Source organism: Chionomys nivalis, chromosome 19 (assembly GCF_950005125.1).
Source record: "Chionomys nivalis chromosome 19, mChiNiv1.1, whole genome shotgun sequence".
Lineage (NCBI taxonomy): Eukaryota > Metazoa > Chordata > Mammalia > Rodentia > Cricetidae > Chionomys > Chionomys nivalis.
Genome location: NC_080104.1, coordinates 16,948,543 through 17,020,631, shown reverse-complemented (window position 1 = coordinate 17,020,631; position 72,089 = coordinate 16,948,543). Strand labels below are relative to the sequence as shown.

The window sequence follows — 72,089 nt, the reverse complement described above, 5'->3', positions numbered from 1 at the left end:
GACACCAGATCAAGCACAAAAGATAAATCCTAGTTCTACTTTCTAGTCGCCCACAAACCACCCAAGGCTCATGACTGTTCTCCACATTCAATGGGCTCCTGGACAGGCCCCCAGAAGCTTGGTCCAGTGTTCCCCTGTAGATCTCGCTTCCATCAGTTGTTGGATAAAGGCTCCAGAATGACAATTAGGTACTTATCAGAATGATTGCAGGAGAAGGCCAGCATAGGCATCCTCTGTGCTGTTGCTTTGAGTGTTAGCTGGGGTCACCCTTGTAGATTCCTGAAAATTTCCCTAGTGCCATGTTTCTTGCTAGCTCCTTAATGGCTCCCTCAATCAAGATATCTCTTTCCTTTCTCTCCCCCATTGTCCTTCCCCATTCTTGAATATCCTGTTCCCTCATGTTCTCCTCCTCTCAAGCCTTTACCCCTCCCCTTCCACCCTCCCTCATCCCCTCCACCCCTAATTTTCTCAGGAGATCTTGACTGTTTCACCTTCCCTGGGGCATCTAAGTATGCCTTTCTTAGGGTTCTCTGTGTTACCTATACTTCTCTGAAATCATGAATTATAGGCTTATTATCCTTTCCTTTATGTCTCATATCCACTTATGAGTGAGTACATACCATGTTTGTCTCTCTGATCCTGGATTACCTCGCTCAGAATGGCTTTTTCCAGTTCCATCCATTTGCATGCAGATTTCAAGATGTCATTTTTTTTTTACCACTGAGTAGTATTCCATTGTGTAAATGTACAACATTTTCTTTATCCATTCTTCACTTGAAGGGCACCTAGATTGTTTCTAGGTTCTGGCTATTATGAATGATGTTGCTATGAACACAGTTGAGCAAATGTCCTTGTGGTATGAGTGTGCATATTTTCTTATTGAAGAAAAAAAGTGAAAATTTATTCCAGTATTAGAAAAATTGATATAACTTTCAATTGCCTTTCCCAAACACCACTTCTAAGGGGTTTGTGCATTTATGTCTAAATAAACAACCATGTCACCCAGACTCATTTCCAGCAAAGATGAAAGCTATAAACAGGGAATAGCAAAATAAGAGATGGTACACATTAAAAAAAAATGGAACTGAGTCTATTTTTTTTCCAGTTCCTTCTTGCTGAAACTTCAGAGAAAATATATAATTACACTGCGTTTATGTACATGTGCTTAAGGCATTACTCTTACCCACAGGCCACCTATTGTTGAAGAAAAGCAACCTTAGATCTTGTTCCAACAATGCACAAGCATCTTTCTACCCCTGCACTTGATCCCCACATATACACATCTACAAGATAAAGTGTCAATTTGAACAAGTGTTTATTATAGCTCAACAGTTGCATTTCTATAAATATTTTTTAAAAAAGAACCTGAGAAATCATCACTTCACTAGATTGATTTGGGGATATATGGTTCTAATTTGTGAAATACTTATGGCAGAGTACTGAGTGGGATGCCTGCTCTTGCACTGAGCCAGATCTTCTCTAACTGCAGATGACAAGGGGTCCGTGTTCCCTTTGTTCCATAGGATGAGTCATGAGCTCATAGTCTCTCCCCCATTTTACTTCATGAAATGGGGAGACCTTATGCTTCTTATTATAAAACTTGCTATAATAAATTATAATAAAATATAATAAAAATATTATCTCTACCTCAGGCTCTGACTCAGTAAAACACAACATATCTACTGATCACAAGATAAATGTCAGGATGGGCTTGTACAAAATTAACTGCCAAGGTGAAGGAAATACCATAGAGGCTTTGGAAAGGACTCTTTGTGCCTCTCATCAAGAACAAATATTGTTTGAAGTTCTGGCCAATGCAAATCGTGACATGATATACCTGACTACAGTCTTGACGACCTTGAGAAAATATTGTGCTCATAAGTATCAAGTGGAGTCAGTATACGTCAGTAGCAGTACACATAGGCTTAGTCAACCCAACAAGACTATATCTAATTCTATCCTTTGTAGGAATTCTTGAACTTAGTAATGAGTGAGTTGGTTTCCCATTAAATTTAACTAGGATCCTCATGGTGTTCTACCTGCTGTGCTTATCCTTAGGATCTCTTTCAAGTCTTAAATCCACTTTAGATAACCACCCAAACACAGAAGAATGGAGACTGTAAATAAGCACAACAAACTAGTCTTTCTTCCTTCCAGTCAAATGATATAAATGGCCAGAGTCAGCAAAGAATTGGTATCATCCAGCAGTGGAATAAGCAGGCAGTTAGTAGTTAACATCACTTCATAATTTTCTTCTCTGAGGACATGAGCTATGTCAATTTTCTTACATGAATATATACCATTACCTGTTCCAATATAAATTCTCTGTTGTTAAAAACTAAAGTCCATTTTAAGTAAAATTCCAGGCCACTGAGTCTATTTCTCATTGTTGAGATTTTGTCTTTAATTTCTTTTAATTGTTATCTAATAGGTAAAAGACTATATATATATATATATATATATATATATATATATATATAGTCTCATATATATATGAGAGAGAGAGAGAGAGAGAGAGAGAGAGAGAGAATGCTGTCTAATTTGTAATATCTTGCCTGCCTGGAAACTAGTTTGTTAGCTAAGCTTGAAATAAAATACATGTGTATGCCAGAGGATAGCCATGATTCGACTTAAGACTGCACTTATTTGGGCCAATGAAAGCAATTTGGCTTGGGAATTTGTTGCTAAACAATTAATTCTGATATTGTAGAAACAAAACATGTGTCTATCTCTTTGTTTGGGATAATATATAAATAAAAAGAGGTGGTTCTTCTTAACTTACAGTCCAGAAGCAAATTTTTCTGAGAAATTCAAAATAGACACACACAGTTGATTGATTTACAAATCTACCAGATATATCTTAATGAAGTCAATTTTTAATTAAGATTATCATATTAAATATTTTAACAAAGAAGCATAATATATACCTAATATTTAATAGAAGGAAGAAAAGTAATGGAAACACAAGAGAAAGCTGAATGATAAGCTTATTGAGTGGGGGCAAATAAAAATAGTATCATCTTTTATTTTTTAAACGAATTTATTCTTCTCTCATGTAATACATTCTGACTGTAGCCTTCTCTCCATGCACTATTCCCACCCAACCCCCAACTTCCCTTCTGCTGCAGATCCATTTCTCCTGCTTTTCACTTTAGGAAAGAGTAGCCCTCTCAAGGATATCAATGAACATGACTTTAAAAATGCAATAAGGCTAGGCACAAACCTTTATATCAAGGATGTAGAGCAAAAAATCAGGACCACGAGGGATGCACCCACCCACTGTGACAGTGGAACTGAGTTATTGGGAGCCCACCAAGGCCAGCTGGTCTGGGACTGAATAAGCATGGGTTGATTCCGGACTCTCTGAGCATGGCGGTCAATGAAGACTGATGAGAAGCCAAGGACAATGGCACTAGGTTTCGATCCTAATACATGAACTGGCTTTGTGGGAGCTTAGCCTGTTTGGACGCTCACCTTTCTGGACGTAGATAGAAGGACCTTGGTCTTCCCGCAGGGCAGGGAATTTGGACTGCTCTTCAGTATCGAGAGGGAGGGGGAATGGAGTGGGGGGAGGAGAAGAGGAGTGGGGATAGGGGGAGGGAAGTGGGGGGAGGGCAATATTTGGGAGGAGGGGAGGGAAATGGGAAATGGGGAGCAGGTGGAAATTTTAATTAAAAAAGAATAAAAATAAACAAATAAGTAAAAAAAAATGAAAATGATTCCTAATGATATTCTGCTGTACTCATAGATTGGTGCCTAGTCCAAAAGTCATTAGAGAGGCTTCACGAAGCAGCTGAAGAAAACAGGTGCAGAGACCTACAGTCGACATTAGGTTGAGATTAGGGACTCCAGTGCAGGAGGAGGAAGAAGAATTGTAGGAGGCAGAGAGGTCAAGGACACCACAAAAAAACTCACAGAATCAACTAACCTGGGTTCATTGGGGCTCACTGAGCCTGAACTACCAGCCAGGGAGCCTGCATGGGACTGACCCTTATAAGCTCTCTGCACTTATATTACAATTATGTATCTTGATCTTGTGGGACTCCTAACAGTAGAAGCAGGAGCTCGCTCTGATTCTTGCCTGCTTTTCCAACCGTTTTCCTCCTATTGGATCATGTCATCCATCCTTAATACAAAGGGACATATCTAGTATTACTGCAATTTGATATGCCGTGTTTGGGTGAAATCTATGAGATACCTTCCCTTTTCTAGAGAGAAATAGAGGACTTATTGATGTGAGCTCAGAAGGGAGGTGGGGGGAAGGACTGGGAAGAAAGGAGGAAGTGGAAACTGTGATTGGATGTTAAAAAAATAATAAAAAAATAGGAAAAGAAGAATCCCTGCCAAACTTCATCTACAAAACTGGTATTACCTAAAACAGAAACCAGGTGAAGAAACAATAGCAAGATGAAGAAGGGTGAGAAGGGGAAGTAGGAGAAAGAAGAGGCGGAAGAGAAGTAGGAGCAGAGATGGGGAGGAAGAAGGTGAAAGTAAAGGAGAATACTTGCTCTTAACTGCCTTTATATCTGAGATGAAGATCATGGTAGATGACCTTTTTATATGTTCTTGGATATGGTTTGTTACTATTTTATTGAGTACTTTTATATCTATATTCTTAAGGGAAATTGGTTGATAATTCTCCTTGCTGAATCTTTGTATGGTTTAGGTATCAGGTGACGATGTCCTTATGAAATAAAATTTTCAGTGTTCCTTCTGCTTCTATTTTGTAGAATAATTTGAAGATTGTTGGTATTAACTCTTCTTTGGAAATTTAGTGGAAGTCTTTACTAAAATCATCTGATTCTGTGCTTTTCTTTCTTTGGTTCAGAGACTTAAAATGATTGCCTCTTTTTCCTTAGGAGTTATAGGTTTATTTATGTTGTTTATCTGATTTGATTTAGCTTTGGTTGGTGATATATATAGATAATATTATTCCTTTTTAGACTTCTCCAACTCTTTGGAATATAGGTTATAAGCATGGCATGATGATTCTTTGGATTTCTTTAGTGTGTATTATTATGTCCCACTTTGTTTTTCTGATTTTGTTAATTCCAATGTTCATTCCCAATCTTTTAGTTAGTTTGGATAAGACTTAATTAATCTTGTTGAATTGCCAAAAAAAAAAAAAAACCAACTTCTTGTTTTCTTCTTTGTGCTCTCTTTGTTTCTATTGTATTGATTTTAGTCCTCAATTGACTTATTTTCTGCTGTCTCCTCCTCTTGGATGATGGATGTGCTTGCATCTTTTCTCTTTTCTCTAGAGCTTTCATGTATGAAGTTATTAGTTTATTATCCCCCAAATTTTTGTAGGCGCTAGTGATATAAATTTTCCTCTTAGCACTGCCGTCATTGTGGTCCATCAGTTTGGATACATTTACATTCATTTTCATTAAATCATAGGAATCATTTTTCTTTCTTATATTTATCCTGACCTAATAGTAATTTAGTAGAGAGTTCTTCGGTTTACTTTGGTCTGTAGCCTTTCTGCTGTTCTTGAAATCAAGCTTTAATTCATTGTGTTCTGATAGGATACCGGAGGTTATTTCAGTTTTCTTATTTCTGCTAAGACTTGGATTTTGACTGACTAGGTAGTCCATGTTTGAGAAAGTTCCTTAAGGTGCTCAGAAGAAGTTATATTTCCTTCGTACTTGGATGTAACAATATGCAGATATCTACTAGGTCCATTTGGTGTGTAATATCTGTGACCTCCATTATTTCTCTATGTGGTGTTGATAGGGATGCCTGTCTATTGATTGGAGGTGGTTGCTGAGGTCTCCTTACATATGTGTGAGTTCATTGTATTATCTAAGTTTTAGTAAATGGGTTTTTTGTGTTTGGGTATAGGTGTTAAGAATTGAAAAGTCAGACTGAAGAGATTACTCAGCCATTAAAGACTAGGCTCACAACCAAAAACATAAGAATTGAAAAGTCAATTGGGTGGAATTTTCCATTGATGACTATGAAGTGTTCTTACCTTTTTCCTTGGATTAGTTTGTGTTTGAAGTCTATTTTGTTATATTCTAAAATGACTACACCAGTTTGCCTTTTAGGTCAATTTGCTTGGAAAATATTTTTCAAAACCTTTACTATGAGGTAACTTCTATTTTTGATGTAGAAGTATATTTCTTTTATGCAAAAGTGTGATGGATTCTGCTTTTGTATACCTTCTGTTAGTCTTTATAGTGTTCTGTGTAATTGAGTCAATTTATATTGAGAGATATAGTGAAAGAAATTGATAATTCCTCTTACTTTATTGTTATTACTTTTGTTGGTGGTAGTGGTGGTGGTTTGTGTGTCCCTTTCTTTTGATTTTCACTATCTTAAATTATTTATTTCAGTGTTTTGTGGGTCTTGTTAACCTCCCTGTATTAGATAGTTCCTTCTAGTATTTTCTGTAGAAGCAGATTTGTATAGAAATATTGTTTAAATTTGACATTGTCATAAAATACCATGTTTTCTACATCTATGGTGATTGAAAGTTTTCCTGGATGTTATAGTCTAGGCTGGTACCTGTGGTCTCTTAGAGTTTTAAAACAGTTATCCAGGCTGTTCGGTCTTTAGAGTGTCCATTGTGAAATTCCGTGTAATGATATGTTTGATTTTATTAGTGTGACCTGTGGTTGAGCAGAGGTTTTCAAGCAGAAGTTGGGAACTGGACTTCTGATGGTTGGTGTGGTCTCTGGTCAAGCAGGGCATCTCCTCTAGAGTTTGGGGTTGGGACATAGTGATAAAGAAAAGTGTGGGAGGGGAGGCGGCTGGTGATAGGATGGGAGGCCTGAACTGCGAGAGTAAGGGTTATCCCCTGACAGGAGGCCTACCTGGCGTTCTAGAATCCAGAATGTGTTGCAGGCTTTCCTGAACTACCAGCCCCCAAATCATGACATGAAGACTTACAAAGAATTATAAATGCTTGGCCTTAGTTTAGGCTTATTTCTAGATAGCTTTTTAAACTTATTTTAACCTGTTTCACTTCAATGTTTTGCCTCGAGATTTTTTACTTATCTTTCATTTTGTATATCTGACTTTATAGCTTCTTCTGTGCCTAGTTGAACTGAACTTCAGCTGGCTAACCTTAGCATGCTAACCCCCTTTCCTTTCTGCCTGCCAGTGCTGCCTATCCCTCCTCTGTCTAACTATTGGCAGTTCTGCTTATTATTAGACCAATCCGGTACCTTAGGCAGGAAAGATAAAATAAAAACACAACTTTACATACTAAAACAGATGCAACATAAACAAAATCAACCTACATTTGCTTAACTATTCAAATGCAGCATAAACAAAAGCAATACATTTTTACATAGTTAAGTAATATTCTGCAACACAAATAAATGTGAGACATCTTGACATAGTTAACAAATATTCTATTCCAAAACAAGTGTGGCCTATATCTTAGAGAAGGGTCTCTGACTGACTGTGGGCTGGGATAAGGCAATGAAGAAGGTAAGAAAGAATGGTAGTAGGGTGGGCAAACACTGAGAGTCTGGGAGTGGTCCCTGAGGCTGGGCCACCTACCTGGAGTTCTGGTAGCCTGTTTGACCTCTGGTGCAGCCAGGTTCTTCCACATGAGTTGAGGACCAGGGTGTGGCAAAAAGAAGGTAAGGAGAAACTGAGGTAGGACAGCAGAGCAGCTTGATGGAAGGTGTTATGCTAGTATAAGCTAAAGCCATAGGAGACTTATTCAGTGGGAAAAACACAAAATTTCCCTCTTCTTGCAAAAAATGTATATGCCAAAGTAAAGGAGACATTTGGAACACCAACCAAATATAATCAGTAATGATGTGGGATTCCCTTCTGTATGCTATGAATATATTTATTACCATTGGTTATTAAAGAAGCTGTGTCAGTCAATGGCTTAGTAGAGTAAACCTAGGTGGAAAATCTGAACAGAGATACAGAGAGAAAGTAGGTGGAATTAGGGAGATGCCATATAGCTGCCAAAGAAGAACCACTGGGAAAATTTCTTGTAAACCACAGTCCCGTGATGATACACAGATGAACAGAAATGGGTTAATTTAATATATAAGAGTTATCCAGGAATATTCCCAAGCTACTGGTCAAGCAGTGTTATAATTAATATAGTTTCTGTGTGGTTATTCAGATCTGAGAGTTGGGAAAGAAAACTCTGCCAACACAGTAACATACCTACCCAAGGTACATTACAGTTAAAATCCCAAGAGAACTGAAGGAACAGAGACTATTGACCAGTTCAAGCTACCTTTACTTATAAAGCAAACCAATCAGAATGACAGCAGATATCTGAATAGAAAGTCAGAGTCAGAAGACCATTGAATGAAGCAATACTAATCAATATTACCATAACTTGGGAAGTGATCTTTCTGAATTAAAGAAGAAATGGAAAAGTTATCAAGTTAAAAATAAATTCAGTGATTTCAGGATCAGTTATTCAGCATCTAAAAACAATTTAGGAATCCTCAGAAAGAAAAAGAAACATAACAAAACCTGTGGTGTGATGCCAAGGACCAGCCTCAGCAGAGAAATGCACCTGTCCTGAATCTGGGATGTCTGGAAGGCGATGTGAGTACACGAACACAGGATTCTGATGCAAGTTGACAGGCTATCAGCTGCAAGGCAGGTTCTTCTCTCTCTTTATCTTTCTCCCTTCCTTTCTGACCTGAGCTTCAAACCTCAGTCTTTTATTGTGAATTTTAGACAAGGGAAATGATTCTTTCTTCTTGCTACAGGTTAATCATTACCTGGGTAAAGCAGTTCACAAAAAGTACAAGGACTCTTTGAAATCAGAACATCATCGTTCATCATCACATTTCCCCAGTTCCCAAGCCCCATGCCAGCCACTATATTCTTAATTCTTGCCTGAGTTAATCATAAAACAACTTCTGAGGTTTTCGCCACAGAAACTAACTACCTGTGGTTTCAAGAAGCACAGTTCAGTGGGTTTTACTCCATTATTATACCTTCCCCATTGTTTGTCCCCACAATTCCAATACATATCATTTTGATTTACAAGGTCATAGGCAGTCAGCCCTAAAGCCCTAGGTTCTTCAGAAACTTTATTTATCATAGCCAGGTTCCTTTCTTTTTCAGTATAATTCTTTTGCCAAGTTTCATAATCAGGCAAAAAACAAACTCTGCGTTTTTCCCAAATTTCCTCAATTCTTTCATTAGTCAACTTTTTCCCCATGACCTGCTTTCCAGCTTTAATGCCTGCCCACTCTATCAGATTGGGAAGACTCATATTATTGTACAGCACATCCATATTTTCATAAGTCACTGGTGTGGAAGGAGAAAAGAACATGAAGAACAAGTACACTAGAAGAATTGCTATAAACACAATCATTGCCAAATGCGTATGCAGGTGCCAGAGAAGCGGCCCTCAGGGCATGTAGGTGTTTTCTCCTTTGCCCTCAAGTAACACACTCATTTAGCTGCCACTGGCTTGCCTGGAGGGAGTTGCTTCTTGCATTTTAGGTACCGTGCTTGGAGGGGCCTATGTTTTGCTATCTCTGGTAGAATATAAATAAATGAAAGTCGGGAAAAAACTCATTTTGATATCAAGATGGAGTCTTGATATCATGATATCATGGAGCCCCCAACATCCCAATACTTGGCAGATGGAATTAAGATGAAGAGAAATTCAAGGAATGACTTAGCTGCAACATGAGTTGAAAACTGTGCTGACCAACAAGAGACCCCGCTTTAATTCCTGGTTATAAGAAGTGCCATTCACTGGAACACAAAGAGAAAGTGAAGACATTATATTCTAAGCAACTAGAAGGGAGACGCAAGAAAAAACAACTGTACTGAAAACCAGTAGAGCAATGTCAAAGGTCATTATATATTAAAAGAAAGAACAATACATTAAGAGAAAGGATGAGAGCAAAGAGGTATGCAATGAATGTTGGTGCAAAGAATTCCACAGAACAACAATATTACATGTGAACACCACCACACATATACAATTAATCATATAAATAACTTAGTGTTGACAATAAAAATTATCACATGTGTTTCAAACTGAAGCTGCATTATACGTCAAATGTCCTCACCAGGTAAGTACAGAGAGAATATTCCACCCAGAAACAGCAGGTTACATCTATCAGAAACTCAGAACATTATCCCAAATGAAATATGTTTTAGATGGAAAAAGATTTTAAAAATGGCAGGGGATGAAACTAGAAATTAACAACTGAAAATTTTCAGAACATATAAGAACATGTAGAGATAAAACACTGCAAGTCACTGAAGACATCAAAGAGGCAGTAAGTATGGTACACACATTCAATGGAATTATACTCTGCTATTATGACTATTTAAATGGTGATATTTACAGGTAAGTATAAGGAACTGGAAAACATACTGAGTGGGGGTAATCCAGACCCAGGAATAGCAATATCAGCATATTCATTCCTATTTGTAGATACTAATTTCAAATCTTTAGATTTCAGTATACAAGTTGGTGTGAATGAAGAAACTAGGAAAGAAGAAAGGGACCCGTGAGGACAAGAAGGGAGAAAGAGCTCTAGGGAATATAAGGTGATAGAATGATTTGGATGCTACAAAAATAATAAGAGAAAATGGGGATTTTAGCTGGGAGGGATAAAAGGGTAAAAATGTGAGGAGGAAGGGAAGACGGATAAATGACAGTAAGGATATGTATCCTTTACTCTTCCACCTTTTGATAAAGTGCCACAATCAAAGCAACTTAGAGGAAAGGGATTTATTAGGGTTTGTCATTCCAAAATCACAAGAATCCATGATGGCAAAACAGAGGCAAAAGACCTGGAGGATAAACTCAAACAGTAAGAAGGAAAAAAATCACTGGGAATGATGCAAATCTTTGCAACCTCAATTCTTGATCCAGTAACTTATTTATTCCATCAATGGTTCATCTTCCTAGACTTCCTCAATCAGTACCATAAACTGGGAATAGAGCTTTGGAAGAAATTATGAATAGAACCACCACAAGGTGTAAATAAATAATACACATAATATATGTATAGATACTTATGTGATTATATATATTTATTGGAGTTACATTATGTGATTTCATGGTACTCTTACCAAGGATCATGAACTATCTAATGCCAGTGTCAGCCATGGGAATCCTTCACTCCAGTTATTGAATGAAGGAATGTAGTTGTCTTCAAAAACAATATGGGCTCTTGTCATTGCACGGGTTACTTTCAGATGTTGGAAAAAGACTGGTATTTCTGAAGACATTATGTGATTTGTACATGGACTTGAAGGAATTGATTTAGAACTCAAACTGGTAGCCTCCTCTCTGAGGAATATTTCTCATTGTGTAGGAAGATGTTATGTAAGTTGCCAAGTGGAGAAAACAGATTCTACACAGCTGGGTAACTCATAAACCGCAGTAACAATTGGTTCAGCAAGAACTACTCAACAATTCAATAGTGACGTTTTTATCTTGGGATAAAACAACACCTGTCTAATTGAGAGAAATCACAGTCTATGGAATGAAATTCACACCCGTTAGTTATGACATAGCCAACTTTTCATGGTTATAGAGGTCATAGAACCTAGAAGAGAAATAGAACTCCCAATTTGCTAACAATATAGTATTCTAAAAATCTTTAAAGTCACTGATGAGCTTAATATCAAAGAAGCATCATACTGCAACAGATGGAAACTTTTACAGATATTTACAACTTACTTGAATCCAGAAAATTAACCATGAGGTGTCTACCCCAATTGATACATCTTTAACATGTCACCAAACTAAATCAAAGCTTCAGGCGATATCCCAGAAAGGGACCAGAAACACTCTGAGGGGCAGAGATTAAGAACGACTTGAGCTTCTAGACATGACAGAAGAACTGCAGCACAAAGCTCAACAAGAAGATTTCCTGAATACGGCTTACATAATGACACCACTAATTGACATGCTGACACAGATTGGACAATTCCCACGGGGTCCAACCTTGTGGAATAGGTTGAAAACTAATGAAATGAAAAGCTGCAGTAGGTCAGTGGCTGCTGGGAAAGAAGCCGTGTCCTCCAGAGAGGAGCTTCTGCGTGGGTTATTCACTTTCGACTGGCCAACCCTGGACACATATTCATGGAACCAATGCTAAATGGACTCAGTAAGTAGTATATCCATTGAGGAAGGGAGGGGTATGAATTGGGAAAGAGGAGGAGGAAAATAAGGGGTTATGTAAATACATGCCTGATGTGTGAAGTTCTCAAAATGTATTTTAGAGCAACAACAGAAAAACCCGTGTAATGCAGTTGACTGACATAGTGAGTTGTAGAATATTATTTCAATGCTGTGCAACATTTGTTTAGTGATGTAAAAATATATTGTTTTGTTTATGTTGTATTTGTTTATCTGTGAAGCTGTGATTTTTTTTTACCTGTCTAAAACACTTAATGGTTCAATAAAGAGCTGAATAGCCAACAAGGAGGCAGGAGAAAGGATAGGGAGGACTAGCAGACAGAAGAAGAATAAATAGAAGAAGAAGTCTAGGAGAGAGGAGAAGGAACAAGAAAAGGAGAGGGAACTTTAGTGGCCAACTACCCAGCCACACAGCCAGTCACAGAATAAGAATCAAAGTAAGATATGAAGAAGTAAGAAAAGGAAAACATCCAGAGGCAAAAGTAGATGCGATTATTTAAATTAAAAGCTGATTAGAAACAAGTGAAGACCAGGCGTTTTGTTAGTAAGAATAAGCCTCCGAGTGAGTGATTTATTCGGAAGCTGGGTGACAGTCTCCCAAAAGACTAAGTAGAAAAAACAAACACAAAAACAAATAACTAACTACATTTTGGTGTACTGAAGTGAGACTCGAATTTTCATGTAGAGCCTGAGAAAGCTAGAGAGAGAGAGAGCTCCTTTAAGAAACCCTGCTGTACAGCACAGTATTTAAAGAGCATTTTTCATGTTAAATAGAAACAAAAAACTAAGTAAAAAGCTCCTGCCATATGCAAGCATACCATCAGCTTTATAGAGTTATGGGGTTTGAATGCAGTTCCTAGTCACACACCTCCAACAGGGCTACAAGCTTTGGGCTTTGCTTTTAGGATACTAGAGTGGGTAGAGCCAGCCTACAGAGCTGGATCCAGGTGTAGCTTAACAGTCTAAAGTTTGCTCCTGTGGTCAAAAAAGACTAAAAGGTATGCAGTACAATTGCACCCAGACACAGAAACATGCACAATGCACAAACACACACACATACATAATTTCACATAACACACACATAAATAAACAATACTAAAATGTAATAAAAAGTTGAAAACAAAATACAAAGATAACAATCAAAAAGGCATCCAAGGACAAGAAAGCAAAATCAGTAACAATGATCTATAAACATTAGCTCTAAAGAAAAGAGAAGACTTCACCATTCATCAGGAAATCTTCTCTTTGCACAGCGTCCACTATAGAAAACCAGAGTCTACCAAACACCTGATTGTGAAGGCCAGTTCCACACCTAAGGCTCAGAGAATAGTGCTCAGATAAAATGCCATAGGGAACTAAAAATTTTAAAAATGAAATTGCATCCTTATTGAAAAAAAAAAAAACAAACTCCAAAGTATTGCCCCCCTGTGTTTGAAGGACTTAATACAATAGGAAAGCTAATTCGTTTACAATGTTCTTGCAAAATATAAGCCATTTAGGAATACATTTTGGCAATCTCTAATAAAACCTATCAATATAGTCTTAACATATGATCCAGTAGACATAACTTTTGGAATACATGCAAGGAATTTTAGTATCATCTACACTCTAAATGATCTGTATGGATAATAGTAATGCATTTACTCTAACTGACAAGAATTGAAAGTTGTCTGGATGTCTTTTAATGACATCTGTCTGGATGTCTTTTAATGAACTGTTGTTGTTCAATGCTAAACCAAATTGAATGCTCAAGCTTTGAAAATGCAAGTGACAAATACATTCATATTATTAGATGGAAGATTCTAGTCTGCAGAGGTGACACACTGCATGACATTCTTGATAGGAGAAAGCTGTGTAAATGGTCAAAAGAATCAGGGTGGTGGGAAGTGGGGAAAGTAAAGATAAAAAGGCAGAACTTGCAGGATCTCGAATGTAATAAAAATATATTTTATACTGCTTGAGTAGTGGATACAATTAACACACATGCCAAAAACCATAGACTGAATTCTAATACATATTTCAAGTATTTTACGTGACAATAGGGAATATAGGCTGATTGATCACACCAATTTTAAAATTTTGTGAAGGATATTGATGAAGAAATGGGAGAATATATTGGTCGGTAGAAACACACAGAAGGCTTACATTATATATATTTCACATGCACCTAAAATACTCTAATAATAAAATATGCTTAATTGCAATTTTAAAGAAGAAGACAGGGAGGAATGCTTAGACGTGCATTTCAGGCTCTCCTCTGATTTCCATACATGTGCTAGGGATCATGGCATCACACCCAAACACAAGAACCTGCACACACACAATAGCACCTCCTGATGGAGGAAGGTCATTGGTTAATTAATAAAAAATACTGCTTGGCCCTCATAGGTTAGAACATAGGTGGGTGGAGTAAACAGAAGAGAATGCTGGGAGGAAGAGGAAGTGAGCTCAGACTCGATAGCTCTGCTCTTGAGGGCAGATGCGATGAAGCTCTGACCCAGGATGGACGTAGGCTAGAATCTTCCCGGTAAGCGCACCTTGGGGTGCTACACAGATTATTAGAAATGGGCTAGTCCATTGCGGGGTTGGTGAAGATCTTCTCCCAGTCAGTGGGTTGCCTTTCTGTCTTAGTTACAGTGTCCTTTGCTTTACAGAAGCTTCTCAGTCTCAGGAGGTCCCATTTATTCAATGATGTCCTTAGTGTTTGTGCTGCTGGGGTTATATGTAGGAAGTGTTCTCCTGTGCCCATGTGTTGTAGAGTACTTCCCACTTTCTCTTCTATCAGGTTCAGTGTGTTTGGACTGATATTGAGGTCTTTAATCCATTTGGACTTGAGTTTTGTGCATGGTGATAGATATGGATCTATTTTCATTCTTCTACAGATTGACTTCCAGTTTTGCCAGCACAATTTGTTGAAGATGCTCTCTTTTTTCCATTGTATACTTTTAGCTCCTTTATCGAAAATCAGGTGTTCATAGGTTTGTGGGCTAAAGTCAGGGTCTTCTATTCTATTCCATTGGTCGACTGGGAGAAGATCTTCACCAACCCCGCAACTGACAAAGGTCTGATATCCAAAATATACAAAGAACTCAAGAAATTAGACCGTAAAAGGTTAATCAATCCAATTATAAAATGGGGCACTGAGCTGAACAGAGACTTTTCAACAGAAGAAGTTCAAATGGCCAAAAGACACTTAAGATCGTGCTCAACTTCCTTAGCGATCAGGGAAATGCAAATCAAGACAACATTAAGATACCATCTTACACCGGTCAGAATGGCTAAAATCAAAAACACCAATGATAGCCTCTGCTGGAGAGGTTGTGGAGAAAGGGGCACTCTCATCCATTGCTGGTGGGAATGCAAACTTGTGCAACCACTTTGGAAAGCAGTGTGGCGGTTTCTCAGGAAAGTCGGGTTCAACCTACCTCTCTACCCAGCAATACCACTATTGGGAATATACCCAAGAGATGCCCTAACATACAACAAAAGTATATGCTCAACTATGTTCATAGCAGCATTGTTTGTAATAGCCAGAACCTGGAAACAACCTAGATGTCCTTCAATGGAAGAATGGATGAAGAAAGTATGGAATATGTACATATTAGAGTACTACTCAGCAGTAAAAAACAATGACTTCTTGAATTTTGCATACAAATGGACGGAAATTGAAAACACTATCCTGAGTGAGGTAAGCCAGACCCAAAAAGAGGAACATGGGATGTACTCACTCATATTTGGTTTCTAGCCATAAATAAAGGACATTGAGACTATAATTCGTGATTCTAGAGAAGCTAAATAAGAAGGTGAACCCAAAGAAAAACATATAAGCATCCCCCTGAATATTAACCTTCATTAGGCGATGAAAGAAGACAGAGACAGAGACCAACATTGGAGCACTGGACTGAAGTCTCATGATCCAAAGGAGGAACAGAAGGAGAGTGAGCACGAGCAAGGAACTCAGGACTGCGAGGGGTGCACCCACACACTGAGGCAATGGGGATGTTCTATCGGGAACTCACCAAGGCCAGCTGGCCGGGGACTGAAAAAGCATGGGACAATACCGGTCTCGCTGAACATAATGGACAATGAGGACTACTGAGAACTGAAGAACAATGGCAATGGGTTCTTGATCCTATTGCACGTAATGGCTTTGTGGGAGCCCAGGTAGTTTGGATGCTCACCTTAATAGACCTGGATGGAGGTGGGTGGTCCTTGGACCTCCCACAGGGCAGAGAAACCTGCTTGCTCTTTGGGCTGAGGAGGAAGGAAGACTTGATTGGGGGAGGGGGAGGGAATGGGAGGTGGTGGCGGGGAAGAGGCAGAAATCTTTAATAATTAAATAAATTAATTAATAAAAAAAAAGAATTTCAATCCCCCCCCCAAAAAAAAAGAAATGGGCTAGTGCGAGAGTTAGCCGAGAAGAGGCTAGATACAATGGGCCAAGCAGTGTTTAAAAGAATACAGTTTGTGTGTTGTTATTTCGGGGCATAAGCTAGCCAGGCGACCAGGAGCTGGGGTGGCAGGAAAACAGCCTGCAGCTCCCACTACAACCTCCGATCTCCCAGTGCACACACAGGGACCCTTTAGAAAGTATTGTTCATCACAAACATTTGAAAAAAATGACATATTAAAAGTTAAATGAAAATATCTATTAACTAAATGTGTCACATAAGGAATTGTAATGTCACAAGCATAAAACCCTTTGGAATTTTCACTGGAGATTAGAAAGGAAGTGCAGGGATTTACAGAATTTGTCCAAAAACAACAGACAAGTTGACTGACATTTGAGAAACATAGTCAGACAGAGAAGTACAGATGAATCCACACTTGCCCTTTTGGCTCCCTAGAGAAATGTTTCACAGGGAAGAAAGGACCACTTCAGTGGATGTCCCGGGCTCTGTGGAAGAACTTGCCAATCCAAACATATTCTGCTCATATCAAAGCAATGATCCCTCCCAGCTTGTCACCTGCTAAGCAGGTGGTTCTCACACTCTGTCTGATATTTCAGTGTTCCTGTATTCCTAGTTTTAACATGAATTCTTGAAGATTTCCATTTGGCTCACCACATTATCTGGAATATTCTTTACAAAATAGGAAATTATGCAAAAGTAAAAATAATGGAAAGAAAGGGTCTGTATTTTTATTTAATAACCCTTCATTTTCTCATGTTGTATAAATAATTACTTTAATATGGGTAATTTTGTTACATATGTGTAGAAAATAAATTATCATATTCTAATAGAAGCAAAAATTGAGTTAAATGGTAACAGAACAAAACCACCCCTCACACTAAAAGTAATGTTGCCTTCTTGTGGCTACATGTTAATTTCCACTTTTAAATTCTTTCCTTTGACTGCTAAAAAAATTAAATATTTTAAATGCATCTATAATTTAAAAATTAATACAATTATGCAAGCCATTATACATAAATCTACATATAAGCATATCAGACAATATTAATGTATTCACAAATATCTCTTCTAAATAAACACTGAATTATGATTGTTATTTTTTAATCGTATATAGTTGTGATGTAATGCCTTGGCAAGTTAACTTTAAATCTAATAAAAATCTTAAGGGATAATGATTTTTGAAATGAACCAATAATAAGAAAATCTTAGTTCAAAGAGAATATTCCATTTATTTTCTTCAAAACATTTTTAATTATGTCTCAGAAATTTTCCATATTCTCCAAATTTCTCAATTGAATTACTGTTTCATTTTATATATTTTCCCATGGACACTTCATATTATGAAAATGAACTGTCAAATATGAATCATGTTTCTGTGAAGTATCTGGATCTCTAATAATGTCAAGAATGAATATTTCTTTCAAAAAATTTGTTGGTAAAGATGGTAGAATAGAAGCAAGCAATTTACTAAAACATCACAAATATGAAAAAACATAAAAACCATGTAATCAAAAATATGAAAAGCATTGAAGGCAAGGTAGCATTGGACTAAATAGCAGAATAAGAAAGAAGTCAAGGAAAAATATTCTTGGTTAATACAATTATAGTAGGAAAAGCAACCTCTGACTCAAAGTGACTTATAAAAAGGGTGGAGAAGAAAGAGAAAATCCTCTCCGCATGCCTTGTTTTAAAAAGGAGTAATAGAAAATCCTCTGGAGCAACGACAGCAAAAATAAGAGCGGATAACAGACCCACCAAGCAGATGCTGGGAAATTACTCAGGGCTATTGTTTGAAATATTCTGATAAGCGAGAAACAGAAGCCAGGCAAAACTCTGCAATCAAACCACTCTGCTGGAAAGAACAGACGTGGCAGCACAGCCATGTCTGGCCTCAAAATTCTGTAGACCCGCCCTCTACCCAATGAAAAGACAAGATGCAGAGAACCACAGATGCACAGGAGCCTGCAAGAGGAAATGACCTGAACTGAACATCTCTGGAACAAAGACTCTGAGCTAAGACTGTAGAGGGTAAAAGCATATCAAGTTTAAGACTGCAGGGGCCAGCAACAGATCACTTCTTACGTCTTTGAGCTATATGGGGAACTGGAGGGACTGCCCAGCAATCTTGGAAAATGAAACTGGTGAGAGGAGAAGTAATAAAGAGTAACATGCCAAGCTGATGACTTGAAAAATCAGTTCTAATGCATTTCCTCACCTCACCATGATTAGAAGAGTATGGACACACTTTACTTAAAATTTAGGCTCTGAAGTAAGCATCACAGGGAGCAAAGCACTACTTGCAATCCGTACGTTAGTGATCTACCTCGAACAAGAATAAAGGCTGTTAGTCTGGAAGATATTGGTATTGAGTATATGAAAAAACATGTTGGCCTAGAATTTTTTCTAGATCTTTGGTAGTTATTACTATCAATGAGGGAAGACCATGAAAAAAAGAGATTACAGATCTCTGTGGAAGTTGTTTTGACTCAAACATTAGTCATAAATTGCAGTGTAAAAACAGGCAGTGAATTTGACAGAGAGAATTATGGAATAAATGGGAGGATTTGAAGGGAGGAAAGGGAATAAGAAATGGTAAAAGAAAGCATATAAAGTGTGCTAGATCTTTGCTGATAATGGTTCTCCACTGACAGTAGGTCAGAGAACTATCTGAAGGAAATTACATACTTAAAACATGATTTTGAGGATTTTGAATGTGCACAGAGTGTTCAAAATGAGATACCACACCTTTAACATACAAGGTAAACCATTTATGAGTTCAGAAGAAAGTTGAGTACATCCCCATTAAGTGGTCTTTAACAACATATAGTGGATGTAGGACTTGGTGACTCATTGAGAAGGTACATTTTGTGCAAAGAGTGGAGTGTGTTTAAAACTGAATAAAGATATGAAATAATCCATCTAAAAATGATGGATTGAGTGAGTTTAAATAGCCTTGATGTGTAGTTCATTGATTGTTTGTATTTTCTTATTGAAGGAAGAAGGCAAACAATTAAGTATATTTAAAAGTATAAAATTTTAAATGGCTCTTCATAAAATGCCACTTCTAAGGTAATTTTATACTTGCATCTGCATAATCACAACCCTGACTCATGTCCAGTGTTGATGAAAGCTATAATCAGGGATTATCAAAATAAGAGAAAACAATGAAAAGAAACTTTCATAAAACATGAAATGGGATCTGATTTTTCCACATTTCCATTTTGAAGACAGAGGTATAGAACTCTGCGGAAAGAAACTAGAAATTCTCTACACTTTGTAAGAACACATCAGGGACATCAGTCACTTTCTTTCGTTTATATATCATCCATATTAGAGGAAATGTATGCACAATAAAAGTACAGCGACCCCACATAGCAATGCTTCCCGTATATTGTTAATGAATTTGTCAGCTATGGTTGCTTTGGCATAACATCTATCAATGTATCAGTTACCCTCTGTGTCCTGTGGGCTGCTTAATTTAACCAGGACACTTTTCCTTTGCCTAGTTTCAGCCATGGCTTCTTTTCCCAGTGATGTTTCTCACAACTCTGCTGCTGCCATCTATGCTCACAGGGGGAAGAGTAAGTTTAAAATGCTAATCATCTCAGATCTGAGAACTTGGTGAGACAGTACAGTCCTTGAGAGCACAGGAATCCAGAGGGTCTGATAGATGATTCCTATTCTCATGAGGCCTAGGATCACTTAACAGTGTTTTGGAGATGAGAGAGTGAGTTTTCACTCTCCACCACTGACTGTTAAGAGTACACGCCAGTGACAAGTGGGTACTGGACATCACAAATGCAGGATACTTACCATGCATCAAAGATGCACATTAAGATGATTTAGATACACGTCTGTCAGTAAAGCATTAAAAATTGTGTTTAGATATAAAGTTCTTTTTTCCATTGCTGTGCTACCACTGTGAAATGTGAGGCAGGAAGAGAAGAATCCAGCAGCCAATAAAGGACCTTCTCTCAAATAAATTTTATGCTGAGGACCAACAGAAAACATGATCTATTTTAAATTTTACATACTAGCTTCAGTTTCTCCTCCTTCCCCTTCCCTGCTCCCACCACCTCTCCCTATCCCACTCTGCCTTCCACTACCCAGGGGAGGTAAGGCCTCCCTTGGAGAGTCAACAAAGTCTGTCATACCAAGTTGAAGAAGGATCAAGACACATACCCTGTATCAGTGCTGAGCAAGGTATATCCCACTACAGGGAATGGACTCCAAAAAGTCAGTTCATGTATTCAGGATAACACCTGCCAGCCCACACACCTGACAGATCATAACTGTCAACCACATTCAGTGGGCTTAATTCAGTCCCATGCAGGATCCACAGCTGTCAGTCCAGAGTGCATAAGCTCCCACTACCTCCAGTCAGCTGTCTCTGTGGTTTTACCAGTCATGATTTTTACTCCCCCTTTGCTCATATGATCCCACCTCCCTCTCTTCAACTAAGCTCCAGGAGCTCAGCCCAGTGCTTGGCTGTGGATCACTGCATCTGCTTCTATCAATTACTAGATGTAGGCTCTATGAAGACAATTAGGGTAGTCACAAATCTGATTAAAGGGAAAGACCAGTTCAGGCACCCTCTCCACTATTGCTAGGAGTCTTAGCTGGGATCATCCTTATGAATTAATGGGAATTTCCCTAGCACCTGGTTTCTTCCCAATTCGTTGCTCACCCTCCCCAAACTCAGCCATCTCAAGCCCTCATGTTCCCATACCCCATTGCTTTCCTTCTACTTCACTTCCCAGTTTACCCGGATCATAAACATTTGTCTTTCCTGGAGGTCTTAATGCATGTCTCTCTTATGTTCCTCCGTTTTAGCTAGCTTCTCTGGGTTTGTGGATTGTAGCTTTAGTAAGTTTCTTTTAAAAATGTAGGTGCCCTTGTATTTGGGTAATTGATGTTCAGAATTGATACTTCATCTTGATGTATCTTTCCTGTGATGAATATGTAATATTCTTCTCCATCTCTTTTGACAAAATTTAGTTTGTAGTCTATTTTTTAGATATTAGGATAGCTATACTAGCTCGTTTCTTAAGTTCATTTGATTGGAAAATCTTTTCTCAACACTTAATGTCTGAATTTGAAGTTAAGGTGTGTTTCTTGTGTGCAACATCAGAATTTGTCCTGTTTTCATGCTATTCCTGTGTCATTTTAGAGGCAAACTGAGTCCATTAATATTAAGAGATATGAATGACCATTGATTGTTGAGTTCCATTATTTTTGGATTTTAGTGTTGGTGAGGGTAGTATCCTTCTTTGTGGTTTGCTGATGTGAGGTTATCTTTTGCCTATGTTTTTAATAGGTTCAGTTATCTTCCTTGGGTTGGAGTTTTCCCTCCAGTACTTTCTGTAGGGCTGTATTTATAGATAGACATTTTGTAAACCTTGTTTTGTCATGGAATACCTTGTTTTCTCTGTCCATGGTGACTGAGAACTTTGCTGGGTATAGTAGCCAGGGCTGGCACTTATGATCTCTTAGTGTCTGCAGAATGTGTGTCCAGGACCACTGGCTTTCAGACTTTCCATTGAGAAGTCGGGTGTAATTCTGATATGTCTGCCTTTATATGTTACTTGATATGTCTGCCTTTATATGTTACTTGACATTTTTCCTTTACAGCTCTTACTATTCTTTCTTATTTGTATATTTAGTGTATTGATTATTATGTGGGAAGGAGACATTTTTGGTTTAGTCTGTTTGGTATTTCTGTAAGCTTCTTATACCTTCATGGGCATATCCTTATGTAGGTTGGAAAAGTTTTCTTCTATGATTTATGGAATATATTTTCTGTGCCTTTGAGCTGGAATTCTTCCCCTTTTACTATCCCTGTTATTCTTAGGTTTGATCTTTTCATAGTGTACCAGATTTCCTGGGTGTTCTGTGTCAAGAATTTGTTGGATTTAACATTTTCTTTGACTGATGAATCTATTTTCTCTATTGCATTTTCAACACCCGAGATTCTTCCATCTCTTGCATTCTGTTGGTTGTGCTTACATCTGTAGTTCCTGTTAGTTTAACCAGATTGTCCATTTCCAGAGTTTCCTTGCTTTATGTTTTCTTTATTGCCTTTATTTCAAATTTCAAGTGCTGAACACTTTGCTTCACCTGTTTGACTATTTTTTTCTTGATTTTCATTAAGGGATTTATTGGTATCTTCCAAATTTCTGTTTTTCTTTTCCTTTTTCTCCATTTCTTTAAGAGGAGTTTTCATTTCTCTTTAATGGACTCTATCATCATCTTCATAAAGTTACTCTTCAGGTTGATTTCTTCTGCTTCATCTGCACTGGAATGTTCAGGCCTAGCTGCTGTAGAACCGCTAGTTTCTGGTGCTGCCATATTGCTCTTTATGTTGTTTCATGTACTCTTACACTGCGATCTATCCATCTCTTCCTCTAACCATTGCAGGCGTAGCCTGTGACTCCCATTGTCAACAATGTGGCAGGGAATAGTGGGATTGTATTCTTAAATTTTTAGCATAGACATTTATATATTATGACACGAAATGAATTGGGAAAGTAGACATCGAGTATTTTAAATATGTTAACCATAGTTTTCTTCAAATAACTATGGATCAATACAAATTTTTCAGAAGACCACTTCTCATTTTAAAATATAACTCACATTTTTCAAAATGCAAAAATCTTTTGACTTTTACTTAAACACAGCTCAGTTCTACAGCCTTCCAGTTCAGTAACAACAGGCCAGTCTATAGTCCTATTTATACTTAAACTATGATTTTCTTTTCTTTTCTGAGGGCATGAGTTACATCAATTTTCTCACATGAAAATGTATCATTATCTACTCCTGTATAAAGTTTTTTTTTGTTTAAAACCAATTTTTTAAAAGAAAATAGAATTATAAACCACTGTGTTTGTTTGTTTCTCTCTCTTTTTTTTTTTAGTATTTGGTTTTTGTTTGGATCTTTTTGATTGTTAATAAATGAGTCTTTGTCATATTTTTCTGACCATAAAAACTGTCTAAATGCATATTAGAGGGAAACAGAAAGAAAATCTTTTCGGCTCCATGTTTTTTGAGCTTCAGTCTCCTTGTGTTACTCTAGTTCAGCTTCCTCCCTTCTGCTGTCCCGGCCTAGTAGATCTGATCCACTTACCTGTTAGTCCTTCCAGATCTGTCACTGTATCTCACTTTTGGAGCTGAACTTAATTTTGGGGTCAGGTCAACATTTTGTCCCTTGGCTTGGTAACACCAACACTTGCAAGTATATGCAGGTCCAGTGGTGGACATTTACACAGAACTATATTTAGTTCCAGAAGCATCCATATCATCAGCAAATTTTATGACCTTGGCATTTATGTAATCAAATGCAGCCTATGAATGTTATAGGAGACAATGATCAGGGCCCATATCTCAAAGCACAGACAACCTACCTGAACTATGATCCCTATGCCCAAACACAAGATATTGCCCATAGTTCTATGGTTGTCAAGGTTCTGCATCTCACTTTGTCTCATCCTAAGGTCAGATTCAATGTATTGACCTTGTGACTTGATTCTGGCATGTAATGGCTCTCAAGTTGGAATCACTACTATCTCATCAAAATGTGGCAGTGGATCATTGTTGACAACTCTATTAGTCATAAGAATCAAGGGAATTAGACTCTTTAAACCTCTTCACCACTGCTGTAAGTACCTTAGCTCTATCTAATAAAACATGGATTGAATGAACATATATAGAATAGATATACAATCATTGTGTTTGTATTTTCATATTGAAGGCAAATAGTAAATATTAACATGAATATAATAAAAATTGGCATAATTTTCAATGGCTCATCATAGATGACACTTCTTAGATACTTATATATTTATATCTATGTAATCACAACTGTAGTACTTTGATTTTATGTCTAATATATATGAATGCTATAAATAGCGAATTGAAAACTTAGCTATGGTACAAAATTTTTTTTAAAAAATTGAAAAAAAATAAACTGGGTCTGTCCTTCCAGATTGACCTTTGAGGTCAGAGAAATAGACCTGTGTAGAAAGAAACTAGGAACTCTCCAGCTTTTGCACATATACATCAGTTAAGTCTTTTAGCTCATGTTCTGTTTCTTTTAGAGGCAAGATTGGGCACACTGAAACTACAGCAAACCCATATGACAATTCCTCCAGTATATTGTTAATGAATTTCTCAGGCATACTTGCTTTCAAATACTTTCTACCAATATGTTCATTTAGGTCTATGCCCCACCCACTGCTTAATTAACCAGGACATTTTTGTTGATTAGTTTCATCCACCAGCCATGGTTTCTTTCCCACTGAGGATTCTCATAACTCTGCTGCTGTCATCTATGCTCACTGAGGGAAGCATAAGAATAAAATGGATAAGTATCTCAGATCTACCTGACAACTCTGTGAAAAGATAAACTGCTTAGGGAGTAGAGGAATCCAGAGAGTCTGTTCGGGGGCCACATTCTCATTGGGGTCTTGAAGCACTTAAAAGTGCTTTGTAGATAAGAAATAATGGTGCATTCTCTACCACTAACAGAGTACCCATCAATATCATATGGTAACTGGACACTTGAGAAGTGAAATGTACCACAAATTTATGGTCCTTATCAGACATCAGAGATGCAAACCAAGAACGTTGAGAAACATGTCATGAGGCCAAGCATTAAGACTTGAACTTAAATATAAAGCTTGTCTTAGGTTGCAATACTCCTATTATGAAAGGCAAGGCAAAGGAAGAAGAATCCAGCAGCAACAAAAGAAGCTTGTGTCAAATAAAGTTGAATCTGAGGAGCAAAATTATCCTTTACACTGTATAGCATGTGAAGTTTTCTGCAAACTCAAGAGATAAATAACCCCTCCTTCCTCTGTGTCATTCAGAAGGTTACTAATCAACCATTTGATGACATATTGTTCATTCAAGATGAGGTCTGTAAAGATGCCATAGTTTCCATATAACTCTCCTATATTGCTAGAATTTCTGCCCTCCTGCTAAAATCTCAACTGATACTCATTAGAAAACACATCACTTTGGAAGAATTTTATATACATAAGAAGATAGCAAAAAAGTAGAATATCACTATTATTTTTCTCAAAGAAAACTCATTTTGAGTTTTGAAATAAATTTGTTCTGTGCTTGATTTTGAGTTTTAAAAATGCAGTCACTCAGAATTACAGATGTCTAGCAAGTTCATTCTTTCTACCAGGAGTTGGTAAGCATATTTGGTCCATTTGTTCAGTTACCCACTAATGACCTCTGTTCATGGGAACATAAAACAGGAGCTAGACAAAGAGTAGAGTAGACAATTGCTGTACTGTATGGTGAGGGCTATGAAGACAGAACTCTAAGACTCTAAAACAATTATTCTTTGGCCATGGAGGAGTCAATAACTCACCTTGAAATAGCAAAGAAAATATATAATGACACTATAACTGTTCACATATGCTTAAAATAGTTCATTTACCCTTAGATTCCCACACTGTGATGAAAGATCATCTTTAGACCTTGTTCAGACAATTCTCAAGCATTGTTTTATACCTGTACTTGATCCTTACATACACACATCCACAAGATATTGTGTCAATTTGAACCAGAGTTAATAGTTTGTCAATTGCATTTGTATCACTAACTTGAAATAACTGAGAAAAAGTCACTTCCCTAGATAAATTTATTCTCCCCAAATAAATTGAAAGAATTGTGTGTGTGTGTGTGTGTGTGTGTGTGTGTGTGTGTGTGTGTGTATGTGTTAATATCTGGAATCTGGTTGATGAGCAGCCCTAGAGAATTGCTCTAAATCTTTGTAAGACTCCTGATGGAGTACTGAATGGGGAACCTGCTCTTACACTGAGTCAAATCCTCCCCAACTACAAATGACAAGGAGTCAGTGTTCCCTGTGTCATCTGGGATGAGTCCTGACCCCATAGCCTCTTCCCATCTTACTGTATTTTGCACAGACACAAGTGGATAAGCCTTATATTTCTTACTTTAATCTTTGTTGTAATAAATTTTCTTCACCTCAGGTTCTGACACAGCCTCAGAAAATAAAAAAAAAAAAACCTATATTCTGATCACAAGATCATGTCCAGGTTGATTTGGTCATGATTGACTTCCAAGATAAAGGAAATAACATTGAGGGTTTGGAGAGGATGCTTTGTGCCTTCTTTCAAGATGAAAGATCATCTGATGACCTGGCCAATGCTGATCCAAACATGCTAGACCTGTCCACAGTCTTGACCCCCCTGAGGATATTATGTGCTCACAAGCATCAGGTGGACCCAGTAAACTTCAGGAGCGTGGCCCAGAGGCCTTAAGATAACAGAGATGGACATCAACAAGAAAAATATCACATGAAAATTCACCTACACATTGACCACTTTCTTGAACTTAGTGAATAATCTGTCAGTTTCCTAATAAATTTAACTAAGAGTCTCCTGGTGTCCTACCTGCTGTGCCTCTTCTTTAGGCTCTCTTTCAAGTTCTGCATCATATTTAGTTAACCACAGAAACACAGGAAAGTGGAATCTCTAAATAAACCAAATAAACTTAGTAAATCAGTCTCTCCTCCTTCCTGCGAAATGCTAAAAATGGCCAGAGGCAGCAAAGAAATTGTTCTGAACAAGATATGGAAGGAACAGGCATCTAGTACTTGGCATTACTCAAGAACTAACCTTCCTTTCTTTCTTTAAGTGCACGTGCTATTTCATGGCAGATTCCCGGTAAAATCATCATGGGCCATTCAATATTCCTCACTCTAGTCTAATCAAATATGAATGGAAATGTTTTAAGCTTCAGACCTTGAATCTCTGTGGTTATAAATTTTAACTCTGTTTAATTTCTTTTTTGATAATTTTATACAAGTATTTGACGCATTTGGATCAAACTCACATCTTAGACTCTCTTATTTCCCTTCAACGCCCATGAACTTTAAGCTTTCTTCCCAATAACTCACTCTCTTGCTGCATGTGTTCTTGTTCAGTTGTTAGTGACCCACTGTGTTTGCCCTAGCTGTGTGTCCAGTGAACCCGGAAGCAAAGGCAATGATCAGTGGCTAAGCCACTGAAGGTAGTGGTTCCCCTGTTTCAGCAGTTCTCAACTGCCAATGCTCTCCTATAAAGGATCTACATCTTGTGAGACCCTCACTCATCTATGACTGGATTTTGACAAGTACAGTCTTGTCCAGGCTCTGTTCAGGTATACCTATATCTGAAAAGAAAAGTAAGTCTAACCTTGAAGTCATATACACTTAAGCCAGTTTCTTACAAACCTCAGATAAGGGTCTGGTGAATCACTTGTTCTTGAAGACTGGCCTTTGTAAATAGAACAGCCCTCACTATTACAATACAAATGGCTGCTCCTGTACCACCACAAATTCTCCCTGTGGCCTCGTAGTGTTATATTCCCCTAAATCTTCACTGTGCACACCTGTTAGAGCACTTGAAGTAATGCTTTGGAAGTGTTGAGTAATGCTTTGGAAGGGTTGGGGTCTACATTATAAAATGGACCTCCCTGACACCCTTATAGCAGATTATCATTTTTTTACTCCCATCAGCTCTGGAGTATGCCTATTTGATGACAATTGGGCAAGGCACCAATTGATAAGTACATCCAATTGATTTCTGATGGTAAAATAGTACTTTACCATTTATTACCAAGTGAAAACTGTGCACAAATATCACAAGATAAATAGGGAATCTGAACTGAATATCCAACCACTGCTTACACTTCATCATAGATGGTTCCTTCTCAAAAGGTCCCTTGTACTTCTCCACTCTGTCTTTATTTTGGTGTTGTTCACCTGATGTGGGTAGCCCTTCTGTATATGTATTGATTTTAATAGTTAATAAAGAAGCTGATTTCAGTCAATAGCTTAACAGAATATTGCCCAGCTGGAAGAGAAATATATATATATATATATATATATATATATATATATATATATATATATATACAGAGAGAGAGAGACAGTAAGCAGAGTCAAAGACAAGCCATAGAGCCACCATAGGAGAAAAACATGAGCCACCAGCCTGAATATTGCTGGTAAGCCACAACCCTTGTGGCAAAATATAAAATAATAAAAATGGGTTAACCTAAGGTGTAAGAGCTATCCAATAAGAAGCTAGAACTAATAGGCCAATCAATTATTTTAATAATATAATATCTTTGTGATTATTTTGAGAGTATGGGTGACTGGGAAATGAATGAATAGCCTCCTCCTACAACATCCACCTGTCCATTTCCAGTTAAAACGCTGCCTCTGGACCAAAAGAAAACAAAAAGCTCCTCCCAATTGGTCTGGGGGCCAGTGACAGAATTCCCATAACAAAGTAGAAATCATTGAATTTCCTTTTTTTTTTTTTGTCTAGTTGTGTTTGATTCTATGTTAGTGTCCAGCCTTGAAATGGTTTCCATTTTTCCAAAGTAGGAGTGTGAGAATTATAAATATTAGGCAGGAGGGACAGACATATGAAAGAAAAAGAAACAGAGTCACAGAATAGAACCAAGAGGGCATTACAGTGAATACTGAATTTGCCCTTGTTTATTTTTCATATACTTATATACCCCAATCCAAAAGCAGGGAGACTGATTTAACATGATACAAAGGACAAACAGAACAATTATCTGCTTTTCAATACCTGAAACATCAAGCAGCTTTTTTCTGACTTAAGCATTCTGTTGTTTAGGCAGGACATGTAATGACCACACTTTAAACCAAGCATACTATAGGCAGCTGCTCCCTGGATCAAACCTCCAGAAGGAGCAGGGATAGGCTTGAATTCTCTGACCTTTAGTCAAGGTAGAATGGAACCACTTTTGTGGAGTCCCACAGTTCTACTTTAAGTCTCTGGACTCTCCAGTTTCCATTTTATGGCTATCCAAGAGGTGTTCAGCCTAGGTTCATTCTTGGGGCACTGACTTCAAGTTAGACCAATTATTGGTTGGCCATTCCCACAAGCTCTGAGCCTTCATCACCCCCAGCACAACTTGCAGTCAGAACATGTTGTAGATAGAAAGTTTTGTGGCTGCGTTGGTCTCCTGGTCTCACCACTAGAATCCTATCCTGGCAACAGAAGGTGACCTGATCAAGCTCCAGTCCTTATCCTCCATTGCTAGAAGTCCTGGCTAGGGACATCCTCACAGGTTACAGGAAGTTTCCACTATACTAGTTTTCCACATAGCCTCCCAAATGCCCTCCGGTTCCAGTAGACTCTCCCTGTGCTCTCCATTTATATTTTCCTCCCACACCAAAGCCCTCACACTGACTTGTTTAAGGTTACCCCAAGATATTTTATATTGTGGCTCATGTGAAGGTTGTTGTTTCATTGATTTCTTTGTCAGCACATTTATTATTTGTTTATAGGAGGACTATAGATTTTATTGAGTTATTCCAGTATGCAGTCACTTTGCTGAAGGTGTTTATCAGTTGTAGGGGTTCCCTGGCAGAACTTTTGGGGTCATTTATGTATAATACTATCTGCAAATAATGGTACTTTGACTTCATCCTTTCCAATTTTTATCTGCTTTATATCCAGAGGACCAGAGCATTTCTAGCTTCTAGACCTGACAGAAAATCTGCAGTCACAAGTTTTCCACAATATGATTATGTTAATACACACAACATAAAGATAATACCAGTTGACATCCTGAGGAGGACTGGGGAATTTCCTTGTGGAAAAGGTGAAAAGAAATAAAAACGAAATACTACTGGTCATCAGTGGCTGCTGAGAGAGAAGTTGTGTCCTCCAGAAAAGATATTCTGCATAGATTAAGCACTTTGAAGTGCTCAGGCCTGGGCACATGTTTGTAGAATCAGTGCCAAATAGAGTAAGCTGTATATTTGTTGAAGAAAGGAGAGGTTATAAAACTGAGGGGTAGAGAAGGGAAACAAGCGAAGCTGAAGGGACAGAAATTTTGTAGATGCAATGTTCATGTGTAATGTTCTCAAAATGTTTCAAAGCAACAAGAGAAGAAACAGCGCAATGCATTTGGCAAACATGGTAGGGTTATCCTGAACAAAATATTTGCAAAATGAATTCAACAATACATTAGAAAAATTATCCACTACAATCTAGTTGGTTTGATTTCACAGAAGAAAGGTTGTTTCAACATGTCAAAAGTAATGGGTGCAATAAAGCTGTGAAAATTACTGTTAACTGCCAGCTTGACAGGCTCTAGAATCACCAGGTGATGGCCTCTGGGCCTGCCTTTGGGAGGTAGTTTAGCTGTGCTAAATGGTGGGAGAAGACCCATTTTTGACTATGGGCAACACAGTTCCATGGTCATGGGATCCTGAATTAAACAGAGTACAGAAATCAAGCTGAACACAAGCTCACATTTGTTCTTCATGGTTTCCTCTTAGTGGATGAGTTGTGTCCAGCATTCTGAAGGCTTTCTTCCAACGTCAGAAAGTTTGTTTATTAAAAAATGATTAAAAATAGAACTGTGCATATTAGTGTTTGTAAAAAATTAATCTTTTTAGTTCTTTACATTCAGAAAGGAAAACACAAGACATCAAAAGGCTGTCCTCTAATTAACACACACATGCTGTGGCACATATCCATTTTTATAAACACAAAGGAAAATGTGTACACACACACAGAGTTTCACATAGCACACAAACACATACACTACACACATGAATGAACAAATTAAGAAATGTGGTTAAAAATTGAAAACTAAGTACACAGATGACAAGCAATCATAGAGGACATCCAAGAACAGGACATCATAATCCCTAACAACTATCTACAAATATCAATTCTTATAGGCACAGATAAGAGCAGTCTTCTCTCTTCATCAGGGAATCCTCTCTTTGCTTAGGGTTCACTATAGAAAACCACAACCAACCAAAACGCAGAGTTGTGGAGCACAGCCTCACACCTAAGGCTCAGAGAATACTGCTCAGAAAAGATGTTGTAGAAAATAGAAAATTAAAAGAGTGAAATGATATTGCATACTTTTGGGAAAATAAACTCTAAATACTGCCTACTAAGTGCCATAAAAGATGTACTACAAAAGGTAAACTCTATATAAACCATTTAGAGATACATTTGGTCAATCTCTAATAAAACCTATTAAGGAAGTCTTAAGATATGATCAAGTAAGCATGCCTATTGGAATACACCCACAGAATTTTAATATCATCTCCATTTTAAAGCCCATGTATGGCTAATAGTAATATTTGGCTCATAACTGACAAAACTTGAAAGTTGTCCAAATGCCTATCAATAGGCTAATGGCTTTTCCTGAGCACGTGGTGCCAAAAAGAAAAGAAAATAAGCTAATGGCTTAATGAACTGAAGTTAGTCTAAGCAAAAGAATGTTATTCAGTGCTAAATCAAATTGAGTACTCAGGCTATGAAAATACAAGTAACTAATATATGCATATTAATAAATGGAAGATTGCAGTCAGCTGAGATGACATACTATATGTTGTTCTGAATAGAGAATGACTGTGGAAATTGTGAAGACAATCAGGGGAAGGGAGAATGTGGGAAAAGGTGAGATAAAAAGGTAGATCTTATGGGATTTTAAAAGCAATGAAAATACATATCATGACACTTAATTGGTGGTTATAATTAGCACACATGTTAAGAAATATAGACTCATGACACTAGCCTTGAAAGTTAATACATAAGACAAGGGCTTTAGATTACAATATGGTATAAGATCATTGATTACAATGGTTTTAGAATTTGATGAATGATATTGATGATAAAGTGGGAGCATATATTGGTAGTAAGGAACATATGAGAATGCTTATATTATGAATTATCATATTCATCTAAAATATTTCAATAAACCCATTTAATTGCAATTTTAATAAAGAAGACAGGCAGATGTTCTAAGATGGACATATAAATGTTATCCTCTGCTTTCCATATATGTGCTATGTAACATGGGTATTCCAACTAGACACAGGGACATATACACATGATAGGGGAGAGTCTTCTGTTTTGTGCTAATTTCATTGGTTAAATAAAGAGACTGCCTTGGTCCTTTAATAGGACAGAAAGTTAGGTAGGCAGAGTAGACAGAACAGAATGCTGGGAGAAAGAAGCCGAGTCAGGCAGTCGCCATGATTCTCCCACCCTACACAGACGCAGATTAAGATCTTCCCTGGTAAGCCACCTCGTGATGCTACACACATTATTAGAAATGGGTTAAAGCAAGATGAAAGAATTAGCCAATAAGAGGCTAGAACTAATGGGCCAGGCAATGTTTAAAAGAATACAGTTTCCATGTAATTATTTCTGGTAAAGTTAGCCAGTGGCCGGGAGCTGAGCGGTGGGAAGCAGCCCACAGCTCCTACAACATACACACACACACACACACACACACACTTTAAAAATATTTTACTGTTAGTATTTGAAAAAATTACAAATTAAGAACCAAATTAATATAAAGTGGAGTACTGTTCTTTCGAGGTCTGTGAAGAATTTTGCTTGGATTTTGGTGGCCATTTCATTGAATTTGTAGATTGCTTTTATTAAGATTGCCATTTTTACTATGTTATCTCTACCTACCCAAGAGCATGGGAGAACTTTTCATTTTCTTTTGTCTTCTTCAATTTCTTTCTTCAAAGATTTAAAGTTCTTCTCATACAAGTCTTCCATTTGTTTGGTTAGAGTTACTCGAAGATATTTTGTGCTATTTTTGGCTATCGTGAAGGGTGATGTTTCTCTGTTTTCTTTCTCAGCCCATTTATCATCTGTGTATAGGAGAGCTAGGGCTACTGATCTTTTTTAGTTAATCTTGTACCCTGCTACATTACTGAAAGTGTTTATGAGTTGTAGAAGTTGCTTGGTAGAATTTTGGGGATCGCTTATATAAATTATCATATCATCAGCAAATATTAAAAGTTTTACTTCTTTTCTAATTTGTATCCCCTTGATCTCCTTTTGGTGTCTTATTGCTCTAGCTAGGACTTCAAGAACTATACTGAATAGATATTGAGAGAGTGGACAACCTTGTCTTGTTCCTGATTTCAGTGGGATCACTGGAAGTTTCTCTCCATTTAGTTTGATGTTGGCTGTTGGTTTGCTGTGTATTGCCTTTATTATGTTTAGTTCCTTGTATTCCTGCTCTCTCCAAGACCTTTACCATGAAGGGATGTTGTATTTTGTCTAAAGCTTACAGAATGGGAAAAGATCTTCACCAACCATACATGAGACAGAGGTCTGATCTCCAAAATAAACAAAGAACTCAAGAAATCAGCCTTCTAAAGAACAAATAATCCAATAAAAAAAAAACACCACAGAGTACAGAGGAATCTAAAATGGCTGAAAGACACTTAACGAAATTCTCAACATCCTTAGTTATCAGAGAAATGCAAATCAAAACAACTCTGAAATTCTATCTTACACCTGTAAAAATGGCCAAGATCAAAAACACTGCTGACAACTTATGCTGGAGAGGATGTGGGGTAAAGGGAACATTCCTGCATTGCTGGTGGGAATGCAAGCTAGTACAGCCCCTTTGGATGTCAGTGTGGTGATTTTTCAGAAAACTAAAAAACAACCTTCCTCAAGACCCAGTAATACCACTTTTGGGTGTATTTCCAAAGGATGCTCTGTCATATCACAAGGACAGGTGCTCAACTATGTTCATAGTAGCATTTTTTTTTGTCATAGCCAGCACCTGGAAACAACCTAAATGCCCTTGGACCAAAGAATGGATAAAGAAAATGTGGTAATGGAATACAGAAAAAATAAATAAATAAAAATACTCCCCCCCCAAAAAAAATGACATCTTGAATTTTGCAGGAAAATGGGTGGAGCTAGAAAGCATCATTTTAAGTGAGGTAACCCAGACCCAGAAAGACAATTATCACATGTACTCACTCATGAGTGGTTTTAAAATATATAGCAAGGAAACCCAGCCCACAAATCACAATCAGAGAACCTAGACAAAAATGAGGGACTTTAAGAGAGACATACATAGATGTATGTCTAATATATCTAATCTACATGGGTAATAGAAAAAGACAAGATCTCCTGAGTAGATTGGGAGCATGGGGACCTTGAGAGAGAGTTGAAGAGGAGGGGAAAGGAAGGGAGGGAAGCAGAGAAAAATGTAGAGCTCAATAAAAATCAATAAAAATAAAAGATTCATAGAACCTGGCACAATGTAGACTGTTATGTCAATATATTTTGCATATTACTTTACTTTATCTCTGTGAATCAAAAAACTAGACTGGAGTGGTACTGTTGTATTTCCAACCATTCAAAAGGAAATCACGCCCATGAGTAGCAAACTGTGTGTAAAGAGCACTCATTATCTATCTTCTTCATTGTTTATACAGGTGTCCTGTTCTTTGTAGCAAGTCAAACAGAACAATTTTCCTCCTAAAGTGAATTGAATTAGCTATCTCCATGGTCAGTTCCAATCTTTTCCTTACTGGTCAATTAACTCCTCACTCAAACTTCCAAGAATTCATTCTTAAAATGTCATTCTATATGGACTTCATGCTGGCTTCAGAAATTACAGTAAAATATCCCAGGATGTCACAAGTATAAAACATAAAACAAATCACAAGAAAATTATATTTTTTGTGAAAAGTACAGTTCCTCTTTGGTAACTGAAATGAATTAGAATGTCCTACCCTATAATTTAGATCACAACAAACTTCCTGATATTGTTGACCTTAAAATCTTTCTGTCCCTCTATGCTGGGATGTTCTCTGAATTGCATATGCAGGCTTTTTAGTGTAGGTTTATCTGTTAGGGCTAGGGTCCCTACAGTATTTTGATCCCTGTACTGAATCCATTTGTGGTGACCTGTGATAGTATGTATTTGCTATAAAACTTACCTGTGGATATAAGGATTAGAGTATTGAAAGGATTGGAGCTAGTCTAACAAAGATGAGGAAGTAGATTTTTTCTAAGGTTCAAAACCACACTACTCCTGGCATATTGGCTAAGTGTCTAGTACTAGACATGATTTCCCTCCTGTTGAGATGGCCTTAAGACCAGTTTACCACCACAAACACATGAATGTACCTAATTAGACCTTTATGGATATTTTTCCCTGCGCATAATTGTTTCTGATTCAAAGGTGGGTTTGGAGCTGGGTAGGAATATTGATTGCTGAATCACTCTTAGAAGTTTGTATAGTATTTCCTGGTACCATGTAAGCTAGACTTTAGGAAGGAGTCTTCAGGTTTGATTCAACTCAAGTTATCCAAGTCCTAGGTCCTATGTATGAGATGTTTTCAACAGTACTATCTCACATTCAACCTCTGAGAGACAAACAAGAGACACTCCAACAGCCTTTATTTCCTTGGGAGTCATCTGGACTAACCTGAGGAAACAGCCATTCCAAAGGTTTTTCATGCACAGTACTGGGGTCTTTGTTAGTGTATGATTCTTTGGGGAAGCATTGTTAGCCCTAGTGACATAATTTTATTTAATACACACAATGTATACGTGTGTATGTGTGTGTGTGTTTGTGTATGAGAGATATATGTGCATGCACATACACATATATAAATTGTGTATAATTCTAGTTAAATAAAAAATATGATGCTTTGTGTTTTTTGTCCATTGTCATTCTGTCATCTCCTTCTGTATTGAAATGCCCCTGCACCCCAACACTAATTATGTCTACCTCCCTATTTTTTTTTTGTTTCCCATTTCTTATCTCCTGTATCCCATTGTTCCCCTCTCAAGCCCAAGCTCTTGTGATGGCCCATGTAATTTCAGTACTGGAGAAACTGATGTAGGCTGAGTCTAATTATAAGCTAACAGCAACAGTCCAGCCTCCAATTGTGGGATTTTAATCAAGATATTACTGAAGTATGTGGGCGCTGCACAAAACACTGAACCTCCAGAGAAATAAATAAGTCTGAGAAATACTTGTAGGCAACAAGACACTATAATGGCATTCCGCTTCTGATCATCTGGACATGTGGGACATTTGACGAAATGGAAATGAAATGTAAATTCCTTTGTGCTCTGATGTTGGATCCTTAATCATCTAACCAAACAAGATGACTGCGAAAGAGAAGCATTTGGGATTGTGGTATATTGTGCTGGCAAATTCCCTGTAAACCTAAGAATACTCTAGAATGGGAATGATATTTTGAGATGAACCAAAACTAAGAATATTTTTCTTAGTTCAATAAAAACATTTCATTTGTCTATAAAATATCTTAAAATTCTCCCTCAAATTTTTTTCCAAATATTTCAACTCAATTATATTTTATTTTATTTTATTTTATTCTGTTGTATTTCTCACAGACATCTCATATTATGACAATAATATGTTAAATGTGAACAATGTGTATCAAATATCAATAATTTTTTAAAAGAATTTATTGATTTATTATACAAAGTTCTGCCTTCATGAATGTCTTGATGTCAGAAGAGGGTACCAGATCTCATTATAGATGGTTGTGAGCCACCATGAGGTTTCTGGGAATTAAACTCAGGATTTCTGGAAGAGCATTCAATGTTCTTAATCTCTGAACCATCTCTACAGTCCTCAATATTCTATAATAATATCAAAAATAAATCTTATTTTCAACAAATTTTTTTTGGTATGAAAAAGACAGTGTTAAGGAAAGCAATATTCTTCTAAATGCTCACAAATCTGGAAAAACAAGGCAAAATATAAAATCCCTATCTTCAAAAATATGAGAAGCACCGAAAAACAAGGAAACATTGCATTCAATATGAAATACAGCAAAGAATACAGCAATGTTAGGTAATATAGTTATAATGGAATCACAAACTGTGACAAAAATGATCGACAAAAATAGAGGCAACAGTCATGAGACTCCTCTTGCTTTAGAAAAGAGAAAAGGGAATCTCTAAGAGCAAATACAAAATAGGAGAAAATGGACCCAAAAAGAGGCCAGAAAATTACTCGGATTGTTGTGCTCTGTCTCTATGTTCTGATGAGCAAGTAGCAGAACCCAAAAGCACAAAAGACCTCAACATAAAGCCAGTCACACTGAACCCTATAGAAGAGAAAGTGGGAAGTACAGTTGAACACATTGGTACATGACACCACTTCATAAATATAACTCCAGAAACATAGACACTGAGAAAAACAATTAATAAATGGGAGCTCCTAAAACTGAAAAGCTTCTGTAAAGCAAAGAACACAGTTAAAAAGACAAAATGACAGCCTACAGAATGGGGAAAGATCTTCACTAACCCTACATCAGACAGAGGTCTGATCTCCAAAATATAAAAAGAACTCAAGAAATTTGACACCAAAAGAAAAAATAATTCAATTAAAAAAATGGAGTACAGACCAATGATGTCATTCTATAAAACCCTTTGAAGTGGACAGTATGTGGTGGCAAATGAAACCCCTACTGGCATGAAACCCTACAAGGCACTAAGAACTCAAGATTTCTTTTTTGAACTTTATAGTTCCCCCTGATTCCAAGTAACACATCTTGTTCCTGTGGCAAGTGTTCTTCATGTTTTATGTGGTGACAAAGAGTATTCTTAGAATATCAAGGAAATGGAGCTTAGTATAAATCAAGGTAGATCTCTGGGAGAAAGAGATGATTGCCAAAGCAAGGAAGGAGGAAATGTGTAGATCATGTAGATCTGCTAACTCTCATGATATAGATTGATCACTTACTGTTTTATCCTCTGTATATATTAACATGTGACATCATTGAAGTACTGTATCTAAAATTAAAATAAGTCAAGGTCACATTATATCTTTAAAAGTTACGGTGATAGTTAAAGGAAGTAGGAAATTGAATTTAGACTTACCAAGAGTCACTCTAAAACCATTGTGTATTCCCTAACTAGAATAAGTGGATTGGAATTCAGTTTACCAAGTTAGCCTTCTTCCACTGTCTTAGTAGAAAAGGTGCTATAAAGAAATTGGCTAATCCTTACTAATCTGTAGTGACACAGCATTTGTGGGCAAGCCAACACTTATACCAAACCACAAATTATGTAAAGACACAAAGTTGCCTTCTTCTATAGCTTTACCAAATTGGAATTAGTTTAATTTTTACCTTTTAAGAATATACAAAAGAATTCAAGACTACTACAAGTAGAGTCTTTCACTCTAGGGTGGAGGGAGTTCTTTCTAAAGGAAAGTCTCTTCTTGGTGTCATTTCCCAGGAGTTGACTGTGAAAGGCAATCAATTATGAAAATTCAGTTATCTTATATAATGTGCCTCCTAATGAGGACAGATAACTCCAGAAGACCAAGGTCCTCTAAAACAACTGAGCAAAGCTCGTATGAACTCACAGAGATTGGAACAGTAACCATAGAGTAGACACAGGTCCTCTGTGTATATACAATAGCTTTTAGTTAGTGTTTTTATGGGACTCCTGAATGTGCAAACCAAGGAGTCTCTGATTCTTGTTTCTTCTCTTAGTGCTCACTAATTTTTCTCTTGGCCTATTTTGTCCAACTTCTATATGATGGTTTTCATTTTACCTTATGTTTTCTTAAGTTTTGTTGTTATCTCTTAGATGTCTCTTCTAATAAGAGACAGAAACTGAGCAAATGAGAAGGAAAAGGAGCAAGGGAGGAACTGGGCAGCGTAGAGGGAAGAGAAATTGTATTTACATTATATTGTATGAGAAAAAAGTTATGGTTAATTAAGTGAGGAATATAAAGTACCTCATGATGTCTCAGGTGTAACCATGTTATTTGTTTAATTTCAATTCTCATAATACTTATCAAAACATTATAGTTTTTCCTTTATCTTTAATAATGACTTATATATTCTCCCTAATAAATCCATTATACAAAAATATTTCTCTTTCATACTAACATTCTTTTTATCAAAACACATACTTTATATCTATGTATCTTTTCTATTTGATTTTTTTTGTGAATGAAAGTAATTACATTTGGGTCAGCGAGATCATTCATATAGTAAAAATACTTTCAGCCAAACTTGATGACCTCAGTTCAATCCTTAGGAGCCACATGTGGAAGGAAAACACCTTACTTTGTTGTTCTATTGCTGTGAATAGACTCCATGACCATGAAAACTCAAAATGAGACATTTAGTTGGAAGCGACTTACAGTTCAGAGGTTTAGTCCATTATCATCATTGTGGGAAGCATGCAGTCATGCAGGCAGACATGGTGCTGGTGATGAGCTGAGAGTTCTACATTCAGATTGGATGGACTGGTAGCAGGAAGAGATTGAGACACTGGGCCTGGCTTGAGCATTCAGAACCTCAAAACCTACTCCCAGTGACACACTTCCTCCAAAAGTCCATACCCACTCTAACAAGGGCACACCTCCTAACAGTGCCAGTCACTATGGGCCTAATGGGACCTTTTCTATTCAAACCACCAAGAAGACTATGTATATCCAGACTGTCTCCTGACATTCACATGTATAGTATGGTGTATAGCCATCATTACATGCACACACACACACACACACACACACACACACACACGTAATATTACAAATAAATTTGATAGATTACATTGCTTCACAGAAGTTAGTTATTAAGTTGAATACACTTTAAAGGAGAAATTATATTCATCATAAAATAAAATACACTAAGATTATTTCTAAATTCCAAGGAATCCCTAAAGTCCTTGAAAAGAACATATATAAATATATGGACAGAGAGAGAGAGAGAGAGAGAGAGAGAGAGAGAGAGAGATCAAGGTGGGAGGTTTGCCTCGGTATAGTTCATGGGGACCAGAAGAGAAGAAAAAAAGTAGTTGAAAGTGTTTTGAAAACTAAAGAAGAGTCTTTGATGTATGAAATTTAAACACAGATTAGTTCTTTTAGAATGTGACATGGAGAGTATGCTCCCCTGATGGGTGCTCTGCATTGAACTCTGATTCTTTGGAATAGCAATAAATGCTCTTAGCTGCTGAGCCTACTGCTGAGGCATCTAGAAGTCATTTAAACAAATTAAGAAGATGTACCTTTGTCTATGTTTCCCAAAGCAGATCACTGTCTCAAGAAAATATATATCAAGTTGCAAGGGGGAAGGAAAAGAGGGGAGCAGAAAAAAAGATATATATAGCTCAATAAAAAAATAAAAAAGAAAATATATTTGATATACAAAGTACTACATTTTAGGTATATATCAAGATGTTGAATTTTGATCTGAAGAATTTTAAAAATCTTATAATTATAGTCACTATAGTTATATTTATTTCAATTCTTTGTTTTAATTTTCACGACCATTTTATAACCTAGTTTGACTTCCTCAATGTACTCTTATCATTTCTTGGAATATTCTAATTTAAGGCAAACCTGATTTATAATCTAATATTTGTGTCTTTCCTTTTCCTTTAATTATCTTAAGAAAACAAATCTTTATACTTAAGTCATTGCAACCATTCTCTCTGTTCTGCCTTCTGGATCCCTGTTCCTTTTTTTTTTAATATCATGAGATATAATAGCAAAAACACAGACCTTTATAAGTATACTAAAAGAGAAAAGTACATAGCCCTAAAGATCTTTACCATTAACCTTATAATTCCAGTTTTATCTAGGAAGAAATCTGCCTCCCTAAAGAATTTAGAGATAGCAGAGTCAATTCTTCATATCATAACATTTAGACTGATTTGCCAGAACATGTCTCATGATGCTGCTTCTGGAAATGGAGGCTATGCAATCTATTCTCACAATTATAACTGTGAAATAAGTCAGAAAGCAGTAGCCACAAACTGAAACCCAGAAAGACAAAGCCAAATAGATGGGTGCCTTACATCCGAGACCACTTAAGGCACAGTAAAGGAGAACAAGCCAGAACAGACAAATATGTTAGACTGGAAAGCACATAGGCCACAATCTAGGAAGACAAATCAGAATAAGTCAGTACCCCAGGCCATGAATGAGAAGGATGGCCCATCACCTAGTTAATAAAGAACAGAGGAGTGCTTTTTAACTGTGGGAAAGATATGCTTTTAAACTCAGGATTGAAACCAGAGAACACAGAAACTCAACTTGTTCTGTGAAGTGGAAATTGTTAGAAAGTCCCCAAATGAAATTACTAAGCAGCACTTTGTGAGATTTCTTGTCCTGGAACACAAGGGTGTTCCAATATCAAACAGCCTTCAAAATGAAGTACATGTGTGTATACATGTGATGCAAGAACACAGACTTGGAAGTTCCCCTAGCAAAGCATGTAGAGAGAAGGGTATGGAGATGTGAGGGGTCTCCAAGAGCTTCCAGAACAATTGCTAGTGTGTTTCCTGCTTAAGCAAAGATCTACCATAGTCTTGAAAGTCTTTACCAAACTAAAGGACAAATCATCTTGTCTACCTGACTCCCACTGAGTCATGGAAGTAGCTTGGAGACATTTGTAAATATGACGTGTGATAGTTAATCTTGGTTATCAACTGACTACATCTGGAATCAGCTGAAATCCAAGCAGCCTGGTGCAACCGTGAAGGGTTTTTCTTGATTTGATCATTTGAGGTGAGAAGATTCACACTAAATCTGGGTCATTGTGTTCAGAAGATCCACCCTAAATCTAGGCCTCCCCTTCTGGTGGCAGCCAACATAAGCAGACATGGAAGAAAGAAGCTTGTGCTTTTTGCCTGCTTGTCCTCACTCTCATGCCGGGAAATTCATCTGTGCATGTAGCTGAGGGATTCCTTCACTGATATTAGAACCTATTTCTTAAAGATTCCACGTAGACTGAAGATCAGCTGAGACACCCAGCCTTGTGGACTGAACTACTACCAAATTCTTGGACTTAGGAGACAGCCATTGTTGGATTAACTAGACGACAACCTATAAACCAATCTAATAAACCACCTTTTAATGAATATAGATCCATTCCATCAGTTCCTCCAGAGAAACCTGACTAATACATGACTTTTCAGAAAGTCAAACTAAAACAGTTCATTTGTGAGTACACCATTGTGACAATGTATTAAAAAATTTAAAAGGGAAAATGATACAAAACCGCTTATGAGACAATTGATTTCTCAAACCAACAATGAAGAAATGTTATTTCTGTAGATTTCCACTGACATTCATGGGTCTACAGCAAGAATGAATGTGCTTAATAATAGCAATGAATCCTCTAGGTATACAATATAAGGTCATTTATTCTAAGAATTTGTTCCAACTCTTAGTTCCACATCCACTTGACTTTTAAAAGACACAATAAATAAACGTCACATAAAAATTAAGCTGGGCAGTGGAGGCACACACCTTTAATCCCAGAACTTTAGAGGCAGAAGCACGTGGATCTCAGTGAGTTCCAGGCTAGCCCGGTCTATAAAGCCAGTTCCAGGAGAGGGTAAGACTGTTACACAGAGAAATTCTGTCTTAAAAAATAATTACATGAAAATTGCATCTGTGTAGTTGCTGAAGTTCTTTATTGAAAAGGATGATTACCTGTGTTTAATTAAAAGGACATAGGACAAACTCAGATGTCAGGCTTTATCCTGGGAGACACTGTAGAGTAGATTAGTGGTGACTTTATCCACTATCTTGCTGCAAGTTGCTTTAGGACACACATAGTTCTTTTTTTTTTTTAAAGTTCTAGTGATGAATGATGACCTGTGTTCATACAACTTTCAAAATTCTGCATCCAACTCAATCCACTGTGTTTAAAGCACCAAAGTTGGTCATAATCCAAAGGTGTCATCCTTAATGACACCTTTTTAAAATAGCCGTGTGAAAGAGATATCTGTGTAAATCCAGGGAGGGGAAAGCTTTGTCATTTGGCATCCAACTTGCCACTAATCTCCTCTAGGTTTCCCAGGCATGCCTCAGCTGAAAACTGCATCCCCTTTTCATGAAGTCCGTCTTGCTGCGCCCTGGACATGTTAATGGATTTTGTTTTCACATAGGCAGGTAGCCTTGCACTTTTCCATCAGCAGTTTATGTTCACAGCCTGCTGATTTCTTCAAGGTCTCACAGTTACTAAGGGAATCTTCAAACTCACAGCTATTGGCTGTAATGAAAACAATTTTGGTTAACTTATTGCCATTATCTGAAAAGCAGAAAAGCCCACCCATTAAAACATCCATGGAGAGGTAGAAATGAGAAACACACTTGCATCATTGCCCTTGTGGTGGTCTCAAGTGACCCAGGGAAGACCCATTGGTTGAGTTCACTGGCTCACCCATCACTTTTTCTTACTTTTCATTCAATGGCATATTTCTAAAATGAGTTTACTTACTTATATCCCCCGGCAGTCAACAAGAAAAAGAGATATAAGCATATCTATAACTGCTGAGTCGGATACAGAACCCGCTAGATAAATGTAGCTATTTTAGTGCATCATAAACTCAATTAGTTTCTTAGCCTAACTCGGTCATTTCAAGTACCCAAGATCACATTCGTGGCTAATCTTCTCAGACAGATGTTACAGAGACTCCTCTTATCTCCCATTCTGGAAACCTAACTTTACACTTTCAGGAGTAAATGCCCTTTGTGAATGGGCTGAAACAAGGACAGTGTGCCATGTTTTCCTCAGACCCTCAAAGTTGATTATTTATGGGTGTTAGTATTCAGAAATCTGTACTGGCCTGCCGTTGGGGTTCTGACAGCTGTAGCCACACAGAGCCTAAGAGCACCTCCTGAACACATTCACTACATTCCCTTCTGAAAAGGTCCCGCTCACCTCCTACCTTTCTCTTTCTCTCTGTCTCTATCTGCCCCCCTCTCTGCTCCTCTGCCTGTCTGTGTTCCCCCTTCTCTCTCTCCTCTCCCCCTCCTCTTCCCTCCCTTCGTCTCTCCTCTTCTCTTCTGCTGCTCCGGTCCTCAGAAGTCAGTCTTCCCCCTTCCCTTCCCACTTTTTTACATTCCCTTTCCCCTAATAAAAATCTCCCTAGCAGAGAAAAATGTATAGCTCCATAAAATCAATTTTAAAAAAAGAACCCTCTATGTAAACTCTGTCACATGGTGTCTTTCTCTTATGCTGCTTTTTAAAAGTACAATTATTGGGTATGGTCTCTTTGAAGCCCTCCTACAATCTCAAGGACATAGCATTCTAATAACTTTGCTTCTAATTCTGGAGCAGAAACCAAGCAGGTATAGTCCATCTGCTCCTGGCAAGCATGGAGACAGCACTCGAGCCTTGTTTATTTGGCACACAATGCAACAATGCTCATTGCAGCATTTAAACTGTTTCCCTGCTGCTTCTGAACTTGCTCCCATTTGCAATTTCTGTATCCTGGTGCCAGAAGGTTTTAGGAAACATGACTGTCACTTCCTTTTATTTAAAATTTTCTGTTTTATACTCACTGAAAGTAGGGTATATTCCTAACTGTTTAGCAAGTAGAATTCTGCAGAGATATAGTGATTCAACACATTTTCTTATTAGTCTGTAGCAGCTTTGATGTTAATATTTTAAAATTATAGCTATAAAATTGAGTCAGGAATGATGCTAAATAAAAGTGAACATATTTGAAAGGTAAAAATCTCAATGAGTGATTCAATTCTGTCATTCACATTAATTTAAATAAAAAACATCTGAAGTGCTGGGGCCCAATAGTTATGCCTGTTTCTATTAATGAAAAATAAGATACATGGCATTTATGTTATTTATTCATCTGTAGTCATGTTTTATCTATAAGCCAATAGTATATGCACATTGGATATTGTAATTAAATATTTTCAAAAATACCTACCACCTAATTACAGGAAAAAACGATCATTTTAAAAGTAAATAGTATGTTTCTGATTATACTAGAGAAATGAAAAAAAATCAACATAGTGAACTCAAAGACTAGTACTAGGGGATGTAAGAGGAAAAACAGGATCTCAATTCATGCAGGTATACAGAATTTGAATTTTTTAAGTTATGAGAATAAGTGTGCCTGCAAGTCTATATGTCCAGCACCTGCATTCGGGTACCTGGAAGTGGACTTCAGATATCTTGAAACTGGAGTCATGGGCAGTTATGAACCATTACGATCAGTTATGGCAATGGAACCCAGGTCCTCTGCAAGAACAGCAAATACTCTTAATTGCGGAGCTATTTCTCCAGCACCATGCTTTGTTTTTTTCTTTTTTAATATCACTTTGGGTCTATTGATATTAAGTTTAAAGAACAATACGTGAATGACTTGCAAGGTAAATAGTCTCTGAACATCACTCTCACTGAGGGTAAAAGGTCCATTATGTAGCTCAGGTAAAATTCTTCTCATTACAAATAAAATATAAGTTAGTAAAGTGTATAAAATACTTATTCTAGTGCTTCTCCTGGGTAAATTGTTTTCTTCCTCTAAGAACACATCACTTAGCTGATTTTACCGTTTCCAGATAAATAACATACGGACTGTTTGATGACCCACCAGTGGCTTCCATGACACTTACTGCATAGTCCACTCTCACAGTGATTGGGACAGCTAGCACACGGTTCCCCTTGCTTGTAAGGAGTGGCCTTTGTCAACGCATTGTTACCCCTGAAATTTAAAACATCCAATTATTTTTCTCTTAGTTGCTCTTTCATAGACCAAAGTATCAGTGAAGATATGTCCATGGTTGTGCACGATTTTCAATTTTGTCTACATTATTTTATAAACAAAACTGAAAATACTGATTTCCACAGCATAACTCAGACAACAATAACAATTAAGAACACACGTCACACATGAGCACCTTTGCTCTAAGTTGCTGTCTGTTGCTGAGATAAAACAATGACTAAAAGAGACTTTGCGGGGGCAGGAAGGGTTTTATTTAACTCATAGCTTACAGTCTGTCATTGAGGGAAGTCATGGCAGGAACCTGGAGGCAGGGACTGAAGAAGACACGGTGCAGATTTAAATGCTGCTTACAGGCTGCACCCAGGCTCATGTTCAGCTACCTTTCCTTCAGGCCAGGTCTACCTACCTAAAGGTGGCATGGCCAGCAATGGGCCAGACCCTCCTACATTAGCCATCAGAAAACGGCCTCACAGACAGGGACCCGGACCAATTTAATACAGGAAATTCCCTAATTTGAAGCTCCTTCCCAGCTGTGTCAGGGTGACAACCAAGACCAACAATGACACACCGTCTCTCTAACCACAATAATTCATCAAACTAAATAATGAAATGGAGGTAACTGGGAGCTAGAATTGTCCCCTCCAATTGCCAGACAGATGAAATCATTACTAAGGACAGACACTCCCAGGTGTGGGTTTAGGAATCCCATCACTCTAGAGACAGAATATCTCATAAATGGCAGTGGTAATAGATAACGACTAATATTGGAAAGCTGAGCTAGTCCACGGTTACTCTAAAATCGAAAATAAAGTTTCAGCATTTGTTTTCTGGCTGAGAGTGAGTTCATACTGTTTGTGTATGGCTAGTAGCATGTACTTAAGCCGCGCTGTATGAGAATTTTACAGTTACTATGAAGAGAATGTCAGTTTGCAAAGCTTAGATCTGTGCCAGCATTCAAGGTATACTATCTTACAGGGATGAATTTTTGACTCATGATGATCATTACCATGTGGACCATGAGCTTGAGAATACATAGGAATCTAAATCCTAATTGTACAAGTGACACAACAGTCCAAGGTGACACCATTGAGTCTTGGTGTATTGAGCACACACTTAGAGAAACAAACCATGAGGGTTCTAGACAAGCGCTATGGGTTCATCTCCCAGCTTCCTCCCACTATCCATTCCATATCTTGTTTCTTGCATCTGCTCGTGGGATGCTTTTATGATCAAGGAATAAATTTAGTTACAAATCTCCATGGTCTGTGAACTTTCTCTAGTAAACGCTGAAAGATGTATTGGCAGAGAAACAAATTCTAGTTCAAAGCTCTCCTAATCGAGTCTTCTTTCACCTGAGTAACCATCACTCAACAAATCTGACAAGAAGCGTGATCCCCACCCCTTCAAAAGAGTAAGTAGAATTAAAACGGAAAGTATGTTGTGACTACACACATGGAATAGCAAAGTTTGTGTGAACGATGTAAGGGTTTTTATCTTTGGTAGGTAACAAGTAATTGAAATATTTAAATAGAAAAAAAAGGTGAAATCAAGGTTATCCCTTTTGCAGCACAACTGTTTAATTCATTTACCCTAGCATTAAAAATGTAAAGTCCTGCAGTGTGAAATTAGCAAAATAGATAACGTGAAACCTGAGAAAAATTCACAACTCAAGGTTCCGTGAATGAAGAACCTAAGGAAGGATAGTTGAAAGAAAGAACATCATTTCATCAGTGAAGATGGAGATCTTTGGGCTGGAGAAATGGCTCAGAGGTTAAGGACGCTGACTGCTCTTCCAGAGGTCCTGAGTTCAATTCCCAGCAACCACATGGTGGCTCACAACCATCTACAATGAGATCTGGTGCCCTCTTCTGGCATGCAGTCATACATGGAGGCAGCACACTGTATAGTATACATAATAAATAAATCTTTTAAAAAAAAAAGATGGAGATCTTAGATCTTTACATTCAGAACTATGGAACTGCACTCTTCTCTGACAAATTAACCTTACCTAGATCTTCAAAATAAAACCCTGACATTTGCTCTTCACTTGGTGGGGTTACATTTCTGATTCTGGTTTGCTTTATATAAGAACTTTCAAATATTAATTTGCAGGTAAAATTACACACAATTCTGGAGTGCATACTTACGCAGGACAGTATTGGCAAACGTAGAAATATTTTAGGGTACTTTGGTTGGGACAGTAAGCAACTCCACATCCAATTTTGTAAGATGAATACCAAACAACCTACAAGACAAATGCTTGGATGTTTAATAGAAAAGTGGTAGAATATTCAAAGGTAAATATTGACCTATATAGAATATAAATATGTGGCTATAATAGTCATTAACATTTACCATATAAAATTTTTATTTTGAGTATCACAGTAATAAAATTTTATTTTTAATACCTTTTAAAACTAAGCATGTTATATGGGATGACTATTTTATCCATTTGTAATGAAAGGTTGTATTGCATACTTTCCTATCATTGATTCTTCAGACCCTGGGCATAAATTAATATATCTTAAGGAATCAATCAAATGACAGAACTATATAATACACACTCAGCCTGTCTCCTCAATTGAACATAGGAATGGGTCATCAGCTGGCAAAGCTTTAGTCATTGCATTGCAGTGTTTATTACTATGGCATCTCCATCTATCTGCTCACCTGAGTATAATGTCCAACAGCTGCATTGGGTTGTGCTCCTACACCGTAAGTAAAATATTCATTTTCGTCATACCAGCTTTGAATTAAGGTTGACCAAGAAGTAGGGTCACTTGACATATAGAGATTTTCACCACATCTGGTACCTGGGAAGGAAAATATTTATGAGGAAAACATTAAAACATTCAACGGCAAAATAAATTGACTATACAAATGCAAAATGCTGTACTTCAGCCATAGTGCCTATGCTGGGTAATTGTTGGTTGAGGTGGGAGCATGGTGCCTGCTTCTTAGATTAATTAACTAATTAATAGATTAATAATATATTAATCATATGAGAAGACAGTCATCTCAGACAGTTAAGCTGTCCTAAGTATACAAATATTTGAAGCTGCTGTGAATGCTCCATTCTGTTAAATGGAGAATGTTCCATTCTTCTCCATTTGCACTGTCAAAACTGCAGCTAACTCAGCACTAAATTCTTTACATGTGTATGTGTTGTGTGCTCTCAGCATTGTGATGCAGGCCTAGGAAAGAGAAGGGGTCAACACCTGCATGTTTTCTTAAAATATTCAGTCTCCATGACTTTTGATTATGATTTCAAAACATTAAGTATTTTGCAGCAAAACGAACTGAACACAATCAGATGTATATCATAAAAATAGATATCAGAATACTGAGCAGCTGTGCATTATTCAAAATGTGGGGGCAGGTGATTAGATTTGATAAAGCTTCAAGAAAAACATCTAGTGTGATATGACTTCAGTGTGTTCTCTGGCCTTTTTCTCCCTAATGTTGTTTTCTAGTTTGAGAATTTTTGCAAAAAAGGATGCCACATGCTCTGCTGTGCTTCTGAGCTCAGAGAGAACAAATGATAATCACATGAAACATTTGCATAATATAAACAAACATGAACCACATGATAATTATATTTAAATCATAAATGACTTGGAAAGATAGCACTAATACCATTTATGTGCAAATTATTAATGTAATATCCTAGAAATACCTGATATTGTTGAATTTATTCACTTATGAAGCAGTCATATATATAAAAGTACATACTGGTTTTTCGGGCTTCTGGATTACTGTGCTCTAAAGTACACTTATTAGCCCACTTCTGAGCATTTCCAGTTGTTTCTGTGCTCCATTCCTAAATATCAAAAGAAAAAGAAAACTACATTTAGTGATACAATCATAACGAAAGCATATAATTTGATTGGTTAGCAAAACTTTAAAATTTCATTGGAAGATTTTTCTAATTATCACTGTTATTAAAATGTCTCTTTTGCATGTTTTAATTTTGTTTCCACATGAAGATAAGTCCATCAAGGTTGTGTAAAAGGGCAAAATACTCAACAAGAAAGCCATATCTATGATGTTTGTGAATGATGCTAAATACTGATACATGTAAAGCGTTTTAATGATATTTTAATATTATAAGGTGTTCTGAGTTATTCCAAAGTACTTTGATGCCTATTCATTTCATGTGGAAGAGATGGGCTTGGATGAGATAAAGGAATATGAGTATTGTGTGCTGGAAAGTACTGTATATTAAGAAGAGTGTAGTATTGAGAATGGAGAGATGGCTCTGTGACTGAGAAAACCTACTGCTCATTTGTAGAAGTCCTGTGTTTGGTTCCCATCGCTGTCCATAAACCAACTTATAGTGGGGATCTAATGCCTGTGCATGGCCACACTCACACACAGAAACACAGAAAAAAACATATCCTCTCAAGAAGTAAGACCCTGAAAGACAGAAAATGCCTTGATGTGTGCCAAGGAAAGACAATGAACAAAATGTTTCACACAGGATTCTCAAAGGGTTGGTTTCTAATTCTGCCTAACTTACTAGATAAAAAACCTGAAATGTCTTTCAGCCATGTTAAAAATGAGAACAATGGACTCTTTCTCACATAAAAATGAATAAATAAATAAATTAGTAAAATAGCAAAATCAAAACAGGAACTCTAGGCAGCAATGTCAGAGGTGAAGCCGGTGGCAATTGAGCTTCAGGAGATCAGACACAGCGCAGTGATGGGTGAATCTCAAATAGGCAAGGCCCCAAGGATTTCAGATCCAGAATAGTCTCTTGCTATTTCTGTCTTGGCATATTTGCTGCTGACATTTTTCTCTGGTATCAGGCATGGTGTCAACAGGTGTGGGGAGAATTCCACTGCTTTTAGTGTTGTATGATTATTTCACAAAAATATCCTGTTCTGCTGGGCATTTTTACCTGTGGATTATTATAAGGATGATTTCCACCTAAGCTGTGCTGTTTAACTGAAACAATGATTTTATACAATAATAATGTTAGTTTAGATAGAATTTTGATGATTACGAGTTTTAACAAACACAGTAAGGGATTGTGATAGGGGTTAGTTTATTGGGAAAACTAATATAGGTACAGACAGGATATGGTGTTACCACCACCCTTGACAAAGCAGGCTCTGCAAAGGATAGAAATTAAGAACAATGAAGTGTCACCAGCTAGAACTTAGGAGTTTCTCTTGAGGAGTCGCATAGAGTGTAGCTTAGGTTAATAATTAAAAAAACAAAAAAAAAAACAAAAAACAAAAAAAAAAAACAACTGTTTCCCAGATGAGGCTAGCTTAAGTTCTCTTAGTCTCAATGTTGGGAGATGTGTTCATAGGTTTCGGTGTGCATCATAGCTGAAACAAAGCTTTGCATAACGACTAAGGTTAAGTTAAGATGTCTTCGTTAATGGCTTTAGGATAGAAAAATCTTATGGAACAGTTTAAAGTTTAGGAAGGCAGTTGATTGAGGGATTCTTTGAGGTCAAGGAACAAGAACAAATACAGCCACATTTTTATTAGCTCACATGCCTTTCTTGCTAGGATGGGTTGGTGATCTGATCAAGGGGATGATCAATTTTCTGTACCCATTTCTGTCTCAACTTCCTGATATAAAAAAAAATAAACTGTTGATGTGTGGGTGTGCACCCTGACAATTTAAGGTAATACTGACTGATTCCTCTTCATATATAAAAGTTTATATTTGTTATTCTTTTGAGATTTTTTATGTTTAATATTTTTATATTTAGTATTTACCTTCTGAGATAAACATTAAAATTATTGATCTTTTCTTTGTAACCTCAAAATGCAACCTTCCAGTAGGACAACTGCCTGAAAAAAATACCTTGCTTGCTTACCCTCTGTTAATCTGTAATAAGTTGCTCAGACATGAATGTATGTGGGTTCTTGAGGATAATTTGTTTTTCACATATAGTATGTAAAATGTTTGACCATGTAAGGGAAATGGGAAACATGTTTTTCCTTTTTTTTTAAACTTTTATTCATTGTGACAATTAACTTTAAAAAATGTATCTTTCAGCCATTTGAAATTCTTCCTTTGAGAATTCTCTGTTTAGTTCTTTACACCATTTTTTATTTAGATTATTTGGAAATTTTGATGTCTAATTTCTTGTCTATTTATCTTTATCTATTTTGGAGATCAGTCCTCTGTCTGATGTGGGGTTAGTGAAGATCTTTTCCCATTCAGTGGGCTACCTTTTTATCTTATTGGTTGTGTCCTTTGCTTTACAGAAGCTTCTCAGTTTCAGGAGGTCCTGTTTATTTATTGTTGCTCTCAGTGTGTGTGCTACTGGGGTTATATTTAGGAAGTGGTCTCCTGTGTCCATGCATTGATGGCTACTTCCCACTTTCTCTTCTATCAGGTACAGTGTGGTCAGATTTATATTGAGGTCTTTAATCCATTTGAACTTGAATTTTGTGCACGGGTATAGATATGGCTCTATCTGCATTCTTCTATATGTTGGCATCCAGTTGTGCCAGCAGTGTTTGTTGAAGATGCTTTCTTTCTTCAACACCCTTAGCCATCAGGGAAATGCAAATCAAATTGACTCTGAGATACAGTCTTATACCAGTCAGAATGACTAAGATCAAAATACCAAAGATAGCTTATGCTGGAGAGGATGTGGAGTAAGGGAACACTCCTCCACTGTTGTTGGGAATGAACTTGTACAACTACTCTAGAAATCAGTATGGCAGTTTCTCAGATGTTGTGGAAGTAGCGGGCCGCTTTCGGCTGCCTGGCTAGCTTAACCGCCGAAATAACCACAAAGAAATTGTATTAATGTGATTACTACCTGGCCCATTATATCTAGGCTCTTCTTGACCAACTCTCACATCCTGATCTAACCCATTTCTGTTAATCTGTGTATCACCACGAGTCATGGCTTACCAGGAAAGATTCAGCGTCTCTGACCTGGCGACTTCATGGCAGCTCTCTCTGTCTGCCTTCCTCCTCCCATCATTCAGTTATGTCTTCCCACATATCTAAGTACTGCCCTATCAAAAGGCCAAGGCAGTTTCTTTATTTAACTAATGAAAGCAACACAAATACAGAAAGACCTCCTACACCACTCAGAAAACTGGGGATCAGTCTACCTCAGGACCCAGCAATACCATTCTTGAGCATATACCCAAAGGATGTTCAATCATACTACAAGGACATTTGTTCAACTATGTTTATAGCAACATTATTTGTAATAGCCATAACCTAGAAACAACCTAGATGCCCCTCAACTGAAGAATGGATAAAGAAAATGTGGTACATTTACACAATGGAGTACTACTCAGCAGTAAAAAACAATGACATCTTGAAATTTGCACGCAAATGCATGGGACTAGAAAAAAAAAATCCTGAGTGAGGTAACCCAGACCCAGAAAGATGAACATAGTATGTACTCACTCATAAGTAGATACTAGCTGTAAAGCAAAGGATAACCAGCCTATATATAGTCATGACTCTGGAATAGCTAAGTAACAAGGAGACTCCTAAGAGAAACATATATAAATCCACCTGGAAAGTCGAAATAGACAAGATCACCTGACAAAATTGGGAGCATGGGGGTGGGGGTAGAAGGGAGGGCTGAAGGGGAAGGGGGGGAAGAGGAACTTGAAGGAAAAGGATAGTCAAGAAGGAACAAGGACAGAGATGAGAGCAAGAAAAAAGATTTTTTGATTAAGGGAGCTATTATGGGGCTAGTAAGAAACCTGACACTAGAGAAATTTCCAGGAATTCACAAGTATAACCCCAGCTAAGACCATAAGCAATAGAGAAAAGGGTGACTGAACTGCCTTTGCCCTGTAGTCAGATTCGTGAATATCTTAAATGTCACCATAGAACCTTCATCCAGCAACTGATGGAAACAGGCAGAGAACCTCAGTGGAGCACTTGACTGAGTTCCCAAAGTCCAGTTGAAGAGTGGGAGGAGTGAGAATATGAGTAGAGAGGTCAAGACCATCAAGGGGACACCCACTGAAACAGTTTACCTGAGCTAATGGGAGCTCACCAACTCCAGCTAGACAGGGAAGAAACGAGCATAGGACCAAACTGGATCACCTAAATGGGCAGACTGCAGAGCCACTGTCAGTGGCGCCAGGATTTATCCCTACTGCTTGTACTACTTTTTGGGAACCCGTTCTCTTTGGATGGATAAACTTTCTCAGTCTAGATATAGAAGTGTGGGTCTTGGACCTTCCCCAAAGCAATGTGCCCTCTCTGAGGAATGGATAGGGGGTGGGGTGGAAGGAAGGTGGAGGGAATGGGAAGTGGGGAGGTAATGAGAGCTGGGATTGGTATATAAAATGAAAAAAGATAGTTTGTTTTCCTTTTTAAAAATAAATAAATAAATAGAATGTAACTACACTGTAATTTTTATATTGTTTAAATGAATCTATTGGGTTTTTTAAGCTGTAAGGGAAAAAATAAATACACAGAAGGGATATTTCTGGATAGAGGTAATAAAAGAAATAAGATGAGAGGGAGATAATAGAGAAATCCTAAAGGTGTGTGTGTGTGTGTGTGTTTGTGCATGTGTGTGTGTTATTCCCTTTTTCGCTGGCCACAGATAAGTTTTACCCCCTCAGACAGAAAAGTCAAATTGAGTGTGCTGACTCTGTTGTTCCCGCCCCCCAGTTCCTGAGTTGCTGAAGCCTGGTCCTTACAGAAGTAAGGAATATTTTAAACCATAATGTTAAGCCATCTCCAGCTGCTCCTGCCCCCACAGCTGGCTCACCTCATTTCCACCACAGTCTCTTACCATTTTTAGCATGTTGCTGGCTGTGGGGTTAACTGCTCTCCTCAATTCATTGTGCTTATTCACAATCTCTCTTTGAACTTGCACCTGGCCGGTTAACAGTGCAGCAAAAGCAGGATCCTGAAGGAAAATAACTTTTAACATTTTTGTAGATGACAGACAGTGAAATTACTTCGACAACAACAACAACAAAAAAATAATCACTTAAAACTATTATCACATAACATCACCCAAATAGAAAAGTATTAGTTGTTTAGCAATGCCAATACATCTGCGTCAACAATTTTATTAGGAATAAGTAGACAGAAGACTTGAAAATGATGAGTAATTCATTCCTAGACAAAAACTCCTCTGAGGTCACAAATGATAGTTTCATATTTTATTTCAGCTTTCATTGGTGTGGGTGTGTATGTGTGTGTTAATGCAGTCCTATAAGAGATGGTACAGGGAGGTACTCTGAACATGACCAGAGAATAACGGTTGATCAATAAATATTGATCATATTGGCCAGATACAAACCATGAGACTTACAACAGTGCCTGCATATTAGACTGGTATAATAGGATATCAATATTATGAAAGGAACAAGCCACTTTTTGATTGAATTTAGGGCCTATTCCATGAGCTGGAACCAGTTCTGACAATGCTAAAGTGGCAAAGAACCTGAGACTATATGGGCCATGTGATCTAAGGGCAAACCTACTATTATTCTGGTACAGGAACATAACAATAAAATAATGACATATCGCTATGCCATAGATCAGTGCATCATTCAGGCCTCATCAGAGAAGCCTCTTCAGTAGATGAGAACTTTCAGTAGACCTGCAATAGGACAATGTGCAGAGAGTGACAGACTTTGGAACACGCAGTCCTAAGTGAGATGACTGAAACAAAACCTCCCCTACCACACACACACACACACAATCACCACCACCAAGGTTCAGAGATCTATGCAGAAGAGGGAACGTAATGATGCTAAAGACAAAAGTGATGATTGACTCCAAGGAAAAAGTGTCTTCCAAACACAAGACCAATACACATATGAACTCACAGAGACTGTGGCAATACACAAAAGATCTGTAGAGGTTCAACAAACAAAAATCCCAGGCTTGAGAACTGAAACTTGACATGGAGTCCCATCCCTAATTGAGTAGCTATCTGCTGGCAAAGAAAAAACAAATCAATCTTCTCCAATGGAGTATCAGCATCTTAGCTAAGGTTTTTGCTATTGCTATGAAGAAACACCATGACCTTGGCAACTCTTATGGAGAAAACATCTAATTGTGGTGGCTGGCTTATAGTTTCAAAGGTTAACTCCATTTTCATCATGGTGGGGAATATGATGATGTGCAGACAGGCATTCTTTTTTTTTTTTATTCTTTTTTACTTAAAATTTCCAACTGCTCCCCGTTTCCCATTTCCCTCCCCCTCCTCCCACATATTGCCCCCTCCCCCCGCTCCCGTCCCCCTATCCCCACTCCACTTCTCCTCCCCCTAGTCCACTCCCCCTCCCTCTCGATACTGAAGAGCAGTCCAAATTCCCTGCTCTACAGGAAGACCAAGGTCCTCCCACTTCTATCTAGGTCCAGGAAGGTGAGCATCCAAACAGGCTACGCTCCCACAAAGCCAGTTCATGTATTAGGATCGAAACCTAGTGCCATTGTCCTTGGCTTCTCATCAGCCTTCATTGTCCGCCTTGTTCAGAGAGTCCAGTTTCAACCCATGCTTATTCAGTCCCAGTCCAGCTGGCCTTGGAGAGCTCCCAATAGATCAGTTCCACTGTCACAGTGGGTGGGTGCACGCCTCGTGGTCCTGATTTCCTTGCTCATGTTCTCCCTCCTTCTGCTCCTCATTTGGACCTTAAGAGCTCAGACGGTTGATCCAAATTGGGTCTCTGTCTCTCTCTCGATCCATCGCCAGATGAAAGTTCCTGTGCCATTCTCCTTGGCCTCTCGTCAGCTCTCATTGTCCACCACATTCAGAGAGTCCGGTTTTATCCCATGTTTTTTTCAGTAGCAGTCCAGCTGGCCTTGGTGAGCTCCCAATAGATCGGCCCCCCTGTCTCAGTGGTTGGGTGCACCCCTCATGGTCCTGACTTCCTTGTTCATGTTCTCTCTCCTTCTGCTCCTCATTATAACCTTGGGAGCTCAGTCCGGTGCTCCAGTGTGGGTCTCTGGCAGACAGGCATTCTGTTGGCTATACCTTAGCTTGCAGACAATAGGAAGTTGACCGACGATCTGAACAATATCCTGAACTTAGGAAACTTCAAAGCTCAGCACCCCAGTGACACACTTCCTCCAACAAGGTCACACCTACTTCAACAAAGTTATGACTCCTAACAGTGCCATATCCTACAAGATTATAGGGTCCGATTGTACTCAAACTTCCACAGTGAGTACAACTGTGCTCCAGGGCAAGAATATGCCCAAGAATAGTTTGCCAGTCACAAACAGATGCCATTATGATTTTACTTGTTTTGGCATTTTTTATTTGTTTTGCTTTTGCATTTTGGATTTTGGTTGTGTTTTTGTTTTGTTTTGTTAGAGAGAGAAAGAACATGAAGTTGGGTGAATATGGAGATGGAGAGGGTCCAAGAGGAGTCGGTAGAGGGGGAAACATAATACATATCAAATTTAGATTAAAAGTGAGATTTTGTCATCAAACACTCATAACAGAAGGCCTTAGACTTATCCTTTTGCATTTGTTCAAACCACAATGAAGTATGGTGAGGGAACCCCATGATCCATAAACTACAGAGAACATTGCTCTCTGTGGCATCTGCATTTGGCTTGCAGATTCAGTATTAATTCCTATCTCCCGTACAGCACATGGGCAAAACCATTAGGCAGCACATTTTCCAATACTGTTCAATACATCTTAAATATTTTCAAATGTTTCCCACACAATTAGAGGGCAGCCAGTTCATCTATTCAATGCAATGTTTCTTGCTTTTATCAGTTTACTAGTGAAATGTGATTGGTCCAGTGTTCATATTTTGAGCTTATCTTCATGATCATATGCACATGGCAGCTAAATCTCAGAGCAGAATGGGGTTTTTGGTTGTTAGACAGGTTCTAAGCTTAAATTTATACAAGGGTGCAGTGTTCCAAGGGTGTGAACAAGATTCTGAAGTATTTCTAATAGACACGCTGCTCATAGTAGGTTTTCTGACACTTTGGAATAAGTTACTTGAATGTTCTTTGTAATACTGAACTCCCTCAAGACTCTCAAGTTTCTATCCTCATGCTTCTGATTACACAGTATTGGCTATTTTCTACCCTCTGTCCATTTTGACCTCTGCTTTGTGTTCCTAAAGACAGAGACTATTAGATAATGCCTTGAACTAACAGATGCAGCACAAACATAGATTCATACTGGATAGTGGGTGCAAAAGTCAAGCATCAGCAATGACCAATCCCAGAATTACCAAACATTCCCATGTTTCCGCTATTCTCAAAATGTGACTTAAATTAACTTCAAAACTTAAAAATATTGGTTTCTAGACAGCAGGACCAATAGAACCAGATCAAAGGCCCAGATATTAATTCACACACCTACAAACATCTGATTTTTGACAAAGAAGCAAAATAATATAAAATGGAAAAAAGAAAGCATATTTAACAATTGGTGCTGGCATAACTGGATATCAACATGTAGAAGATTGAAAATAGTTCCATATCTATCACCATGCACAAAACTCAAGTCCAAATGGATCAAGGACCTCAACAAAAAGCCAGCCACACTGAACCTTATAAAAGAGAAAGTAAGAAGTACACTTGAATGCATTGGCACAGGAGACCACTTCCTAAATATAACCCAGTAGCACAGACTCTGGGAGAAACGATTGATAAATGGAACAGAAAAGCTTCTGTAAAGCAAAGAGCACAATCAACAAGACAAAATGGCAGCCTACAGAATGGGAAAAAATCTTCACCAACTCCACATCAGACAGAGGACTGATCTTCAAAATACATAAAAAATTCAAGAAAATGGTCACCAAAGAACAAATAATCCAATAAAAAATGGGGTACAGACATAAACAGAGAACTCTCAACAGAGGAATCTAAAATGGCTGAAAGACACTTAAGGAAATGCTCAACATCCTTAGCCTTCAAAGAAATACAAATCAAAACAACTCTGAGATTTCATCTTACACCTGTAAGAATGGCCAAGATCAAAAACACTGATGACAGTTTATGCTGGAGAGGATGAGGAGCAAAGAGAACACTTCTGTAATGCTGGTGGGAGTGAAAATTTGTACAGCCACTTTGGATATCAGTATGATGATTTCTCAGAAAATTAGGAAAAAAACCAAACTCAAGACCCAATAAACCACTTTTGGGTATATATCCAAAGGATGCTCAATCATACCACAAAGACATGTGCTCAACTATGTTCATAGCAGCATTGTTTGTCATAGCCAGAACCTGGAAACAACCTAAATTCCCCTTGACTGAAGAATGAATAAGGAAGGAAAATGTGGTACATTTACACAATGGGGCACTACACAGAAAAAAATTACATCTTGAACTTTGCAAGCAAATGGATGGTTCTAGAAAACATCACATATTGAGTGAGGTAACCCAGACTCAGAAAAACAAGTATCATATGTACTCACTTATAAGTGGCTTTTAGTCATAATTCAAAGAAAACCAGCATACAATTCACAAGAGAGAGATACACAGATCTAATCTACATGGGAAGTGGAAAAAGACATGATCTCTTGAGTAAATTGGGAGCATGGGAGAGGGTTGAAGGGGAGGGGAGAAAAATGGAGGGGAGAAGAAAAAATGTATAGTTCATTAATTAAAGAAGTGTTTAAAATGCATTAAAAATTGGTTTCTTGGGGTAAGAAATACTTTCTGATTGTTATTCCATTATGTTTTGTCTTGAAAATTCTATGTATAACTATGATTATATTTTATATGAGTATCAATAGAGTTTTATTGGAGAGGTCAGAAAGTAAGATATGTATCAAGTCTAAAATTACCAAAAATCAGAATCTATCCTTAAGAGTTCAAAAGGCATAAAAAATATGACTTCTTCAAATCTGGTAGGTGAAGTCTATATGAAGAGAGATCAATTTATTAAGGATAACAAACAGTTCACAAAAGATGATTCTTGGTTGGGATTTGAAAAGATGTACAGTTTTCATCGGACCGGTGAGAAACATAGAAAGTCATGCTGAGAGAGATTTTCAGTAAGGAATTAGTGGTGCCAAAACCCAATGGCATCTCACTGGATAATGGCTTTTAGGAATGAAGGCTAGGAGTTGATCCAGAAAGTAATAAGATGGTGAGGGTCCGAGGGAAAATCATTTAAGGAAAAAAAAAATGGAAAACTGTTATAAAAAAAGCCTTGGGGAATATGAAGCAAACTTTTTCCAGTCTCAGAATTTGGCTATTATAATGACATCTTGAAATTTGCAGGCAAACGAATGGATCTAGAAAATATTATATTGAGAGAGGTAACCTAGAAAGACAAATAACATGTACTCACTCACAAGTGGTTCTTAGACATAAAGCAAAGAAAATCCAGCCTACAATTTATAATCGTGGAGAACCTAGACAACAATGAGGATCCTAAGAGAGACATACATGGATCTAATCTAAATGGAAAGTAGAAAAAGACAAGATCTCCTGAGTAAATTTGGAGCATGAGGACCATGGGAGAAAGATGAAGGGGAGGGGAGAGAAAAGAAGGCAGGTGGAGAAAAATATACAGCTCAATAGAGTTTTTTTTTTTTTTTAAGTGAAAAAAGGAAAAAATATTGTAGGGACCTAGTGCGGTGTCTGTCATATAAAAATGTCCAATAAATATAAAGTATTTGGGAAAAAGAATTTGACTCTCAGACTGGTTACAGTTATGAATGGGAAATAGGAGCTGAACAACTATCAAGACCTTATTTCTAGCTAGTGTTGAGTTCTAAAAAGTCATAGAAGAGTATGAAAAGAGAAAACGATGATGATAGTATCTCACATTTGCAGGCTTCCAGGTCAGGAGGAGAACTCCATCTATGAGCCTTACACACACTGACAAGGATGACTGGCCTTGTTCTGGGATCATTAAAGCATCAAATCATATGAGAAATAGGGGGTTTGAATTCAAGATTCCACACAGTGACAATATTTTATGGGCTAATGCCAAGATCATTGATAAACACAAAAAGATTTTAGAAACATGTCCAGTTATTTGTAAACAATAAAAAAGAGATAAATATACTGATACAGGAAAAGAGAATGCAAATTTAAGATTACATATTCTTAAATTTCTGAGCAATCACATAGAAATGGGAAAAAACAAAGAACATAGAAAATACTTGGAGCAGAAGACCCATAATTAATTAGCTCTTTAAACCCACATAACATGCTGTCTCTTTAAAATATGATTTATAAGTGACATGTGATTTTAATTGGAGATGACCTATTAAAGTGTAAAGGTGAATTTCAGGAATATATTTATTTGTGATAAATTGAGTAATTGCCCCCTCAAGATAACACATAACACATTCAAGATTTCTATAAATATGGTCTTATCTGGGAAGAAAATATCTTTACAGAAGTAATCAATTCAGGATCTTGACACATTATTTTCCTAAAGGACCCAAGTAGAACCTGAATCTTGGGCCCAGGGATTTCTTGAGAAATATAGAGGAGATTATATGAACATGAAGGAAGAGGTTGGAGTGGCATAGCCATCTGTCAAAGGGCAACAACAACTGGCAAAAGTCACTATGAGAGAAAGGAAAGAATCAGTTCCTTCCTAAGTCCACCAGAGAGACCTCAATTCCAGACTTCTAGCCCCAACAGTTGTAGAGAATGCACTTCTACTGTGTTCAGCCGGCAAGTCTGGTAATTCTTAACAACAGTGCTATGAACTTTACTATTATTTAACCAATTATATGAAATATATTATCTGTTTATTGACCATAGAATACTAGTGAAGTCTGTTGTGGTTGGACTTGTGCTGTGTTGTTCACACCTGTGAACCTTCTCCTTGGAATATACTTTGGCTTTTCAAGTATCCAAAGGGCACATGTGACTGCAGGTCACCACAGCGATGAGAGATGGAACAGAAGACTTAGTCCCCTATTTCTGCCTTCTTGTGATGTGCTCCATGACACCCATGGGTACTTTGCCACCTCTCAGACACCCTGCATCCTTCTGCTCTCAAAGTGGCTCGCCCTTTTCCAAAGTTGACGCGTGCTCTGAGAGGATGTTCCCAACTTAAACTTACCTTTCCTTCTGTGGGTAATGATTGCAGTAGCAAAGCAAAGAGAAACAGCATCACCTGGAACCAAGCCATGGCTGGAAGCTAGAAAAGCAAACAAATATCTTCACTGAGGTCAGTAGTGCGAGGGCACAGGAGGGGAAATCGAGCCACCTGGGTTATATGCCAAGTGCCTGTAATCCCAAATTCACACACAGTTTAACAGGAGTCACTATATGGCATAAATAGAATAACAGTGAAACGCTGTCATCTCTAAAAGGGACATGGACTGTAGACCTTGATGGCTGCCCTTGACTTACGTGTGCAGTGACTTGGGAATTCCTAGCATCTTCCTGCAAATGTCTGTTGTCCTTTCTTCATCCAAAAGGGAATGTGAAAAACTCGATGATTCCTTCATAGTTAGTTAGGTTGCTGACACTCACCTTCCATCTCTTTATTAAGAGAGATGGTTCAGGGTTTTTTCACTGTGTCTCATCTCTCAACTTTCTATTCTCAGTGAGGAGAGAGCTACTTATCTATCTACACAGCCTCATGGTAATACACAGATTAATAGAAATGTGTTAATTTAAGGTGTAAGCATTAGCTAGTAAGAAGCCTGAGCTAATACGTCAAACAGTGTTGTGATTAATATAGTCTCTGTGTGATTATTTGGGTCTGGGTGGCTGGGAACAAAAGAACAGCCTCCAGCTACAAATCGGCCCTTTCTTTTGAACTGCAAAATGTCGCCTTCCAGTAAAAGACCTGACAAAAGCACTTTGTTTGTTGCGTGGTTAATCTATAGCAAATTTCTTGGCATAATTTGTTTTTTTTACCTGTAGCATATGAAATGTTGAATCATGTGATGGAGATGAAAAACGTGTTTTTACCTATAATCATTCACTTGAGAAATTGAATGCAACCGTTTTGACTCTTGTACTGCCTGGAAGATTTTGTTGGGGTATAAAAACTGTAAAACAACGTGAGAGGAGAGAGAGAAAATAAAGAAAGAGAGAATAAAGAAGAGAAAGAATAAAGAAGGAAACTGTTAGCAGAGTTTGTATATGCCTTTTTTTCCTAACCCCCGTCAGAGAGAAAAGTTTAGCCTCACCAATTCTGGATATGCCTGTCGAGGCCCCGTGCTTCTGGAGGCTGGTCCCCCGGATGGCAGTACGTCTAAGTCTACAAGAGATGGAAGTGCTAGAGGCCTGGTCCTCCTTAACGTAGGGAAAATGAATTCACTGTATCCTCATTGAAAGGCATATACATAAACCTGAAGATTTTATATAGGTAAGTCACTCAGTATGTCTACAGCATGTAATCCATAGTTCTAAAATCTAGTAGACCAGGAGGCCACACAATCCACTCCTATATTGTTGCCAATTCAAACTGCAGTCATCTTCATTCAGTCTGAGGAAGAACATCATTGCTGAAAATCTGTTCAACAAAAAGATGTCTTATATACCTCCTCACTTTCTATTTTATTCTTGATACCTACATTCATACGTAGTTGAAACTTTGTTCATCATTTTACCCTTCCTACATGTAATGGGAACAATACCTTGTCCTTTCTTTTGGTGCTCTAGAATCAGAATGACATGGTTCTTCTAAAATATCAGGAGTGAGATGTGTGCTTTCATTGTCCTAGAAGATGAAAACAGTGTTTGAAACAAATATATAAAAACAGCCTTATAGACATTGTCCCCACAATGTCATATAAATAAATTTTTAAAAAAGTGTTTTATTTGTTTTTTGAGACAAGGTTTCTCTGCATAGCTTTGGATCCTGTCCTGGAACTCGCTCTGTAGACCAGGCTGGCCTCGAACTCACAGAGATCCCCTGCCTCTGCCTCCTAAACGCTGGGATTAAAGGCATGGACCACCACGATCTGGCTAAAAGTTTGCTTCCTAACAAGTTCAGTCACCACGGGCTGGCTCCCACCCCAGAAAACTGCACTGTGTACAGATGTCACCTTTGATCTAGTACTCAGTCTTCACATTTTCTAAAGATGTTGTCTATAACTCCAACAGTTTGAACTACACACATCGGTGTTTGGTCAATATAGCTTCGCATCTTCTATTTTGGAAGTCAATGACAAGTTCAGAAGAATGAATGATCCAGATCTCAACGCTATAGTCATATAAATGCAAATTTACAAAATAAAAAACTGACCTTTTTAATTTGACTGCAGAAAAGTCATAGCTTTATGTTCCCTCTGTGACTCAGTAAAAAGCATATAGACAGGACGATTTCTCTTTTTAGGTCAGGGGAAATCTCTAGAGGATTCTTGTTAAGAAGGGAGCTAATAGTTGTTGTTGAATCCGCTGATAGTGCCTCACTCCACACATTATTCTCTGCACTAGATTCACTCATTTTTCCTACCATGGTCACGTCAGATCTCCCATTGTGCCCTAATATTTACCAGGGCTTCATGGCACAGAGCTTCATGGGGTCCAGAGGGAACCGGCCCTCGCCCTTCCCACTGCGGGCGATGGTAACTGCCTCCTGCCGCCACGTGGGGGCGACGTCACGAAGCTTTATGTCCTCAGAGTAAGGGTTCTTCCTCATTAGAACCTTCGCTCTCCAACCCTTGCTCAACCAGCTCTCTGTAGGATCTTACCGATAAGTTCTTGAATATTTTCCCGGTGAAAAGTGAAGTCCTATTTTGCTATGCCATTTGTTGGGGCCTGAGGGAAATCGATATCTGTTTACATGACCGGGCTCTAGGAAGAGGAAAAGGAGATAAATCACGAGTTTGAAAGTTCAGGAAGACAGAAGCAAGCGTTTCATTTCCAGGATGCCTGAGTGAAGAGCTTCAGAATCGGCAACTAAAATCAGGGAAGTCTTACTGAAAGGCTTACTGAAATTTTTAGAATCGTGTAGTGTGGCGTCAACACCGCATCCAATGTCAAAGAGCTATCGTTCTGCGTTTTTGTTTACAAATTCTCCCTGAGCCCGGCGGTGGTGGCGCACGCCTTTAATCCCAGCACTCAGAAGGCAGAGGCAGCCGGATCTCTGTGAGATCGAGGGCAGCCTAGACTACAAGAGTTAGTTCCAGGACAGCACCAAAGCTACATAGAAACCTTGTCTCAAAATAAAAAAATAAATTCTCCCTGATCATCATCTGTGTCTGGCAAAAGTTTTGTAGTCAGAAAATTTAAGAATGGCTCATCTTCTGAATACCTGAGATTCCTGACAAGGTTTCTATCTTTGGGTTGAGTAGCTAGTTTTCCTTCGTTAGTGGACAATGTGTGGTCGGGTCTTCACAACAGGATTATAAATGATACATGCTCAGTGAGTAAAAAGGGGGCACTGTTAGCTCATTACTTAGAGAAGGAGATCAAAGATGTCAAATCAATTAAGTTCCCTCTTGCCTGCTTCTCTGTGTCTCATGGAGAAGAGGTAGGGAGGTTAACCACTTACTTCTCCTACTCTCTTTATATGGTTTATTGCATTTTATGTGTATATGCCTTTGTGTGGGTACGTATCTGTGCACAGAGCTATAGGTATCGTTTCTCAGAGTATCAACCTTTTTTAGTAAGCAGAGTTTCTGACTGACCTGGAATTAGTGGAGTGGGATGACTGGCCTGCCAGTGGATGAAAGGGCTCCCTCTTTCTCCTCCTCCCTGGTAACAGGGTTATAAATGGGTGCCCCCATGCCTAGCATTTTTGCATGGCTTCTGTGGATTGAACTCAGGCCTCCATTGTTGTGAAGCAAGCACTTTACCAGCTGAGTCATCTTTCCAGCTCCTTCTGTATGTTATTTTTTGTCTTCTTGGTTTAATTTTTGGTAAATCATTTCCACCTAGGAGTTTATCCGTTTCTTGTAGATTTTGTAACTTAGTGGAATATGAATTTCAACATACACTCTGATAAACTGGATGATTATCTGAATGAACCACTGCATGGGTGTGAAAATATGTAAATGGGAAGACACATGGAACACTTACAAAGCAGTGAAGGGCTCCACTTAGTTCAAGCAAAATGTCAAACATCAGGTTCAGATTGAAGGTATTTGTTCCACTATTCAAAACATTTGATACCTTGCTATTCACCAGTGTAGGGAATTAGAAACATATGATCTTTCCTGGAAGAATTCTGATAAGAAGGTGGGTCCCAGAAATCTCCCAGCTTTTCACAGAAGCAAATTATTTGAATAAGGGGCACACACAATGTCACTAAAATCCTCTGTCACTCCACACATAGAGGAATTTTGATGTCGAGAACACTGCAATAGTCACATTATAATTTAGTAGTGATGCAATAATGTAAAATTAATTATAATGCAAGGTGCAGACAGTTGATTTCAAGCAGCGTCGCTGTCACCCAGACCACTTCATAAGGCAATAATCGGCCCTGAGCACAATTAGACAAGGAAGCCATTTATATACTATATACCTTTTTACCCAGTGTTGTCTACCCCTGCCATTTGATTGTCAGAGCCTCTTTACTATCAGGGGACTGACACAAAGCTTCTTTAACATGCAACCAAAGATTCTCTGCTTGGGATCTGGTGATATACTAATGTCAGTGTTGTGTTATCTGCTGGTTTTATTTGTATTTTCTGTCTTCCCTCACCATGTCTTAAACATTAACAGACTGCACCTGAACCTGAACCTCTACAAAGTATAGACTGTGAGGAGTCTTGGAGACATAAGAACCAATATGTCCGCCCTTAGAGTGCTTATGTATTCTAAAGGATGGGCATGTTATTAGCTACAATAGATAATTTTTTCCTCTCTGAATTCCTCCTTCCCTGTCTCCCTGTCTCCCTCTTCCCCTTTTGCTTTCTTTCCTGGTATCTAGTACCTGGTATTGGGCCAATCTTTTCTCCTCTAAGCCCTGCCTCTCAAAACTGCTTCCTTTCTTCCAGCTAGCCTCCAGCAAGAACAGTGAGTCATAGACCAATCACCAGGTCTTGAAACATTTAGCTGGTTGGATTAATAGCGTTTATGATGGTAAAATTTTAGTAATTAACTGGCGTGTTTAAATGAATCAACCTACCCATGCCAGAATGTCAATAAAGTTGTATCTATAATAATACATAATTTTAATAGCTTAGAATGTGTTCATTAGCATGTTTCTTGCTGCCTGTGGGGGCTGTGTAGCTGTGTGGTGAGGGTCTCCCTTCTCTCTGCAGTCAATTCTAAATCAGAACACAAGAGGCTAGGCTGTTCATCAGAAGCCTCAACCCACCGAACTGAATGGATCAGTTAATCTTAGTGGAATGTCAGCTTCTAAATGAGTTGATCCTTCAAGCTGGAATCTGAAGCCAAAACAAGCTAAGTCATATACCCCTGCATGGAGAAGTTGGACTTGACTTAGGTCAGAGCAAAATAAACAGATGCACTTCTAAAAGCATAAATCGTGGTGAGGAAAAGGCATAATAATGACCCAGTGACAGTTCGGAAGGGGCTCCTCAGAAAACTTAACAGCACACCTGGCATCCCAGATGAGGGCAGGCAAAGGCAGGAATGCCATCTAGAGTTCAAAGCCCTGGGCTGCATAATGGGACCCAGGTGATCAGCGAGCACCTGAGTGAGACAAAAGGTAACACAGCATAAATAGAAATTACCGAGTTATTTATACTTAGACATTCCTGCTGATCCTCTTTTTAATGTGTAAAAATTATTGCAAAAAATTAATACTTATTGGTTCCAGAATACTCTTTTAGAACAGAGATTGGCAGGCACTTTGATCCCTTTTTACCATGAAGCGATGCATTTTCTAATTTGCATTAGTTCTTTGTAAATTTCATAAAATATGTTTTGATCATATTCAGCCCCCTCCGCTAACTTTTTCCAGATTCATCCCCAGTATCCACTCACTCGAGATATGCCCACTGATGAAATAGTGGCATGAACATCATGGAAGTAACCAAGTACTTTCTAATTGGATTGAAATTCTTCTGTACAAGATGAAACTTATACTTAGTACCATTATAGGACTAGAACCTATGCATACAGGTCTTAGACTCTAGGAATATCTGTATTGTTAGGCTGCTAAATGATTAGCTCTTGTAGACCAGGCTGGCCTCGAACTCACAGAGATCTGCCTGCCTCTGCCTTCCGAGTGCTGGGATTAAAGGCGTGCGCCACCACCGCCCAGCTCAGGGATCATTTTTGAAAAGAGGAAGGAAGAGTGAAAGAGGTAGAGGGGGTGTGGGTGATTGCAATTTCTTTTTTGTCTCAAAAATTATGTCTGTGTGGATATAATCTCATGGTTCTGACTTATAAAAGCCCTCTGAACTCAGTGTCAAATCCTGCAATCCCTGGTAGTCTGCTCAGGATAAATAAGAAGAAATGTATTGCATCTGAGCATCTCTCCAAATGTGTCTGGGAGATATAGCAGCTCATGCAGCTTTCTCTCAGTACATGGGAAGTTCTCAACAATGCTATAGGCAAATAATAAGTCAAAGAATGGTGTAGGGAGGATGTTATGACATCAGAGCCTCAGTCACTAACTACAGAAACTACGTTATCTCCGATGAAGAAACAGGATCTTTTGGAAGGATATTAGGAAGCTCATTGAATCAACCAAAGTTGAAAAACAGGAAGGAAAGTTCCACCAAGGCTTCTGTTGTCACATCACTGCGACCTTTGCATGGCTGTCCCTTAACTTCTGAAAACTGTGATCAAAGAATTCAACTGACAGAGACAGAATCCAAGCGGAGAAGGGATAGGAGATGTGGGTCCCAACCTGAATGCTCATATTGAGAGCAAATGCCTTATTTTAAAATTTCCTCAAAGTAGTGTTGGGTGTGAATAGACTAGAAAGGACCAATGTGTGACAAATGTTTAAAGTGACCTTTTCTCTGGTATATCTTGTAATTTGTTAAGACTCGAATGTATAGCAGTATTCTGATGCTTACGATAAATAATTTGGATTGTGTGGAGTAAATTTTATCTCCAACTTTTAAAGAAAAAAAAAAAAACACTGACAGAAGCTGGGACTTACCCAAGTCCACATATCACATGGTGATTGCAGTTGGGCTGTGCTATCTGGATGCAAGGGTTACCATTCTCTGTTCTTTTCTATACTGCATACTCCAAAGCACCCTTTCACTTAGGCTTGCATGAATGAAGTTTCAAAACGCAGCTTTGTATCCCTTAAGTCATAATCTTCAATAAAAATGTACAGTAGCCTAAAGCGTTGTTAGTTGCTGATGGGATATTTTTGTGCTAATGAACTTTCAAAAGAAGATGATGCCATAAATTTAGCCATATACAAAGTCTATGAATCTCAGTGAGCTTCAGTCAGCTAGACTGAAGCTTCACAGTGGATTTTTATGCATTCACTATCAAATATATATTTGATATACACTTGTCTTCCACCAAGGGGGAAAAAATCTCCATGGCAGAGTTAAATATCCTCCTTCATATTCATGTGCTCCTCATCTTCATCCATTCCCTCTTTATCACCTAATAGTTGTCCTTTCTTGTTCTCTTTTCAACATGTTATGCTGTACCCAGGTAATGTACCACAGTGGGAGAGTGCCTACCGAGCAAGCCCTCTGGGTTCGATTCATATATCATGATGCTAGATGTCATGATAAAGGCCTATGGTCCTAGTTACTGAAGAAGAAGTACAAGGATCAGAGCTTAGGAGTACAAGGTCAGATTGGGAAAAATACCCAAATTAATAGATAGGAAAAGATGCTATATTTTAATATTTTAAAACAAGACAAATATATGAGAAAATATATCGTGTAAATAAATAGCAGGAGACCAGAAAGATTAGTATCAAACTATTGCCATGATTGTAGAAAGAGTAGATATCTGTATTTGTTTTATGTACTATGAATTATTTTTAACTCATTTGTGTGAATAACTGTTGGTGTTTCTGTGATATAATACTTGGAACACTTCATTAAGAAGCTCCAAATTCAATTAGGCGGGAAGAAAAAAAGCATCCAGTTTTGGAACGAGAAAGACTGGCTTTTGAGGTTAGGTAGTAGAATCATTGAGCTGGCATTAGACTTTAGTAGCCCATCAGCAGCCCATTGTCCAATTATAATGTCATCAAATGCCTAAGCTCAGCAAGCTGGGGCGCATTCACAAGCATAATGAAGAATAAAACTAAGTTTCAGAAGGAATAGAAGTAAAGACCTGGCATTTCCAAGAAGCCCTCCAGTTCCTCCCTTATCTTTGAGAAGCAGCTGCACAAGGCCACCTCTGCAGCACAAGGCTTCCCTTCAGTGGGAGACGAATACACCCACGAGCCAACTGCCAGCCCTCTAATCAGGTGGGTATCTCTGGAACCCAGAAACAAGTGTCTGGGCCTGCCCTCCATCTCTAGCACTTTCTCTTTCTCTAGCTTCTCCTCCCCCTTTATCCCTTGGTTTAATTTAGAATAGTTAAACTTTCAACAGCCACTGTTAATGCAGTTTCCATATTTTCATAATTAAGATGAAGTAATTCTGTTATTTTCCTAAAGCCACATAACAGGTAAAGGCCAGTCTTTCTCTGGCTAAAGACATGCCAGGTGATGACAATTGGCAGCTTTACCTCATTTACTAAAAAGTATCAGAAGAGAACAGTCTGTGTTTCAGATGATGGGGTACTGAAAAACACCCCAGCCCTCCAGCCTGCTCTCTTCACATCTTCAGAGAGAGATTTTTGTAAAAGGCATCCTGTGTCTTCAGACCCATACTGTCCTGTTTGCCGCCAGCCAGATCTCAGGTCCTTCCAATCACACTGAGTGATCAGTTCTGTGATAGATGTGGAGGTTATGCTGGCAGGCCTTTTGCTGTTGGGACAGAGACAGGGCCTACAATAGTCAAGTTGCTGTTGAAACACTACAGATCGGTATCTAAGTTGAATTCATTAACTTCAGTCTATCCCTTCTTTCCCTTCCTCACACCATTTGAACTGCTTTTAATTCCCTCTTTCTTCTTCAAGCTTATCCCTAATTCAGTTTATTTAAATAATACTGATCATTTTTATACTGTTAGAGTATTGATATCAGAAAAGCATCATGCGTGAGACAGAATGTTGTCCCTAGAAGATAAGAGGCCAGTTTGGGGTTTGTTTGTTTGATTGGTTGGTTACTTGGTTTGTTTTTTTTTTTGTTTGTTTGTTTTTCCAATACTTTTTTTGAAGTTTTTGTTTTAAAAAATTCATACAATATAGTTTGATCACATTTCCCATTCACCAGCTCTTCCCACCTTCTTCTCACCTTCCTACCCACCCAAGTTCATGTTCCCTCCTGTCTATCTGTACCTCTATATATCTCTTTCTCTCCCTCTTTCTCTCCAAAAGAAAATGAAAATCAAGACAAACAATAAACCAATAAAACAAAAAAAATAGAAAAAAAAGAAAAAAGGCTACAAAAATGAGATCCTTGTCTTTTGTTGATTAATTATTCCTTGGCATGGGACGTGCCTGGAGTGTGGATGATATGCCCAGTGACAAACCATTAGAAAAACCTGATTTTTCCCTTTCCCAAAAGGTAACACTTGTAGATAGCTTCATGTTTAGATGTGAGGCTGGTGCTCACTTCTCCTGGTCAGTGCTCGAATTTTTTGTAGTTTGAACCTGTGCAGATCTTGTGCATGTTGTCATCACTCTATGAGTTCATGTGTGTATCAGCCCTGTTGTATATGGACGATGAGTTCGTGTGTGCATCAGCCCTGCTGTATGTGGATGATGAGTTTGTGTGTGCATCGGTCCTGCTGTATGTGGATGATGAGTTTGTGTGTGCATCAGCCCTGCTGTATGTGGATGATGAGTTTGTATGTGCATAGGTCCTGCTGTATATGGATGATGAGTTTGTGTGTGCATCAGCCCAGCTGTATATGGATGATGAGTTCGTGTGTGCATCAACCCTGCTGTATATGGATGAGTTCGTGTGTGCATCAGCCCTGTTGTATATGAATAATGAGTTCATGTGTGCCTCAGTCCTGCTGTATATGAATGACAAGTTCGTGTGTGCATCAGCCCTGTTGTATATGGATGACGAGTTTGTGTGTGCATCAGCCCTGTGGTATATGGATAATGCTCTTTCCTCGGAGTCATCCCTCACCTCTGACTCTTATAGTCTTTCTGCCTTCCCTTCCACATAGCCTCCTGAGTTTTGAAAGGAGATGAAGACATCCCATTTAGAACTGAGTGCTCCAAAGACTCTCACTTTCAGTCTATGATTCAGTTGTGAGTCTCTGTGTTAAAAAAAAAAAACAAAAAACTTTAAAACGTGTATGTAACCATAGTACACACAGAAAAAAACATAATCTGAAAAATCACATATGTTAAAAAAGCCCTTTT

The 72,089-nt window shown here is 38.0% G+C and overlaps 1 protein-coding gene across 1 annotated transcript; it reads right to left on the bottom strand.

Annotated features, from left to right (window-relative positions):
• Window positions 1-43,262: 43,262 nt before the first annotated feature.
• Window positions 43,263-61,926, bottom strand: LOC130861904 (cysteine-rich secretory protein 2-like). Its single transcript, XM_057751215.1, has 7 exons — window positions 61,858-61,926; window positions 54,625-54,741; window positions 49,602-49,689; window positions 48,540-48,682; window positions 48,017-48,114; window positions 45,760-45,848; window positions 43,263-43,390 (listed from the first exon to the last, which is right to left on the bottom strand). The coding sequence occupies exons 1-7, from the start codon at window positions 61,924-61,926 to the stop codon at window positions 43,263-43,265; spliced, it is 732 nt and encodes a 243-aa protein (XP_057607198.1).
• Window positions 61,927-72,089: the final 10,163 nt, after the last annotated feature.

What these genes read in the sequence shown, in the direction of transcription:
- LOC130861904 (XM_057751215.1), bottom strand. Translation starts at nt 61,926, where the DNA reads ATGGCTTGGTTCCAGGTGATGCTGTTTCTCTTTGCTTTGCTACTGCAA. An exon ending in CATTACCCACAGAAGGAAAG is followed by an intron (nt 54,742 to 61,857) that starts GTAAGTTTAAGT and finishes ATTTTCCTTCAG; the next exon opens with GATCCTGCTTTTGCTGCACT. An exon ending in TCCAGAAGCCCGAAAAACCA is followed by an intron (nt 48,683 to 49,601) that starts GTATGTACTTTT and finishes TTTCCTTCCCAG; the next exon opens with GTACCAGATGTGGTGAAAAT.